This window comes from Triticum urartu, chromosome 5, assembly GCF_003073215.2.
Source record: "Triticum urartu cultivar G1812 chromosome 5, Tu2.1, whole genome shotgun sequence".
NCBI lineage: Eukaryota > Viridiplantae > Streptophyta > Magnoliopsida > Poales > Poaceae > Triticum > Triticum urartu.
Genome location: NC_053026.1, coordinates 505,740,341 through 505,811,822, shown reverse-complemented (window position 1 = coordinate 505,811,822; position 71,482 = coordinate 505,740,341). Strand labels below are relative to the sequence as shown.

General features: G+C 46.8%; 3 protein-coding genes, 2 non-coding genes and 1 pseudogene across 6 annotated transcripts; 3 read left to right on the top strand and 3 right to left on the bottom strand.

Annotated features, from left to right (window-relative positions):
* Positions 1 to 156: 156 nt before the first annotated feature.
* LOC125556476 lies at positions 157 to 2,186 on the bottom strand (annotated as a pseudogene).
* A 32,080-nt stretch (positions 2,187 to 34,266) lies between these two features.
* LOC125556475 (protein MCM10 homolog) lies at positions 34,267 to 37,948 on the bottom strand. 2 transcript variants are annotated; one of them, XM_048719203.1, is made up of 9 exons: positions 37,495 to 37,948; positions 37,190 to 37,427; positions 36,960 to 37,084; positions 35,980 to 36,013; positions 35,844 to 35,893; positions 35,607 to 35,741; positions 35,258 to 35,322; positions 34,925 to 35,136; positions 34,267 to 34,837 (listed from the first exon to the last, which is right to left on the bottom strand). In XM_048719203.1, the coding sequence occupies exons 1-9, from the start codon at positions 37,875 to 37,877 to the stop codon at positions 34,541 to 34,543; spliced, it is 1,539 nt and encodes a 512-aa protein (XP_048575160.1). In that variant the 5' UTR covers positions 37,878 to 37,948; the 3' UTR covers positions 34,267 to 34,540. The 2 variants fall into 2 exon arrangements, with proteins under 2 accessions (XP_048575160.1, XP_048575161.1); XM_048719204.1 differs by having other exon boundaries at positions 34,434 to 34,837; positions 34,925 to 35,027; positions 37,495 to 37,945.
* A 113-nt stretch (positions 37,949 to 38,061) lies between these two features.
* Positions 38,062 to 38,133, top strand: TRNAP-UGG. Its single transcript has one exon. It is a non-coding gene; the product is annotated as a tRNA-Pro (tRNA).
* A 3,067-nt stretch (positions 38,134 to 41,200) lies between these two features.
* Positions 41,201 to 47,601, bottom strand: LOC125507248 (beta-galactosidase 12-like). Its single transcript, XM_048671891.1, has 19 exons — positions 47,562 to 47,601; positions 46,338 to 46,876; positions 46,133 to 46,245; positions 45,922 to 45,988; positions 45,726 to 45,818; positions 45,486 to 45,629; positions 45,144 to 45,235; positions 44,559 to 44,664; positions 44,371 to 44,455; positions 44,126 to 44,244; positions 43,839 to 44,006; positions 43,555 to 43,736; positions 43,318 to 43,427; positions 43,102 to 43,211; positions 42,883 to 42,990; positions 42,673 to 42,774; positions 42,433 to 42,578; positions 41,996 to 42,341; positions 41,201 to 41,878 (listed from the first exon to the last, which is right to left on the bottom strand). Exons 1-19 carry the CDS (start codon positions 47,599 to 47,601, stop codon positions 41,747 to 41,749), a joined length of 2,802 nt encoding a protein of 933 aa, XP_048527848.1. The 3' UTR covers positions 41,201 to 41,746.
* A 515-nt stretch (positions 47,602 to 48,116) lies between these two features.
* Positions 48,117 to 52,435, top strand: LOC125510179 (UDP-glycosyltransferase TURAN). Its single transcript, XM_048675280.1, is given in 17 exon segments — positions 48,117 to 48,379; positions 48,638 to 48,671; positions 48,843 to 48,898; positions 48,972 to 49,106; positions 49,845 to 49,993; positions 50,086 to 50,175; positions 50,265 to 50,331; positions 50,411 to 50,474; positions 50,567 to 50,617; positions 50,620 to 50,671; positions 50,793 to 50,959; positions 51,040 to 51,150; positions 51,219 to 51,280; positions 51,358 to 51,410; positions 51,509 to 51,584; positions 51,751 to 51,879; positions 51,961 to 52,435. Coding segments are annotated over 17 exon segments (1,413 nt in total). The 5' UTR covers positions 48,117 to 48,274; the 3' UTR covers positions 51,973 to 52,435.
* An 11,224-nt stretch (positions 52,436 to 63,659) lies between these two features.
* Positions 63,660 to 63,820, top strand: LOC125511927. Its single transcript, XR_007285195.1, has one exon. It is a non-coding gene; the product is annotated as a U1 spliceosomal RNA (small nuclear RNA).
* Positions 63,821 to 71,482: the final 7,662 nt, after the last annotated feature.

Genomic DNA, 71,482 nt, shown 5'->3' with positions numbered 1-71,482 from the left:
ACCATCTTCACTCTTCTTCTATGTTACTGGTATAATTCTCTATGGTGTATCCTTGAAAAAAAGGTGAACTGGATGAGAGATTACAAGCTGAAATACCAATATCTTCAACAATCTCAGAGTAACTGTGTGGTTTGGATAAACGGGCCATATGAGTTGGGAGTTATTTTGCATTCGGACTTGCCTCCCGGTTGTCCCAAGGCCCTTTTACAACAAATGGGCTTAACTTACTCACGACCACAACACATGGTGCTCCGTACATTATTTCCAGAGTCCATTCATACATGGGATCACAATGCTTCCCGGGATACAACATGATTAGTCAAGCAAACACACACACACACACACACACACTTTCGAGTGGTAGAAGAAATTATTAAGAAACAGTGAACTCTTTATTCCAGTTCCCACGAAAATTTGTCACTCGGCCTTCCAGGATGACATGGGAGGGGTCTCAGAGTCCTTCCAAGTGTTCAGGAAATCATGGTACGATCGCCCGCAACATCCGCCGATGCGTAGGACTCAAGCTCGGCCATCTCCTCTGGGGCGAGCTTCACGGACAGCGCCGCCACATTCTAGTTGAAGTTGTCGACCTTTGTGGTTCCTGGTATGGGGCACACATCGTTCCCCTGGTGGTGAACCCAAACAAGTGCGAGTTGCGACGCCGTGCACCCCTTCCTCGCCACCATCGTGCTAACCCGCTCAAATACCATGGTGTTCTTCTCAAGGTTTTCAGCTTGAAATCTTGGCAAGTCCTGAATAAATGTGTTGAGCATTGTTGGGTTAGAAACTTAGAACAGAAGTAATAGTGTCAAAATCAAGATTTGTTGTACAAAGAGAAGGATTTGTCAAATACACGAGAGCGAAGTAGGCAGACATGCTTATAACAAACCTTGCGAAAGTCTTGTTCAGACAGTGTGTCGACCAGCTTTGGCACACTAGAGAAGAACCCTCTGCCCAACGGACTGTACGCCACAATTCCAATGCCAAGTTCCCTAAGATTATATACGAGCAGGAACAAAATTCAGACGATTACGGAACCAAAAATGACCATGACATGACATGATTGAGCATGAAAATGTACGTACCTGCAAGTTTATATCTTCCTCGACATCTCTCGACCACAACGACCACTCTAGCTGGACAGCGGTTATGGGATGAACCGTGTGCGCTCTTCGGATGGTCGACGCCGATGCTTCAGACAACCCAATGTAGTTTATCTTCCCCTCTTCAACCAGTTTCTTGAGTTCACTCATATGTGGATGCCAAGCGTGTAAGTTTCTTTCATGGATAGTGTTGTACTCTCTCCGTTCTATAATGTAGTGCGTATAGATTTTTTAAAAAGTATAAAATTTGATCAAGTTTATATAGAAAACTATTTACATCTATAATACTAAATATAAAGTTTGACCAAGTTTATATAGAAAACTATTTATGAGATTTGACCTTTCCACTATCGGGTCTCAGTTTGGTGCATGTGGTCAACGTTCGTTGGTTTGACTAGTCAACGGGATTGGGTTGAACTGAGGTTGACTCGCTCACCGTGACCTCGATGGGCACGCTGACGTCGACGCGGTGCTGGTAGTAGAGGTCGATGCATTCGACGCCGAGGCGCCGGAGGCTGCCCTCGCACGCCGAGCGCACGTACGCCGGGTCGCCGCGGATCGCCCGCGCGCCGTCGGCGCCGGCGAGGATGCCGAACTTGGTCGCCAGCTGCACCTTGCCCCTCACCCCGCCCTGCAGCGCCTTGCCGAGGAGGGGCTCGTTGGTGTGCGGGCCGTAGATGTCGGAGGCGTCGAGGAGGGTGACGCCGGCGGCGACGGCGTGGTGGATGAGCGCGACTATGTCCGGCTCGGGCTTGGGCGGCCCGTAGTAGGCGGACATGCCCATGCAGCCCAGCCCCAGCGCCGACACCTCCAGCCCCTGGGAGCCCAGCTTCATCCGCGGCACCACCGCCGTCGTCGCCGGAGCAGCAGCAGCAGCCATTGCCACAGGTTCCCTCCCTGGAACTGGAAACTAGCTTTGCCATGGCCACTGTAATGGATAAAATCGTTGAGTGAAGTGGAGAGGCCTGCACCTTCCACCTTCATTTATACTACAGCTTAGCGGGGTACTGTGGCGTCAGGGATTTGGTCACGCTCCGGCTGCTATGCACTGTCGTATCTTACCGATTTCTTCCGCAGGTTGTTCCCTTCATCCATGGTGCATAGTACTATAAATAACAATGCAAAAGATATGGACATGTTTGAGTGTTCCTGTCTATTCGATCATCCAGATCTCTTGATTTGGGCTACCACAGCCTGCTATCTAGGGAAGTGGGGTTGGTGAGTGGTGACTGATGGGCGTCACATCCTACAAGTAGCATTATCTTCCAGCAAACAGAGCTCCACCAAGTCGTGTTACTATTATTTATTAATTTAGAGCAACTTCAATAGGGTGACCTAAATCAAACGGCGATTCCGTCTGTTTTTTGTTCGTTTAGGTCGGCCGCTCGCCTGGCGTTCGCCTTGTTTTTGATATGTGTCGACAGCGCGCCCAACACGCCGACCCATATATGCCGACTTGACTGGCTGGCCGCCCAATTTTACATTGGTTGCATTCAAACATATTGTAAATAACATAGTTTACACCGAATAAAATAGTATAATTTTACAAGCCGAATACAAATAAAAATGTTTCACATAGTTTTGCAAACGAATAAAAGAAGATACATCTATTGGTTGCCAACATGAACCCACATATGCTCAACCAAATCATTTTGCAGTTGTACGTGAGTTTTCCAATCACGCATGTCTTGATGAAATTGGGCGAATTGTTCAAATGTTGCCGCTACTCCATGCTCATGCACAACATTCTCACCCTGAAACTAAAACCCTTGATCGTACAGACGTTCCGATCGCTCGTCTTCTACGATCATATTGTGCATGATCACACAAGCAGTCATCACCTTCCACAGTTTCTGCGTGCTACGGGTATTAGCAGGATACCGAACGATGCCCCATCGAGATTGCAAAACACCAAAGGTACGCTCGACATCCTTCCTAGCACTCTCTTGCTCTTGGGCAAATCTTTTCCTCTTCTCTCCGACAGGGTTGGGTATTGTCTTGACAATAGTGATCCACTGAGGATAGATACCGTCACCTAGGTAGTATCTTTTGTCGTAGTTGTGGCCGTTGACAGTAAAGTTCACCGGTGGGTTGTTGCCTTCGGCAAGCCTAGCAAACACCGGCGAGCGTTGAAGCACGTTGATATCATTGTGTGATCAAGCCATGCCAAAGAAAGAGTGCCAGATCCAGAGATCTTGAGACGCCGCAGCCTCTAGTATGACAGTGCAAGCCCTGACATGTCCCTTATACTGCCCTTGCCAAGCAGAAGGACAGTCTTCCACTCCCAGTGCATGCAGTCTATGTTGCCAAGCATCCCTGGGAAGCCCCTTCTGGCATTCATCGCCAACAAACAGGCTGTATCTTCAGCTGTCGACTCTCTCAAGTACTCAGGGCCAAACATGGCAATAACAGCCTTGCAGAACTTATACAGGGACTCTAGGCATGTAGACTCGTCGTCGTCGGACGACGAATCATCGGAGTCGCAAAGGAAATTGTGTAAAAAGAACTCGTCGGCGGAGTCCATTTCGTACCTTGGCAAACTGTCGAACTGCTTGCGGGCGTCGAAGAAGGAGACGGCCGGCGAGGGGAGTCGCGGCGCGCACGGACCAGCTAGCTGCCTTGCCGGCGTCCGACGAGTGGGCCGATGTCCGACGAGCGTGCCGATCGGATCTGGCCGGGGCGGCGAGGCAGCTTCTTGGTCGTGGGCGGCTGTGCGGTGGGGGAACGGCGGTGCGAAGCAGTCTGCTCCCCAGCGGCAAGACGGCGGTGGCGGGCGACGGGGGAGTGGGCGGCGTTGCTGGGCGGATGTGAAGGCGACGGCAGCTGGCAGAGTCGCCGGCAAAAATGGACGGCGGCGGCGGCGATGAAGGAGGCGGGCGAGGGTTGCTGTTGGCTGGGGGTGAGGGGGGAGGCTTGTCGGGGAACGTAGTAATTTCAAAAAAATCCTACGCAGACGCAAGATCATGGCGATGCACAACAACGAGAGGGAAGAGTATCGTCCACGTACCCTCGTAGACCGTAAGCGGAATGTTGGGGAACGTAGTAATTTCAAAATTTTCCTACGCACACACAAGATCATGGTGATGCATAGCAACGAGAGGGGAGAGTGTGATCTACATACCCTTGTAGACCGACAGCGGAAGCGTTATGAAAATGCGGTTGATGTAGTCGTACGTCTTCACGGCCCGACCGATCAAGCACCGAAACTACGACACCTCCGAGTTCTAGCACACGTTTAGCTCGATGACGATCCCCGGACTCCGATCCAGCAAAGTGTCGGGGAAGAGTTCCGTCAGCACGACGGCGTGGTGACGATCTTGATGTTCAACTGTCGCAGGGCTTCGCCTAAGCACCACTACAATATTATCGAGGACTATGGTGGAAGGGGGCACCGCACACGGCTAAGAGAACAATCTTAGATAGCAACTTGTGTGTCTATGGGGTGCCCCATGCCCCCGTATATAAAGGAGCCAAGGGGGGGTGCGGCCGGCCCTAGGAGGAGGCGCGCAGGAGGAGTCCTACTCCTACCGGGAGTAGGACTCCCCTCCCTTTTCCCTAGTTGGATTAGGACTTGGGGGGAAAGAGGAGATGGAAGAAAGGAAAGGGGGGCGCCGTCCCCCCCCTCCTTGTCCAATTCGGACTTGGGGGGGAGGGGCCTGCGGCAGCCCCTAGGCCACCTCTCCTCTTCCTCCACTAGGCCCATTAAGGCCCATTAGGTTACCGGGGGGTTCCGGTAACCTCCCGGTACTCCGGTAAAATGCCGATTTCACCCGGAACACTTCCGATGTCCAAACATAGGCTTCCAATATATCAATCTTTATGTCTCGACCATTTCGAGACTCCTCGTCATGTCCGCGATCATATCCGGGACTCCGAACTAACTTCGGTACATCAAAACTCATAAACTCATAATATAACTGTCATCAAAACCTTAAGCGTGCGGACCCTACGGGTTTGAGAACAATGTAGACATGACCGAGACACGTCTCCGGTCAATAACCAATAGCGGAACCTAGATGCTCATATTGGCTCCCACATATTCTACGAAGATCTTTATCGGTCAGACCGCATAACAATATACGTTGTTCCCTTTGTCATCGGTATGTTACTTGCCCGAGATTCGATCGTCGGTATCTGAATACCTAGTTCAATCTCGTTACCGGCAAGTCTCTTTACTCGTTTCGTAATACATCATCTTGCAACTAACTCATTAGTTACAATGCTTGCAAGGCTTATGTGATGTGCATTACCGAGAGGGCCCAGAGATACCTCTCCGACAATCGGAGTGACAAATCCTAATCTCGGAATACGCCAACCCAAAATTTACCTTTGGAGACACTTGTAGAGCTCCTTTATAATCACCCAGTTACGTTGTGACGTTTGGTAGCACACAAAGTGTTCCTCCGGCAAACGGGAGTTGCATAACCTCATAGTCATAGGAACATGTATAAGTCATGAAGAAAGCAATAGCAACATACTCAACGATCGGGTGCTAAGCTAATGGAATGGGTCATGTCAATCACATCATTCTCCTAATAATGTGATCCCGTTAATCAAATGACAACACATGTCTATGGTTAGGAAACATAACCATCTTTGATTAACGAGCTAGTCAAGTAGAGGCATACTAGTGATGTTTAGTTTGTCTATGTATTCACACAAGTATTATATTTCCGGATAATACAATTCTAGCATGAATAATAAACATTTATCATGAAATAAGGAAATAAATAATAACTTTATTATTGCCTCTAGGGCATATTTCCTTCAGTCTCCCACTTGCACTAGAGTCAATAATCTAGTTCACATTGCCATGTGATTTAACACCAATAGTTCACATCATTATGTGACCAACACTCAAAGGATTTACTAGAGTCAATAATCTAGTTCACATCGCTATGTAATTAACACCCAAAGAGTACTAAGGTGTGATCATGTTATGCCTGTGAGAGAAGTTTAGTCAACGGGTCTGCCATATTCAGATCCGTATGTATTTTGCAAATTTCTATGTCAACAATGCTCTGCACGGAGCTATTCTAGCTAATTGCTCCCACTTTCAATATGCATCCAGATTGAGACTTAGAATCATCTGGATCAGTGTCAAAGTTTGCATCGACGTAACCCTTTACGACAAACCTTTTGTCACCTCCATAATCGAGAAACATATCCTTATTCCACTAAGGATAATTTTGACCGCTGTCCAGTGATCTACTCCTAGATCACTATTGTACTCCCTTGCCAACATCAGTGTAGGGTATACAATAGATCTGGTACACAGCATGGCATACTTTATAGAACCTATGGCTGAGGCATAGGGAATGACTTTCATTCTCTTTCTATCTTCTGCCGTGGTCTGGTTTTGAGTCTTACTCAATTTCACACCTTGTAACACAGCCAAGAACTTCTTCTTTGACTGTTCCATTTTGAACTACTTCAAAATCTTGTCAAGGTATATACTTATTGAAAAACTTATCAAGCATCTTGATCTATCTCTATAGATCTTGATGCTCAATATGTAAGCAGCTTCACCGAGGTCTTTCTTTGAAAAAATCCTTTCAAACACTCCTTTATGCTTTGTAGAATAATTCTACATTATTTCCGATCAACAATATGTCATTCACATATACTTATCAGGAATGTTGTAGTGCTCCCACTCACTTTCTTGTAAATACAGGCTTCACCGCAAGTCTGTATAAAACTATATGCTTTGATCAACTCATATATACGTATATTCCAACTCCGAGATGCTTGCACCAGTCCATAGATGGATCGCTGGAGCTTGCATATTTAGTTAACACCTTTAGGATCGACAAAACCTTCTAGTTGCATCGTATACAACTCTTCTTTAATAAATCCATTAAGGAATGCAGTTTTGTTTATCCATTTGCCAGATTTCATAAAATGTGGCAATTGCTAACATGATTTGGATAGACTTAAGCATAGATACGAGTGAGAAACTCTCATCATAGTCAACACCTTGAACTTGTCGAAAACCTTTTGCGACAATTCTAGCTTTGTAGATAGTAACACTACTATCAGCGTCCGTCTTCCTCTTGAAGATCCATTTATTTTTCTATGGCTTGCCGATCAACGGGCAAATCCATCAAAGTCCATACTTTGTTCTCATACATGGCTCATATCTCAGATTTCATGGCCTCAAACCATTTCGCAGAATCTGGGCTCATCATCGCTTCCTCATAGTTCGTAGGCCCGTCATGGTCAAGTAACATGACCTCCAGAACAGGATTACCGTACCACTCTGGTGCGGATCTCACTCTGGTTTACCTACGAGGTTCGGTAGTAACTTGATCTGAAGTTACATGATCATCATCATTAGCTTCCTCACTAATCGGTGTAGTAGTCACAGGAACAGATTTCTGTGATGAACTACTTTCCAATAAGGGAGCAGGTACAGTTACCTCATCAAGTTCTACTTTCCTCCCACTCACTTCTTTCGAGAGAAACTCCTTCTCTAGAAAGGATCCATTCTCGGTAATGAATAACTTGCCTTCGGATCTGTGATAGAAGGTGTACCCAACATTTTCTTTTGGGTATCCTATGAAGATTTACTTCTCCGATTTGGGTTCGAGCTTATCATTTTGAAACTTTTTCACATAAGCATTGTAGTCCCAAACTTTAAGAAACGACAGGTTAGGTTTCTCGCCAAACCACGGTTCATATGGTGTCGTCTCAACAGATTTAGACGGTGCCCTATTTAACGTGAATGCAGCTGTCTCTAATGCATAACCCCAAAACGATAGTGGTAGGTCGGTAAGAGACATCATAGATCGTACCATATCTAATAAAGTACGATTATGACGTTCGGACACACCATTACACTGTGGTGTTCCAGGTGGCGTGAGTAGTGAAACTATTTCACATTGTTTTAACTGAAGGCGAAACTCATAACTCAAATATTTTACTTCTGCGATCATATTGTAGAAACTTTTATTTTTGTTACGATGATTCTCCACTTCTCTCTGAAATTCTTTGAACTTTTCAAATGTTTCAGACTTGTGTTTCATCAAGTAGATATACTCCTATCTGCTCAAATCATCTGTGAAGATCAGAAAATAACGATACCTGCCGCGAGCCTCAACACTCATCGGATCGCATACATCAGTATGTTTTATTTCCAATAAGTCAGTTGCTCGCTCCATTGTTTCGGAGAACGGCGTTTTAGTCATCTTGCCCATGAGGCATGGTTCGCAAGCATCAAGTGATTCATAATCAAGTGATTCCAAAAACCCATCAGCATGGAGTTTCTTCATGCGCTTTACACCAATATGACCTAAACGGCAGTGCCACAAATAAGTTGCACTATCATTATTAACTTTGCATCTTTTGGTTTCAATATTATGAATATGTGTATCACTATGATCGAGATCCAACGAACCATTTTCATTGGGTGTATGACCATAGAAGGTTTTATTCATGTAAACAGAATAACAATTTATTCTCTTACTTAAATGAATAACCGTATTGCAATAAACATGATCAAATCATATTCATGCTCAACGCAAACACCAAATAACACTTATTTAGGTTGAACACTAATCCCGAAAGTATAGGGAGTGTGCGATGATGATCATATCGATCTTGGAACCACTTCCAACACACACCGTCACTTCACCCTTAACTAGTCTCTGTTCATTCTGCAACTCCCGTTTCGAGTTACTACTCTAAGCAACTGAACCAGTATCAAATACCGAGGGGTTGCTACGAACACTAGTAAATTACACATCAATAACATGTATATCAAATATACCTATGTTCACTTTGCCATCCTTCTTATCCGCCAATTACTTGGGGTAGTTCCGCTTCTAGTGACCAGTCCCTTTGCAGTGGAAGCACTTAGTCTCAGGCTTAGGTCCAGACTTGGGCTTATTCACTTGAGCAGCAACTTGCTTTCCGTTCTTCTTGAAGTTCCCTTCTTCCCTTTGTCCTTTTCTTGAAACTAGTGGTCTTGTCAATCATCAACACTTGATGTTTTTCTTGATTTCTACCTTCATTGATTTTAGCATCACGAAGAGCTTGGGAATTGTTTCTGTTATCCCTTGCATATTATAGTTCATCACGAAGTTCTACTAACTTGGTGATGGTGACTAGAGAATTCTGTCAATCACTATTTTATCTGGAAGATTAACTCCCACTTGATTCAAGCGATTGTAGTACCCAGACAATCTGAGCACATGCTCACTAGTTGAGTGATTCTCCTCCATCTTTTAGCTATAGAACTTGTTGGAGACTTCATATCTCTCAACTCGGGTATTTGCTTGAAATATTAACTTCAACTCCTGGAACATCTCATATGGTCCATGACGTTCAAAACGTCTTTGAAGTCCCGATTCTAAGCCGTTAAGCATGGTGCACTAAACTATCAAGTAGTCATCATATTGAGCTAGCCAAACTCATAACGTCTGCATCTGCTCCTGCAATAGGTCTGTCACCTAGCGGTGCATCAAGGACATAATTCTTCTGTGCAGCAATGAGGATAAACCTTAGATCACGGATCCAATCCGCATTATTGCTACTAATATATTTCAACACAATTTTCTCTAGGAACATATCAAAATAAACATATGAAAGCAACAACGTGAGCTATTGATCTACAACATAATTTGCAAAATAATATTAGGACTAAGTTCATGATAAATTTAAGTTCAATTTAATCATATTACTTAAGAACTCCCACTTAGATAGACATCCCTCTAATCCTCTAAGTGATCATGTGATCCAAATCAACTAAACCATGTCCGATCATCACGTGAGATGGAGTAGTTTCATTGGTGAACATCACTATGTTGATCATATCTACTATATGATTCACGCTCAACCTTTCGGTCTCCGTGTTCCGAGGCCATATCTGTATATGCTTGGCTCGTCAAGTATAACCTGAGTATTCCGCGTGTGCAACTATTTTGCACCCGTTATATTTGAACGTAGAGCCTATCACACCCGATCATCACGTGGTGTCTCAGCACGAAGAACTTTCGCAACGGTGCATACTCAGGGAGAACACTTCTTGATAATTAGTGAGAGATCATCTTAAAATGCTACCATCAATCAAAGCAAGATAAGATGTATAAAAGATAAACATCACATGCAATCATTATAAGTGATATGATATGGCCATCATCATCTTGTGCTTGTGATCTCCATCTTCGAAGCACCGTCATGATCACCATTGTCACCGGCGCGACACCTTGATCATCATCGTAGCATCGTTGTCGTCTCGCCAATCTTATGCTTCCACGATTATCGCTACCGCTTAGTGATAAAGTAAAGCATTACAGCGCAATTGCATTGCATACAATAAAGCACAACCATATGGCTCCTGCCAGTTGCCGATAACTCAGTTACAAAACATGATAATCTCATACAATAAAATTTAGCATCATGTCTTGACCATATCACATCACAACATGCCCTGCAAAAACAAGTTAGACGTCCTCTACTTTGTTGTTGCAAGTTTTACGTGGCTGCTACGGGCTTAGCAAGAACCATTCTTACCTACGCATCAAAACCACAACGATAGTTTGTCAAGTTGGTGTTGTTTTAACCTTCGCAAGGACCGGGCGTAGCCACACTTGGTTCAACTAAAGTTGGTGAAACTGACACCCGCTAGCCACCTTTGTGCAAAGCACGTCGGGAGAACCGGTCTCACGTAAGCGTACGCGTAATGTCGGTCCGGGCCGCTTCGTCCAACAATACCGCCGAACCAAAGTATGACATGCTGATAAGCAGTATGACTTATATCGCCCACAACTCACTTGTGTTCTACTCGTGCATATAGCATCAACGCATAAAACCTAGGCTCGGATGCCACTGTTGGGGAACGTAGTAATTTCAAAATTTTCCTACGCACACACAAGATCATGGTGATGCATAGCAACGAGAGGGGAGAGTGTGATCTACATACCCTTGTAGACCGACAGCGGAAGCGTTATGACAATGCGGTTGATGTAGTCGTACGTCTTCACGGCCCGACCGATCAAGCACCGAAACTACGGCACCTCCGAATTCTAGCACACGTTCAGCTCGATGACGATCCCCGGACTCCGATCCAGCAAAGTGTCGGGGAAGAGTTCCGTCAGCACGACGGCGTGGTGACGATCTTGATGTTCAACTGTCGCAGGGCTTCGCCTAAGCACCACTACAATATTATCAAGGACTATGGTGGAAGGGGGCACCGCACACGGCTAAGAGAACGATCTTAGAGATCAACTTGTGTGTCTATGGGGTGCCCCCTGCCCCCGTATATAAAGGAGCCAAGGGGGGGTGCGGCCGGCCCTAGGAGGAGGCGCGCAGGAGGAGTCCTACTCCTACCGGGAGTAGGACTCCCCTCCCTTTTCCCTAGTTGGATTAGGACTTGGGGGGAAAGAGGAGAGGGAAGAAAGGAAAGGGGGCGCCACTCCCCTCCTTGTCCAATTCGGACTTGGGGGGGAGGGGCGCGCGGCAGCCCCTAGGCCACCTCTCCTCTTCCTCCACTAGGCCCATTAAGGCCCATTAGGTTACCGGTGGGTTCCGGTAACCTCCGGTACTCCGATAAAATGCCGATTTCACCCCGAACACTTCCGATGTCCAAACATAGGCTTCCAATATATCAACCTTTATGTCTCGACCATTTCGAGACTCCTCGTCATGTCCATGATCAGATCCGGGACTCCGAACTAACTTCGGTACATCAAAACTCATAAACTCATAATATAACTGTCATCAAAACCTTAAGCGTGCGGACCCTACGGGTTCGAGAACAATGTAGACATGACCGAGACACGTCTCCGGTCAATAACCAATAGCGGAACCTAGATGCTCATATTGGCTCCCACATATTCTACGAAGATCTTTATCGGTCAGACCGCATAACAACATACGTTGTTCCCTTAGTCATCGGTATGTTACTTGCTCGAGATTCGATCGTCGGTATCTCAATACCTAGTTCAATCTCGTTACCGGCAAGTCTCTTTACTCGTTTCGTAATACATCATCTCGCAACTAACTCATTAGTTACAATGCTTGCAAGGCTTATGTGATGTGCATTACCGAGAGGGCCCAGAGATACCTCTCCGACAATCGGAGTGACAAATCCTAATCTCGAAATACGCCAACCCAACATTTACCTTTGGAGACACCTGTAGAGCTCCTTTATAATCACCCAGTTTCGTTGTGACGTTGGTAGCACACAAAGTGTTCCTCCGGCAAACGGGAGTTGCATAACCTCATAGTCATAGGAACATGTATAAGTCATGAAGAAAGCAATAGCAACATACTAAATGATCGGGTGCTAAGCTAATGGAATGGGTCATGTCAATCACATCATTCTCCTAATAATGTGATCCCTTTAATCAAATGACAACACATGTCTATGGTTAGGAAACATAACCATCTTTGATTAACGAGCTAGTCAAGTAGAGGCATACTAGTGACGTTTAGTTTGTCTGTATTCACACAAGTATTATGTTTCCGGATAATACAATTCTAGCATGAATAATAAACATTTATCATGAAATAAGGAAATAAATAATAACTTTATTATTGCCTCTAGGGCATATTTCCTTCACGGAAGCGTTATGAGAACGCGGTTGATGTAGTCGAACGTCTTCACGATCCGACCGATCCCAAGTACCGAACGCACGGCACCTCCGAGTTCAGCACACGTTCGGCTCGATGATGTTCCACGAACTCCGATCCAGCAGAACTTCACGGGAGAGTTCTGTCAGCACGACGGCGTGATGACGGTGATGATGTTGCTACCGGCGCAGGGCTTCACCTAAGCACCGCTACGATATGATCGAGGTGGATTATGGTGAAGGGGGGCACCACACACGGCTTGGAACAATCAACTTGTGTGTCCTAGGGTGCCCCCTCCCCCGTATATAAAGGAGTGGAGGAGGGGGAGGGCCGGCCCTCTACTATGGCGCGCCCTGGGGAGTCCTACTCCCACCGGGAGTAGGATTCCCCCCTTCCATGTAGTAGGAGTAGGAGAGAAGGAAAGGAGAAAGAGAAGAGAAGGAAGGAGGGGGCGCAGCCCCTTCCCTTAGTACAATTTGGACTAAGCCTTGGGGGCGCGCAGCCTCCCCTCTCTCTTTCCCCTATAGCCCAATAAGGACCATATACTCCCCGGTGAATTCCTGTAAGTCTCCGGTAGTCTGAAAAATACCCGAATCACTCGGAACCTTTCCGATGTCCAAATATAGTCGTCCAATATATCGATCTTTACGGCTCGGCCATTTCAAGACTCCTCCTCATGTCCCCGATCTCATCCGGGACTCCGAACTACCTTCGGTACATCAAAACACATAAACTCATATTACCGATCGTCACCGAACGTTAAGCGTGCGGACCTTACGGGTTTCGAGAACTATGTAGACATGACTGAGACACGTCTCCGGTCAATAACCAATAGCAGAACCTGGATGCTCATATTGGCTCCTACATATTCTACGAAGATCTTTATCGGTCAAACCGCATAACAACATACGTTGTTCCCTTTGTCATCGGCATGTTACTTGCCCGAGATTCGATCGTCGGTATCTCAATACCTAGCTCAATCTCGTTATCGTCAAGTCTCTTTACTCGTTCTGTAATGCATCAGCCTACAACTAACTCATTAGTTGCATTGCTTGCAAGGCTTATAGTGATGTGCATTACCGAGAGGGCCAGAGATACCTCTCCGACAATCGGAGTGACAAATCATAATCTCGATTTATGCCAACTTAACAAGTACCATCGGAGACACCTGTAGAGCACCTTTATAATCACCCAATTACGTTGTGACATTTGGTAGCACACACAGTGTTCCTCCAGTAATCGGGAGTTGCATAATCTCATAGCCATAGGAACATGTATAAGTCATGAAGAAAGCAATAGCAGTAAACTAAAACGATCAAGTGCTAAGCTAACGGAATGGGTCAAGTCAATCACATCATTCTCCTAATTATGTGATCCCGTTTATTAAATGACAACTCATGTCTATGGTTAGGAAACATAACCATCTTTGATCAACGAGCTAGTCAAGTAGAGGCATACTAGTGACACTCTGTTTGTCTATGTATTCACACATGTATTTTGTTTCCAGTTAATACAATTCTAGTATGAATAATAAACATTTATCATGAAATAAGGAAATAAATAATAACATTATTATTGCCTCTAGGGCATATTTCCTTCAGTCTCCCACTTGCACTAGAGTCAATAATCTAGTTCACATCTTTATGTGATTAGTTCACATCTCCATGTGACTAATACCCAAAGGGTTTAGTAGAGTTAATAATCTAGTTCACATTGCTATGTGATTAATACCCAAAGAGTAATCATGTTTTGATTGTGAGAGAAGTTTAGTCTACGGATTTGCAACATTCAGATCCGTGTGTATTTTGCAAATTTCTATGTCTACAATGCTCTGCACGGAGCTACTCTAGCTAATTGCTCACACTTCCAATATGTATCCAGATCGAGACTTAGAGTCATCTAGATTGATGTAAAAAGTTTGCATCGACGTAACTCTTTACGACGAACTCTTTTATCACCTCATAACCGAGAAATATTTCCTTAGTCCTCTAAGGATAATTTTGACCGTTGTCCAGTGATCTACTCCTAGATCACTATTGTACTCCCTTGCCAGAAAAATGCTAAGGTATACAATAGGACTAGTAAACAGCATAGCCTACTTTATAGAACCTATGACTGAGGCATAGGGAATGACTTTTCATTCTCTTTCTATTTTCTGTCATGGTCGGGTTTTGAGTCTTTACTCGACTTCACACCGCAACACAGGCAAGAACTCCTTCTTTGACTGTTCAATTTTGAACTATTTCAAAATCTTGTCAAGGTATGTACTCATTGAAAAAACTTACTAAGTGTCTTGATCTATCTCTATAGATCTTGATGCTCAATGTGTAAGTAGCTTCATCGAGGTCTTTCTTTGAAAAACTCTTTTCAAAGACTCCTTTATGCTTTCCAGAAAATTCTACATTATTTCTGATCAACAATATGTCATTCACATATGCTTATCAGAAATGTTGTAGTGCTCCCACTCACTTTCTTGTAAATACAGGCTTCACCGCAAGTCTGTATAAAACCATATGTTTTGATCACTTTATCAAAGTATATATTCCAACTCCGAGATGCTTGCACCAGTCCATAGATGGATTGCTGGAGCTTGCTCACTTTGTTAGCACCTTTAGGATCGACAAAACCTTCTGGTTGCATCATATACAACTCTTCTTTAAGAAATCCTTTAAGGAATACAGTTTTGACATCCATTTGTCAGATTTCATAAAATGCGGAAACTGCTAACATGATTCGGACAGACTTTTAAGCATCGATACGAGTGAGAAAATCTCATCGTAGTCAACACCTTGAACTTGTCGAAAACATTTTGCGACAATTCGAGCTTTGTAGATAGTAACACTACTATCAGCGTCCGTCTTCCTCTTGAAGATCCATTTATTCTTAATGACTCACCAATCATCGGACAAGTCAATCAAAGTCCATACTTTGTTCTCATACATGGATCCAATCTCAGATTTCATGGCCTCAAGCCATTTCACGGAATCTGGGCTCATCATCGCTTCCTCATAGTTCGTAGGTTCGTCATGGTCTAGTAACATGACTTCCAGAAAGGATTGCCGTACCGCACTGGTGCGGACCATACTCTGGTTGTCCTACGAGGTTCGGTAGTAACTTGATCTGAAGTTTCATGATCATCATCATTAGCTTCCTCACTAATTGGTGTAGAGATCACTAGAACTGATTTCTATGATGAACTACTTTCCAATTCTGGAGAAGGTACAATTACCTCATCAAGTTCTAGATTCCTCCCATTCACTTCTTTCGAAAGAAACTCCTTCTCTAGAAAGGATCCACTTTTAGCAACAAAGATCTTGCCTTTGGATCTGTGATAGAAGGTGTACCCAACAGTTTCCTTTGGGTATTCTATGAAGACACATTTCTCCGATTTGGGTTCGAGCTTATCAGGTTGAAACTTTTTCACATAAGCATCGCAGCCCCAAACTTTAAGAAACAACAGCTTAGGTTTCTAGCCAAACCACAGTTCATATGGTGTCGTCTCAACGGATTTAGATGGTGCTCTATTTAACGGAATGTAGCTGTCTCTAATGCATAACCCCAACATGATAGTGATAAATCGGTAAGAGACATCATAGATCGCACCATATCTAATAAAGTACGGTTATGATGTTCGGACACACCATTACGCTGTGGTGTTCTAGGTGGCGTGAGTTGTGAAACTATTCCGCATTGTTTCAAATGAAGACCAAATTCATAATTCAAATATTCTCCTCCACGATCAGATCGCAGAAATTTTATATTCTTGTTACGATGATTTTCCACTTCACTCTGAAATTCTTTGAACTTTTCAAATGTTTCAGACTTATATTTCATCAAGTAGATATATCCATATCTGCTCAAATCATCTGTGAAGATCAGAAAATAACGATACCCACCTTGAGCCTCAACACTCATCGGACCGCATACATCAGTATGTATTATTTCCAATAAATCAGTTGCTCGCTCCATTGTTCCGGAGAATGGAGTCTTAGTCATCTTGCCCATGAGGCATGGCTCGCAAGCATCAAGTGATTCCAAAAACCCATCAGCATGGAGTTTCTTCATGCGCTTTACACCAATATGACCTAAACGGCAGTGCCACAAATAAGTTGCACTATCATTATTAACAATGCATCTTTTGGCTTCAATATTATGAATATGTGTATCACTACGATCGAGATTCAATAAACCATTTATATTGAGTGTATGACCATAGAAGGTTTTATTCATGTAAATAGAACAACAATTATTCTTTGACTTAAATGAATAACTGTATTATAATAAACATGATCCAATCATATTCATGCTTAACGCAAACACCAAATAACATTTATTTTAGGTTCAACACTAATCCCGAAAGTATAGGGAGTGTGCGATGATGATCATATCAATTTTGAAACCACTTCCAACACACATCGTCACTTCACCCTTAACTAGTCTATGTTCATTCTGCAACTCCCATTTCGAGTTACTAATCTTAGCAACTGAACTAGTATCAAATACTGAGGGGTTTATATCAAATATACCTTTGTTCACTTTGCCATTCTTCTTATACGCCAAATACTTGGGGCAGTTCTGCTTCCAGTGACCGGTCCCTTTGAAGTAGAAGCACTTAGTCTCAGGCTTAGGTCTAGACTTGGGCTTCTTCACTTGAGCAACAACCTGATTGTCGTTCTTCTTGAAGTTCCCCTTCTTCGCCTTGCCCTTTTCTTGAAACTAGTGGTCTTGTCAACCATCAATACTTGATGCTTTTCTTGATTTCTACCTTCGTCGATTTCCGTATCACGAAGAGCTTGGAAATCATTTTCGTTATCCCTTGCATATTATAGTTCATCACGATGTTCTAGTAACTTGGTGATAATGACTAGAGAATTCTGTCAATCACTATCTTATCTGGAAGATTAACTCCCACTTGATTCAAGTGATTGTAGCACTCAGACATTCTGAGCACATGCTCACTAGTTGAGCTATTCTCCTCCATTTTGTAGGCAAAGTACTTGTCAAAGGTCTCATACCTTTCGACATGGGCATGAGTCTGAAATACTAATTTCAACTCTTGGAACATCTTATATGATCTGTGGCGTTCAAAACATTTTTGAAGTCCCCGTTCTAAGCCGTAAAGCATGGTGCACTAAACTATCAAGTAGTCATCATACCGAGCTTTGCCAAATGTTCATAACGTCTGCATATGCTCCTGCAATAGGTCCATCACCTAGCGGCGCATCAAGGACATAATTCTTCTGTGCAGAAATGAGGATAATCCTCAGATCACGGATCCAATCCCCATCATTGCTACTAACATCTTTCAATTTATTTTTCTCTAGGAACATATCAAAAATAAAACGGGAAGCTATGTGCGAGCTATTGATCTACAACATAGATATGCAAATACTATCAGGACTAAGTTCATGATAAATTTAAGTTCAATTAATCATATTACTTAAGAACTCCCACTTAGATAGACATCCCTCTAGTCATCTAAATGATCACATGATCCAAATCAACTAAACCATGTCCAATCATCACGTGAGATGGAGTAGTTTTCAATGGTGAACATCATTATGTTGATCATATCTACTATATGATTCACACTCGACCTTTCGGTCTCCAGTGTTCCGAGGCCATATCTGCATATGCTAGGCTCATCAAGTTTAACCCGAGTATTTCTGCGTGTGCAAAACTGGTTTGCACCCGTTGTATGTGAACGTAGAGCTTATCACACCCGATCATCACGTGGTGCCTTGGCACGACGAACTTCGGCAACGGTGCATACTCAGGGAGTACACTTGTACCTTGAAATTTATAGTAAGGGGTCATCTTATAAAGCTATTGCCGAACTAAGCAAAATAAGATGTATAAAAGATAAGCATCACATGCAATCAAAAATATGTGACATGATATGGCCATCATCATCTTGTGCCTTTGATCTCTCCAAAGTACTGTTATGATCTCCATTGTTACCGGCATGACACCATGATCTCCATCATCTTGATCTTTTATCAACGTGTCGTCACATGGTCGCCTCACCAGCTATTGCTTTTGCAACTATTGCTATCGCATAGCGATAAAGTAAAGTAATTATTTGGCACTTGCATCTTATGCAATAAAGAGACAACCATGAGTGTCGGGGATATACCCCGCGGTGTAAACCGGCCGGAAGTTAACCCGGCCAGACTTGGCGGTTTATCTGAAGACCCCACTGACACTTGGCTAGTTACTGGCGACCCGCCCTGACCTGTTTACCAGTAACCCACCTGATCATTATGACTCACTAGTGATCCGGCGTGCGGGACAGACGGATGACAAGGCCCAAGGCCCAGAAGGTTGGTTCACGTTTAACGGTGGGCCGGTTTAAGAGGAAAGGCATGAGGAATATTTGTCCTACAAGGAGTTAAGACCCGGACTTATATCCGGTTTGTATTAGAGATAGACTAGTCCTAATCCTAATAGGACTCTACATGTAACCCGCCCCTCCAACATATATAAGGAGGGGCAGGGCTCCCCAAAAGGGGAGGACAAGATTCACAAGTTCCACAAGTTGGACAAGTTAGGTTTAGACAATAGCTCTCGAGATAGAGCACTCTTGTAATGGTGATCATCATCATCAATATCAATGAAGCAGGATGTAGGCTTTTACCTCCACCGTGAGGGGCCGAACCTGGGTAAAACATCGCGTCTCTCGTCCCGCTCAACCCCTCTCAAGCTACCACATAGATGCGTTGGCCTCGCGACTAAGTCCTGACACTAAGGACATCTGCCGTGACAATTCCACGACAGTTGGCGCCCACCGTGGGGCTTGCGCATGATGGTGTTGAGTTCTTGAAGGGATCTCTCCCAGGGATCGAGAAGTTTTGCAGTTTTCCGGATGAAGAAAGCCGGTTCAGAAGGATTTGTATCAGCTTCAAGTTGATCAGTCCAGGTTTAAGACCTGGGATTTAAGGTTTAAAAGAAATTAGGGTGCGTCGAGTACGGCACCGCCGCTGCCTCATATCGAAAGCACGCACGAGATCAATCCGAAAAAAGGTTCAAAATCGCTGACACTGACAGGATTTAACGACTCCATCATCCGAGTCTGGATCAAGTTTGGAAGTTGATTTTTCCTCTACAGCGTGAAGACCTAGATAATGGACGCGATATGATGGACTCTGGATCCCGAGGATAATCACGGCGGTACCCCCATGTGGCCTCTGGTGCAGCCACCGGCCGATTCCTGTTCGTTGCAAAAAAAAGGAAAAGGCCCCGACCTCGAGGGAGAGCCACCTAGGATCCGTAACTTGCCTTGCTCCTTATTTGACTCCAAGCCGCTGGCAGTCTAGGCAAGGGAAGTCACGGTCCAAGGCAGACTAGCTGAACTAAAAATGTATATATTTCCACATGGTTGAAGGAGAAGTATCCCGTAGTGGAAGCGTGGATTGTGGCAACCAAAAGAGACAAAGCAAATCACAGGCAGCGGCAACTCCTGCGCGCAAGGATGAGAAAAAAACGGAGGGCCACGACCCGGAAGCAGATTCTCCACGGGCTCGGACTCCTCTGTTGACCTGCTGTCGTAACCCACCGCCGCCGCCCCGGTTTAAGGTCTCCTGAAATAAGAGTCGCCCCGGTTTAAGATCTCTTCGAGAGAGTGGTTAAAGCACCGTGAAACTGCCATGGATTATTCAGGGGCGCTATATATATGGATTATCCATCGTTCGTACAAGTCACGTGATGTTTATCTAAGTTATTTTGTTGACATATATTGTTTTTATAAAGGGAACGATTGCTTTCGACCGTATATTTTGATATGCAGGACAATTATTCACTACAAATGTGGTTTATACCACGGTATGGAGCACGGGCTGATAATGTTCCGCCCGGCGATAGTCCGTGACGTATTACCCATTGAATGGATGCGCACAAGTCGCCGCCCTTGCGGCCCGATCTACATCGACTTGCCGGGACCGTGCTCGCGATTGACTTGCCGTCCGACGCCGCCTCTGCGGACCCGGTTTACATCGACTTGCCGGGATCGTTTTTTCTCGCTGTTCAATGGACGTGCACAAAGCCACAGCCTCTGTGGACCCGGTCTACATCAACATACCGGGCCACACCTGTCTACATGAGCTGTTTATTGAGTATGAACAAGTCACAGCTTGGGTAGCCTGGTTTTCTTTCAACAATTTGGAGGCAATTATTATGTATTATCAGCCGTCGTCTGCACTGGATGGTTCAATGGACATGCACACAAGTCGCCGCCACTACAGTTTGGTTAAATTTCAAGGAGCCAGTTGGAAGGAACCATTGGCCGAGTTGCTGACACGGATCATACGGGATCATTTATAACCCACCGCAGTCACCTCAACCTTCTGTGGATTCACATCGTTCTATCAACATCAATGATATACAAGTTATGCCGGTTTATATCACGGTCAAATATGGAGAGTCTCAAGCCAACTCCTCGAGGCACCTTTGAGACTCGGGGGCTACGATGACATGACTCAGCAAATCTTGCCAGTTTCAGCCGGTTTAAGAACCCCAGGACGATGGAGGGAAAGATAACCCAGTCCTGGAGGCTACTGTTATATTGGTGAAAATTTAAAGGCCGTCAGAAAATTTCCGGTTTAGAAAGTATATAACAGTTACAAAATCCCGGCTCAATGAAGAAGATCCGGGTCATCAGAAATGATTCCGGTTTAAAATCCGGCTCAAGGGAAGTCAGTATGACTGCAGCTCTCAAATATCCGGTTTATAGTCCGGTTCAAGGGAAATCTGTTCTCCCACAAAGCTTTGAAGCGCTCAAATCCGGTTTAACAATGTCCGGTTCAAAAAGGAATTAACTTCTCGCAAGTTCGAGTTTAAAGGCCGTCAGAAAATTTCCGGCTAAAAATGAAGATTCCGGTTTAAAATCCGGTTAAGGGAAAGATGTCTCCCACAAAGCTTTGAAGCTCTCAATATCCGGTTCAAGATCCCGGTTCAAAGAAGAATTTATCTCTTGCAAAAAGTTAAAAATTGCCGAAGAGGACCTGCTGCCATGATGCGCGGTTCAAACATGGGTATCCCGCCTTACTGGCCTGACATATTATTGATCACATGGGGGCGTTTGCTTCATAAAGCGGGGTCTCTGTTCTTTTACATCATGTGTGGTTACACGGAGTTGTTCTAAAGCGGCCTCCGGTTTACCCCTTGAGTTAGCTTTTCAAAAGCATCATGTTATATCACTTGGGGGCTTGGTCGTGTCCGAACCAATGCAATACCTCTTGATAGGCGAGAGCCACCAGATCACTTGGGGACTTGGTCACGTCTGAACCAGTCATGCCTCTTGATCGGCCTAAGGCCACAGAATCACTTGGGGGCTTGGTCGAACCCGAACCATTGCCATGCCACTTGGTCGGTATAAATGCCACGGTTTCATTTGGGGACCTGGCTGACTTGAACCATAGCTACACCTATCGGGAGCTTCGTCGTATCCGACCATGGTAACGCCATCTGATCAGCTCAAATAAGCCTCTTTTTGCAAACGGTTTTGTCATTGCCTTTGCTTCACATTTTTCTTTGAAAGATATTTCTTTCTTTTTATTGCGTTTTTTAAACTGACAATTCTTAAACTGGTTCGACTGTCAAATTACAAGTTGACGGAACATGGTCAAATCTTAATCCGGAGGCTATCTGCCCGGTTTGATTTTCTGTTACCATCCTATTATGGAGTAAACCGGTGTTTATCAACCCGGCTCGGCTTTCAACTACAAGTTGTCAGTACATGATCAAGTTATAATCCGGAGACTATCAGCCCGGTCTGGTTTGACTACAAGTCGCCAGTATTATATATGGTTAATCTGGTGTTTATCACAACCCGGTACGGTTTTATCATAAACCGGCACAATATGGAAGGAGTTATCAGTACTCAAAATTTGGGTTATTACCTCTACTACAAAAAGTTGGTAAACCAACGATGTGATTCAATGTCGCAGGACACTTTAAACTTGCTGTATGCAGAAACAGGTTTGTTAAACCGGCCTGGCTTTAAGACAATAAGTCGCCAGTATATGATGATAAATTATCCGGTGTTTATTAAACCGGCCTGGTTTTTGACTATAAGTCGCCAGTATATATTTGGATTGCGTCATTGGAATCATGTGCTCATAAATCATTGGATTATATTATTCAAATCTTCAAATAGCCAACATGGCTGGATTTTATTATGGTTATCAGTAACCAGTATTATGATTAAGGTTTTCAAAGTCGCTTTAGCGCAATGGCTATTATATTATCAATGGATATGATTTATTCTACAATTGAAGGAATAGTCCCGAGTCGCTGCAGGCTTACGACTCGACACTTGGGGGCTACATTATTCATGTTGAGATTTCATCAAATATGCAAGTCTCATGTCGCTGCAAGCATGCACCATGACACTTGGGGGCTAATGCAAAGTCATTTTTTGCTCACTTTATTGAAGACCCGACTCATCACATTGTAATGAGCCGGCCCTTGGGGGCTACCAATTGCTCCTGTCAACAATTCAAGGTACACAAGTTTTTATCCATTATATTGAAGGGTTCACTCCTCAGTTGGTAAAGCACAAAGCTCTTAACCTTGTGGACGTGGGTTCAAGCCCCATGATGGGAGTTACATCATATGATGTTATTTTCAATGAAGTATATATAAAGTCCCAGCTCAATATTATCTTACTGAACCGGCCCTTGGGGCCTACACTGATTGAAGTTTTTATAAGCAATTACAAGTCCCAGGTTGCTGCAAGCATGACAACCCGGCACTTGGGGGCTACATATATGGAGTATTCAGTTTATATAATTGAGATGAACAAACCGGATTTCTTCAAGGTTGAAACACTTATTGGAGCAAGTCTTAAGTTATCACTATGTTCTCCTCTTAAGACTTGGGGGCTACAGGTATTATGCATATAAAGGAGGAACATCTTCATTTTATCAGTTTTGAGCAAATCAGGAAGATCAATTACATGACCCGCTGTCGACAACAATTATGACCCGGCACCATCAATATTTATAAACCAGCTATTTTGGTAATATTAAACCGGCAAGTTTTACATCTTCAAACCAGCTGAATATCAGATAAGTATTTTCAGACCCATATTTCTTAAACCGACGCTTTGGGAGCTGAGTCAAAGGAGTTATTCTTCACAATATTTCTCGGTGACAAACCAATGTCGGCAAATTGATTATGAAGCTGGTCTGTTGACCCGGATTTCCCAGAAGGAGGAAATAACAAGGACTTAAGGATGATCAGGTACCGGTTTACAAAAATTCTTAACCCGGAGCATAACCTGTCAAATTTGTTCTTCTGTTTATTTTGCAGTATAAGTTTACCATGAATAAATCCAAGCTAAACTTGGGGGCTAATGTCGGGGATATACCCCGCGGTGTAAACCGGCCGGAAGTTAACCCGGCCGGACTTGGCGGTTTATCTGAAGACCCCGCTGACACTTGGCGAGTTACTGGCGACCCGCCCTAACCTGGCGGTTTACCAGTAACCCACCTGATCATTATGACTCAATGGTGATCCGGCATGCGGGACAGACGGATGACAAGGCCCAAGGCCCAGAAGGCCGGTTCACGTTTAACGATGGGCCGGTTTAAGAGGAAAGGCATGAGGAATATTTGTCCTATAAGGAGTTAAGACCTGGACTTATATCCGGTTTGTATTAGAGATAGACTAGTCCTAATCCTAATAGGACTCTACATGTAACCCGCCCCTCCAACATATATAAGGAGGGGCAGGGCTCCCCAAAAGGGGAGGACAAGATTCACAAGTTCCACAAGTTGGACAAGTTAGGTTTAGACAATAGCTCTCGAGATAGAGCACTCTTGTAACGGTGATCATCATCATCAATATCAATGAAGCAGGATGTAGGCTTTTACCTCCACCGTGAGGGGCCGAACCTGGGTAAAACATCGCGTCTCTCGTCCCGCTCAACCCCTCTCAAGCTACCACATAGATGTGTTGGCCTCGCGACTAAGTCCTGACACTAAGGACATCTGCCGTGACAATTCCACGACAATAAGGCTTCTGCCAGTTGCCGATAACTTCAACAAAACATGATCATCTTATACAACAACTTATATCTTATCACATGTTGACCATATCACATCACAACATGCCCTGCAAAAACAAGTTAAATGTCCTCTACTTTGTTGTTGCAAGTTTTACGTGGCTGTTACGGGTTGAGCAAGAACCGTTCTTACCTACACATCAAAACCACAATGATATTTCATCAAGTTAGTGTTGTTTTAACCTTCAACAAGGACCGGGTGTAGTCACACTCGGTTCAACTAAAGTTGGAGAAACTGACACCCGCTAGCCACCTGTGTGCGAAGTACGTCGGTAGAACCAGTCTCGCGTAAGCGTACGCGTAATGTCGGTCTGGGCCGCTTCATCCAACAATATTGCCGAATCAAAGTATGACATGCTGGTAAGCAGTATGATTTGTATCGCCCACAACTCACTTGTTCTACTCGTGCATATAACATCTATGCATAAACCTGGCTCCGATACCACTGTTGGGGAACATAGTAATTTCAAAAAAAATCTTACGCACACGCAAGATCATGGTGATGCACCGCAACGAGAGGGAAGAGTATCGTCCACGTACCCTCGTAGACCGTAAGCGGGCGCATTATGAGAACGTGGTTGATGTAGTCGAACGTCTTCACGATTCGACCGATCCAAGTACCGAACGCACGGTACCTCCGAGTTCAGCACACGTTCAGCTCGATAACGTTCCACGAACTCCGATCCAGCAGAGCTTCAGGGGAGAGTTCTGTCAGCACGACGGGGTGATGACGGTGATGATGTTGCTACTGATGCAAGGCTTCACCTAAGCACTGCTACGATATGATCGAGGTGGATTATGATGGAGGATGGCACCGCACACGGCTTGGAACAATCAACTTGTGTGTCCTAGGGTGCCCCCCTCCCCCGTATATAAAGGAGTGGAGGAGGGGGAGTGTCGGCCCTCTACTATGGCACGCCCTGGGGAGTCCTACTCCCACCGGGAGTAGGATTCCCTCCCTTCCATGTAGTAGGAGTAGGAGAGAAGGAAAGGGAAAAGAAAAGAGAAGGAAGGAGGGGGCGCAGCCCCTTCCCTTAGTCCAATTCAGACTAAGCCTTGGGGGGGCGCAGCCTCCCCTCACTCTTTCCCCTAAAGCCCAATAAGGCCCATATACTCCCCGGCGAATTCCCGTAACTCTCTGGTACTCCGAAAAATACCCGAATCACTCGGAACCTTTCCGATGTCCAAATATAGTCGTCCAATATATCGATATTTACATCTCGGCCATTTTGAGACTCCTCGTCATGTCCCCGATCTCATCCGGGACTCTGAACTACCTTCGGTACATCAAAACACATAAACTCATATTATCGATCGTCACCGAACGTTAAGCGTGCGGACCCTGCGGGTTTTGAGAACTATGTAGACATGACCGAGACACGTCTCTGGTTAATAACCAATAGCGAAACATGGATGCTCATATTGGCTCCTACATATTCTACGAAGATCTTTATCGGTCGAACCGCATAACAACATACGTTGTTCCCTTTGTCATCGGTATGTTACTTGCCCGAGATTCGATTGTTTGTATATCAATACCTAGCTCAATCTCGTTACCGACAAGTCCCTTTACTCGTTCTGTAATGCATCATCCCGCAACTAACTCATTAGTTGCATTGCTTGCAAGGCTTATAGTGATGTGCATTACCGAGAGGGCCTGGAGATACCTCTCCGACAATCGAAGTGACAAATCCTAATCTCGATTTATGCCAACTCAACAAGTACCATCGCAGACACCCGTAGAGCACCTTTATAATCACTCAGTTACATTGTGACGTTTGGTAGCACACAAAGTGTTCCTCCGGTAATCGAGAGTTGCATAATCTCATAGTCATAGGAACATGTATAAGTCATGAAGAAAGCAATAACAGTAAACTAAAATGATCAAGTGCTAAGCTAACGGAATGGGTAAAGTCAATCACATCATTCTCCTAATGATGTGATCCCGTTTATCAAATGACAACTCATGTCTATGGTTAGGAAACATAACCATCTTTGATCAACGAGCTAGTCAAGTAGAGGCATACTAGTGACACTCTGTTTGTCTATGTATTCACACATGTATTATGTTTCCGGTTAATACAATTCTAGCATGAATAATAAACATTTATCATGGAATAAGGAAATAAATAATAACTTTATTATTGCCTCTAGGGCATATTTCCTTCAAGGTCAATGTGTCACTGACCAGCGGGCCCGGGGAGAGGAGAAGGCGAGCGTGCGCGCATCCGTCGCGTGTCCGTGCCGATGCAAATCCGGCTCAAAAATGGGCCGGGAATGGGTCGCCCGCGGACGAAAAGCGGACGCGCATCCGTTTGGGTCGGCGCGTTTGGGCGCCTTTTGTGTCCGCACCGACTCAAATGGACGGCGGCGAACGAAATAGGTCGCCCATTGGAGTTGCTCTTATGTATTTATTTATTTTGCGATGACCATCAAGTCGCTTTCATAGATCAGCATTTTGTTTCCGGGTATGGCATTCTCTCACTAAAGTGGACATAACATATAAAAAAGAAAGACCTAAAAATACAATTTTACATGAATCTTAATATAAGGTCTCATAAATATAAGATCGACAATGTCTCGGTCAACTGAGATTTAGTAAGACCGTTTCTTTCCGTATTGTTCTGTTTTGCAAGGGCACATGTTAATTATACATGTATGCACATAGAGAAATGCTTGAAATCTACTGGATGATAACACCCAGTGCATTAACCGCCTCGCATGGCCCCCACACACCGCTGAGCCCCTTCTTCCACAACCTTATCTCTTCCCGTCGACCACCCATCGTCTTCCCTGAATCCCCGTCCCTCTGATTCCTTTTCCTCCGTCAGACCGCACCTCCAATGATTTCTCCAATTCCTCTCCTCTCTTGTAGTTGTAAAACATAGGGTTTGGAAACTGGCTCGACACCCTAAACGGGGTGTGGCTATCTCATTATATAGACGTATCAAGAGGTACAATACAAGGCATATACAAGACTACGTATATACAGTCTAACACCCTCCCTCAATCTTAACTATAGCCTGAAGTACAAAGTAAGTTAAGATTGCGCCTACAGCCTACAAACTGTGGTTGTGGAAGAGGCTTCGTGAAGATGTCAGCAAGTTGATCTTTGGAGGAGATGAACTTGATACAGAGCAGTCTTTGTGCAACATGTTCCCGAACAAAGTGATAGTCAACCTCGATGTGTTTCGTCCTAGCATGAAACACCGGATTAGATGAGAGGTACGTAGCGCCGATGTTATCACACCACGGAACTGGAGGATGACCTGGAGAGACTCTCAGCTCCCGCAACAAAGACTGTACCCATATGATCTCAGTTGTAACATCAGCCACAGCTTTATACTCAGCTTCAGTACTGCTACGAGACACGGTGGCTTGCTTGCGTGCATTCCAAGCGATCAGGTTAGGACCAAAGAACACTGCATATCCCCCCGTGGATCGCCGATCATCAGGACTTCCAGCCCAATCCGCATCAGAGAAAGCCGAAAGTTCACAAGACGGTGCAGACTGAAGGAGCAGACCATACGAAGCAGTAGAAGAAACATAACGCAAGATGCGCTTAACTGCCGAGAGATGAGTGGTACGAGGTGCATGCAGATACTGGCACACACGATTGACTGCATAAGAGACATCAGGTCTGGTGATAGTGAGATATTGCAGACCACCAACAAGACTGCGATACTCAGTGGCGTCATCAGTGGAAAGAAGGTCTCCATCAAGGGTAGAAAACCGATCAGTGGCAGACATCAGAGTGGCAGCATGTTTGCATTGGAGCATCCCAGCACGGCCCAACAGATCCATGGAGTACTTCTTCTGACTCAAAGTCAACCCAGTAGAGGACCGTGACACCTCCAACCCAAGAAAATAATGCAGAGCACCTAAATCCTTGACAGCAAATTCCTCACCTAATGCAGACACAAGGCGATCGACAGCAGTATGGGAGGAACTGACAAGGATGATATCATCAACATACACCAAGAGATACATCGTCACCTCAGGGCGCTGAAGGAGAAACAGTGACGTGTCAACAGTTGAAGGAATAAACCCAAGAGCCCGAAGAGCAGACCCAAGACGAGCATGCCATGCACGAGGCGCCTGTTTAAGTCCATACAACGCCTTGACCAGATGACAGAGATGACGCGGACGCGTAGGATCAACAAAACTAGGTGGTTGACGCATATAAACCTCTTCCTCAAGAACTCCATGGAGGAAAGCATTCTGCACATCAAGCTGACGAAGCGACCAACCACGAGTAACAGCAAGAGACAGCAGTATACGAATAGTAGTAGGCTTGATAACTGGACTGAATGTGTCTTCATAATCAAGACCGTACCTCTGCTTGAAACCCTTGGCAACCAGCCGTGCCTTGTAACGCTCAATAGAACCATCTGCATGCCGTTTGACCTTAAACACCCACTTGGAGTCAATGATGTTGACGCCAGAGACCGGAGGAACAAGCTGCCAAGTACCATTTTTCAGCAAGGCCTGAAATTCCTGCTCCATTGCAGCACGCCAGTGAGGAATACCCAGTGCAGCCTGAAAATGACGTGGCTCTGCCGTGGGATCCGCAGCAGCATGAGCCACACATGCAGCAAGCCACGCCACCGTCCCGTCTTTGCGTTCCTTAGGGAAAAAAACACCAGACCGACTGCGCGTGTGTGGTCGATGATGAACCACAGTGGGCGGTGCTGGCACCACGGGGCTTGCCACAGGCGACGAAGGCGTCGTGGCCGAGACGGGGCTGGAGGAGCCAGAGTCAGCAGACTCAGCACCAGGCGACGTTGCCAGGACAGGCCTGCCAAATCCAGGCGACGATGTAGCCGAGGCGGGGCTGGCCGGCGCAGCTGCCGGGGCTGCTGGGCCGCCTGCTGATGGGCCTCCTGCCACTGGGCCCGGCGAGGGCAGCGCCTGTGGCCTGGCGGGCGAGCCAGGCGAGCCGGGCGCTGGGCCGTGCGACCCGATCGACGGAGCGGGCGACCCGAGCGCTGGAGCGGGTGAGCCGGCCGACTGGGCGGCCAAGGCAGGTGCAGCCGCGGGCACTGTCGACGCCCGTGGGGCGGCCGTGGATGCATCGGGCTGACGGGCATGACCTGCCATGCATGGGCCATGCATAGGATCGACGTGGCCATCATGAGTGTCGTCCATAACCTCATCATCCAGGAGTTCAAGGCGGACACCGCGTCCAATACCTGCAGCATGGTTAGGAAGCAACACAGGAGCATTTGCAACATCCACAAATTGGTCAGGCGAAGGTGTATTGGAGTGCACAGGTGGTAAACTAGTGGTAGAGTGGTTCGGAAGAGCACGAAACGGGAACACATTCTCATCAAACACGACGTCACGAGAAATGTAGACACGATTGGTGGGAACATGAAGACACTTGTACCCTTTGTGAAGAGAACTGTACCCAAGAAAAACACACTTCTTAGACCGAAACTCTAATTTACGCTTGTTGTAAGGCCGCAAGTGCGGCCAACATGCGCACCCAAACACTTCGAGAAATGTGTGGTCTGGAATATCACCGAGCAAGAGTTCAAGAGGGGTTTTCATTTTCAGTAGTCGTGAGGGAAGCCTATTTATCAAAAAACAGGCGGTGGATAAGGCATCACTCCAGAACCGAAACGGGACGGAGGCATGAGCTAGTAAAGTAAGTCCAGTCTCTACAAGATGACGATGCTTACGTTCAGCGGTGCCGTTTTGCTGATGTGTATGAGGACAAGACACGCGATGCGAAATCCCAAGCTTATTAAAAAACGAGTTGAGGTTGTGATATTCACCCCCTCAATCAGATTGAACATGAATAATCTTATGCTTAAGGAGACGCTCAACGTGTGCCTGGAACTGAATGAAAACGTCAAACACATCAGATTTACGCTTGATAAGATATAGCCAAGTAAACCGACTGTAAGCATCAATGAAACTGACATAGTAATTGTGACCACTGACAGATGTTTGGGCATGACCCCATACATCAGAAAACACAAGCTCAAGAGGATGTTTCACAACACGACTAGACTCTGAAAAAGGTAGTTGGTGACTCTTGCCCTGCTGACAGGCATCACAAATAGTTTCAGCACTCTTAGTGGACACAACTGGTAGTTCATGGCGATGCAACACATGACTAACTATAGGAGCAGCAGGATGTCCAAGGCGCGCATGCCAGTGCGTAGGCGACACACGAACACCACTGAACACCTGAGGAGAAGACGGCGTAGGAGATGCAGACGGTGCGTCAAGTGCATATAAGCCATGGCGAAGACGACCACTAAGCAGAACGGCCCTCGTGTCCCGATCCTTGATAAAGAAACGAAAAGGGTGAAACTCAGCAAGGACATTATTATCACGAGTAAGTTGAGGAATAAACAACAAACTACGCGTAGCAGAGGGAACTCGAAGGACGTTAGAAAGATGCAGTTTGCGAAAATTGTGTGCAAGAAGTGATGCCTGACCAACATGGGTGATGCGCATACCTGCTCCGTTGGCGGTGTGCACCTGATCATGTCCACGATACGGTTCCTGAACGGAGAGCTTGCCCATCTCGCCGGTGAGGTGATTCGTCGCGCCTGTATCCATGTACCACGCCGGACCAAGGGAGTATGACTAGGTGCGCCCGTGGTCGTGCCCTGTCACCGCAGCTGCAGCCTGCTTATCATTCCCTTTTCCATTATTGCCAAGGCCAAGGAAGTCTTGCTTGTAGCGTCTGTGGCAGCGAGAGACGAGGTGACGATCTATGCCACAAAGCTGACAAGCCTGAGGAGCACTGCAACTGGAACAGCAAGCAATTGGGCGACTCCCTCCTGTGATAGTCGGCGCGTTGCCCCGCGAGGCCTGCGACGAGGAGGCCGGTGGTTTGCCACCTGATGGGGCCAGCTTCTGAGGTTTGCCGCGTGTGGCGGCGTTGGCGGAGACGAAGCTGGGGGAAACACGGCGCGCCTTGATGCGCTGCTCACGCCCAAGGAGGCGCGCATAGAGCTCACGACGCGGGAGTGTATCATCTCGACCATGGACGTTCTCAATGAGATTATCATAATCATCATCGAGCCCGTTAAGCACAAAGGTGGTGAAGTCCGCGTCCAGAAGTGGCTGACCAACAGAGGCCAGGGTGTCAGCGAGGCTCGTCATCTTGTTGAAGTACTCCGTGATGCTGAGATCGCCAAGTTTGGTCTCACCCAGCTCGGTGCGTATAGAGTGCGCACACGCCTGAGACTGAGAGGCGAAACTGGTGTGGAGGGCCGCCCACGCCTCCCTGGACATAGCGGCGAAGATGACCATCGACGAGACACTTGGCGTGAGCGAGGACTGGATGGCAGAGAGAATGGCCTGATCCTACGCCACCCATGTGTGATATGCCGGATGGTGAGGAGGTGGGCACGGGATGGACCCATCAACGTAGCCCTCCAAGTAGCGGCTGCGGAGGAGAGGCAAAACCTGCGCATGCCATGAAAGGTAGTTGTCCGGCCCGAGCTTCACTGGTAGCAGGTGCGAAAAATAAAACGGCGGCGGCGCCGCGGTTTGAGCAGTGTACGCCTGCGCCAGTGATGCATAGGGATCCATGGACGGAGCCATCTCTGGACGAGGGATCATCGCGTAGGGGTAGCCGGACGAGGGAGCAGCCAGGGCGCCCGGCGCTGCAGGGGCCGAGTCACCGTTCCCGGGAGCCACGAGGGCACCATGCGGCGAGGCAGCCGCACCCCCATAGGGCCGCGGCGGCAGCGCGGAATAGTAGTGGTGCGGCGACGGCGCAGCGGGGGCCGATCCCGGCCAGAGAGACGACGGTGGCGGGGGGGCACCGTAGGCGCCGTGCCACGGGTAGCTCGGCGGAGGAGGGCCGCCTGTAGCCGGCAGCACCGCAGCGTCGGGCGGGGCAGCCAGATCGTCCCCGAAGCCCGGCGCCTGCAGGGAAGCGGGCGGCGGCAGGTTGGCGCCGTACGCCGCCGCGAGTGGCCAGGAGGCCAGGAAGGGCGACATCGGGGCTAGGGCCGGTGCAGCAGCGGCGGCGGTCGAGATCGGCGCGGCAGCGGCGGCGGCGGCGGGAGGTGGTGCAGCGGAAGACATCGTAACCTAAACTGATACCATGTAAAACATAGGGTTTGGGAAACTGGCTCGACACCCTAAACGGGGTGTGGCTATCTCATTATATAGACGTACCAAGAGGTACAATACAAGGCATATACAAGACTACTATATACAGTCTAACAGTAGTAACCACCATGGATGTGTCCCAAGTGCTCCTACCTAAGTCGATGGTCTGGCCTTCCCCAAGCTATGGTGGGGAGAGGAGATGTGCTTCCTCCATGGCTGGCCGGTGGACGCTGCTGCAAGGGCGGTGGGAGCTGCGGCGGGCCAGGGAGGCAACATTGTGATCGGGCACCACCGCAGGTGTTACAACGCAGCACAAAGGCCAAGGTGCGGTGTTGCTCGCCGCCGGTGTTGCAACGCAGCGTGAAGGCCGGAGGCGGGCGCCGCTTGCTGCCGGTGTTGCGTTGCAGCATGCAGGAAGAAGTTGGGTTGCTCGCCATTGGTGTTGTGTTGGAGCTTTTGTCACGTCATCAGAGTTGCAATGGAGCGCCGCATGAGGTTGCAATGGAGCATCATCGGAGCTGAATGAAGTTTCGCCGAAGGCGTCGTCGGTGTTGCGTTGGTATTATTTTTGCTGCGCTTGGTGTTGCCATGGAGCAGCACGCCGGTGCTCCAGAAGCGCCGCTCGTGATGCAGCGGTCACCGACGGCTCTTGGAGTTGCGTTGCAGCACTCATCAACGGCTCTGGTGCCGCGAGGTCACAGGATGCCTGTGCCACAGCGGGTGCTGCGTTGCTCTGGTGGAATGGGATCTGAGGAGGAAGAAGTAAGGGTGGGGCTGTGTTGTTGTGATCCAACGGCCACCAGGACCACATCAGACGGCTGGCTAGGCGGCGGTTGATTCGTAGTAGCCGTCACGCACATATTTCGGTTACAGTTTGTCTAATTCGTATCTAGACGGTTTCTAAGGATGTCACATCTAAACTTATGACAAAAATAAAATAGACCATAAACATAATGAACACAAGATTAGATGTGATATAATTATGTCACATCTAGATGTGTCCTAAACCGACTTTTTCGGTTACCTCAAACACTGAAAAAGTAAACGAAGTAATTCAAGTCATGCATACATTCTTTAGGTGTCATCGTATGATCCACCATTGATGTGCCACAGCACATGTATGTTGATGTTGGTTTCTCATTCTCAGTAAAGATGTCGCAAAGTTTAGAGTGTTTCTGCAATACTTCTTTTTCATTGTGAGGGCGCATTTCTAAATTAAATCTGCAACTCTGCTACCTGCCTTTTACACGCAGGTCTGTCTAGGGCACATCTAAGTGTGCTTTAGTTATTGCACATCTAAGTGACTCAATCAAATTAGAAAAAAAAAGACTAATGAAAATTCTTGCACGAATCTTCACGTAGAATCAATGGCATAGAATTTATATGTACAATACTTAGGGCACATCTAGATGTGCTTTAGCAAAATCGTTACACGCTGAATTGCTATGGCTTTGGCATCGCGCCTAGTACTGTAATGAAGTTTGCCACACTTTTAGTACATACAGCAATAATGACTCTTTCAGAAATGAAATGTACTAGTAGTAACTAAAGCCTTTGGCTATCTCAGCGTTCGTTCGTCAGCCTTTTGACAATGTCACACAAGGCACTACGAACTAAAGCTGAATGAATCTCAAAATCTCGTTCCAGATTGAAATACAGGCAACAGAAAACATTCTCCCTGGTATTTCAGATTCCCGATTCTTAAAAGAAGGAATCAGCCTCGACTGTGGAAGGGCGGCCACAATCCTGTTGACCTATCTTCCCATGTGTGCTCCTTCTGATATTCTACATATACAACCTCTGGAAAAGAAAGCAGCGAGCCGCTTGACCATGGAGCTAGCCCAGCCATCAACGCCGCAGCACTATGTTGATCTCGTCGTCGTCCGAGCTGCCTAGGTCCAACTCGATTGTGTTCCCCGAAGGGTTGTTCACCTTTCTCCTCTTGGCTTCTTGTTCCTGCTTCTGCGAGCCCAGTTTGGGCGCTCCTACCTTGGCGCCAGAAGATGCCGGCCTGCACGTAAATCAAGGTCGTTTGGTTGAAAAGAATTGCTCCATGGAGCGGTGAAGGCTACAAACCCAGGGGCATGCTGCGGCTCACCTTCTGCCTGAGCTCAGCTTCTCCGAGAGGGTGCTCCAGGTTGACATCGGCTTCTGTACAACTGTCGAAGTACTGTTGCTCACGAGATTCGGTTCCGTGCCGCCTGGTCAATGCAGAAGGTAGATCAGTTGCCATTGCGAGGTGACAGCGGCAAATTTTGCAGTGTGTAGTTTTTTTTTCTTTTTCGAAAGGGAGGTTGGAACCCCCGGCCTCTGCATCAATGTGACGCACACAGCCATTTATTAAAGTTGATCTAAGGCAGTCGCAGTGTGTAGGTGAAACTTGCATCAAACTACTACGGCAACAAATGAAATGTGGGAATGTATTTTTTACCTGTGACATGGGAGAGGAACCTTATACCCTGAGAGTTGTTCTTAGTGGTCACTTTATCCGCATTACTGCAAGACAGAGTCAAAATTAGGAAATAAACAGTTTAGCATGACAAGCACCTTCACTTCATGCTATAACAAGGGCTGATACACTTTCAGTCGTTAGTCTGTCAACATATGCCAGAGGATCCTTTTGACCTCACATTTGGACAGTACAATGGTATACAGAACTAACTAACACTATTATTTGCTTATTTCACAGTCCACGCCATCATTTTGTTCACGGTATAGAAGTTTATGTTCATCGGAGGATATAAACTGAAAAGGTGAACAAATGTAAGTACTTCAAATACCTTAAAGCCCTTTTTAAACCATCGACCGACATTACTTTCAGTGGTCGTGATGGATTTCTCGGATCGGATCGTTCTGAGGGAGGCTTGACCATGTAAATTCCATTGGAACGAAGTTTGGAAGCAAACTGGAAGTTTCTGAAGAATAAAAAAAATGTAAAGAATCATGTGGAATGGTGGATGAGGAACCATTCGGGAACACAGGAGAAGCTATGATTGTTCTTTTTGGGATTCACTTACCCACCCTTAAGCTCCACTCTGCCAGTAGAGTACTTCTGTGATGATGTGCTCTGCCAATAGGAAACACACATAATTAATCAACATTGCATGCCTATCTGCCTCAGATGCAAAATAGGGAGTTATTAATATCTCATACCGATGAATGATATTTGCAGTATGGTCCCTTACGCCTGAAAAGGAACAGGCCATGTTCAGGGTCAGAAACAGCATTTATCTAAACCACATCTGCTCTTTTGGCCTAGCCATAATGTAAATGAAATGCTGTGAAATTGGCTCTCCAAAAAAGCATAGCACCATGTGAATTCGATTACAATTTGCTTCCACTGTTGAAAATTTCATATAAAAAAAGCAACACTCATCATGCAAGAACAACAACAACAATGCGACTGAGGTTGAATAATCTGGTTATTTCAAGGCTAAACCTAATTACCAAGTCACAATTCAAGTCTTAGATAATCATATCGGAAAATCCATACAAATAACCTGCTGAACCCTTGATTGGCGCGAATTGATCATGGTCATCAACCAGAAAGACAATGTGCATACCGCTAATCTATGATATGGTTTCCATGAACCTCACACCTTGACCAGGGTCAGAGCATTAGTCCGTAGGAGGCAACAGTGTCAAAATGGGCTTCATTTTTTTTCAGTCTCAGCACATATCACACTCCAGATAAGTGTTTGATATCTCAGAGGAGATGACCACAGAATTTCCTGAGTGTTCAAGTAGAGTCAGTATTCAGTAGTTTCTAATTTCTACATATTCCTGGATCTTATTGGCAATGTGCAACTACAGTTTTTCAGAGACAATGTGCACACCACTAATCTATGATATGGCTGCCATGACCCTCACACCTTGACCAGGGTCTGAGCATCAGTCCATAGGAGGCAACGGTGTGTCTAAATGGGCTTCATTTCTTTTTTTCGGTCTTAGCACATATCGCACTCCAGACAAGTGTTAATATCTCAGAGGAGATGACCGCAGGATTTCCTCAGTGTCCAAGTACAGACAGTACTCGGTAGTTTCTAGTTTTACATCTTCCTGGATCTTATTATTGGCAGTGTGCAACGACAGTTTTTCAGAGACAATCTCATCATTCAGGAAGAAGTACATACTTGTTTGTGGCCATGGTGCAGGCCATCCCATCTTTCCTCGTCCCTTTGCAGATGCTGAAATCCGCCGAGACGCCCATCTTCATCATCTGCCCCACCGAGCCAACGCTCACCGAGAACCCTTGCCCCTGCAAGAAGATCGTCCACCAACAATGAATCAATTCAGCATACACCCTCAAGGCATCAGTTGATCCAGCCAAGATAGGAAAGAAAAATGTGAGCAAGCATAGTACCCCCTTGTCCATGCGGACGTTGCCGTTGAACAGCGCGAAGACATCGCCGACGGCGCCGCCGGAGTAGTGGGTGTGGGCGTCCCCGAAGAGGAACACCGACACCTCGGAGTCGTCCAGCGCGCCCATCTTCCAGATGCTGTAGTCCTTCCCCTGCGCGCTCACCCGCTTCGTGCCCTTGTCCAGCACCACGCCGGCGGTCACCCAGCAGCCGGAGAAGAAGTCCCCGCCGGCCAGGCTCCTGCCCCCTCAAATCGATGAGTTCCCGAGTACAAATGTCCATTTCTACGAGAGAGAAGGGTCCGTACTTGAACGCGGAGATGCGGACGAATCGGATGTCGGCGAATCGGTTGGCGATGTCGAGTGGCGAGACGGCCATGTGCTTGATGCGGAGGCCGGAGTAGGTGTCGACGAGGGTTTGGCTGGATTTGGGGAGCTTGTGGCGGCTGGGGCCCGGGCCGGAGGTGGAGGCCGGGACGGCCTCGATGTAGTCCTTGACGGCGTCGCGGAAGACGGACATGTCGGTGCCGCCCGGGCGCGCCACGGCCCTCGGGGGCGTGAAGGCGCCGTAGCCAGCGGCGGCGGCGGCGGCGGGGCGCGAGGGGGAGGACGGAGGGGTCTCGAGGACGGCCTGGTCGCCATCCTCGTCCAGCGACAGGAGCAGGTCCAGGTCGTCGCCGGCGTCCGCCATGACTGCGGCGAGGTGGAGTGGAACAATTGGAATCTGTGTGCCGCAGAGAGAGAGAGAGAAACGCGATTTACCGGCGGCGAGGGAGGCGGGAAACCTAAGAATTTGGGGAGAAGTTTTGGAGGGAAAAGCAAATGGCAATGCGTATTCGCAATATAAGGTTTGTTATGCCGAAGTTGGCATCGAAGGGCGTTTGGTCTAGTGGTATGATTCTCGCTTTGGGTGCGAGAGGTCGCGAGTTCGATTCTCGCAACGCCCCATTTTTCTGAAAAATAATCAATCCCTTTTTTTTGCCTTTGCCTTCCATTGCGTCAGGTTGAAATACAAGAACCAAAACATTTGCAATTTAAATTTTGACAAACGCGACCGTCGGTGGGAAATTAAACAAAAAAAACATCAATAAGTTACAAAATATCTCAAAAGAAATTATATGTGGAAGGAAATAATCTTGAACTCCTTTTCTCTTTCTTAGGCATCAGTCTGACAAGTTGCTTACCTAAAGGCATCTCCAACAGCAACCCGCAAATTACCTCCTGCGTCCGTCCATGGACAGGGGGGCCAGTCCGCCAACACGGATGCGTGAGGACGCCATCCAACATTAACCGCATACATTTTGACAACAACTCGAACCAACCGTCCGAAATTCGATGAAATCGGGCAAATTAATATAAACACGGACGGATTTCATTACATTTACATCAACTAAGTGGAGCTCGTCCGGCTAAGTCTAAATGGTCGTTGACGCCTGTTCCACATGTCCGGCCATGAACCAAGAAAACTGAAGTTTCGCCTTTTTCAGCTCCGCCTCGGCGCTCTCTAGCTCTGCCTCTGTAACCTCGGCCTTCTGAGCCACGGGAAGCGAAGCTGCCCGCCTCTCCGTCGACGCCAAGCGGCTAATCGGCCGACGATGTTCAGCCTACCAAGCTTGGCATCGATGGGAGATTCTCGCAACGCCCCATTTTTCTGAAAAATAATCAATCCCTTTTTTTGCCTTTGCCTTCCATTGCGTCAGGTTGAAATACAAGAACCAAAGCATTTGCAATTTAAATTTTGACAAACGCGACCATCGGTGGGAAATTAAACAAAAAAAACCGTCAATAAATTACAAAATATCTCAAAATAAATTATATGTGGAAGGAAATACTCTTGAACTCCTTTTCTCTTTCTTAGGCATCAGTGCGACAAGTTGCTTACCTAAGGGCATCTCCAACGGTAACCCGCAAATTACCTCCTGCGTCCGTCCATGGACAGGGGGGCCAGTCCGCCGACACGGATGCGTGAGGACGCCATCCAACACTAACCGCATACATTTTGACAACAATTCGAACCAACCAGCCGAAATTCGATGAAATCGGGCGAATTGATATAAACACGGGCGGATTTCATTACATTTACATCAACTAAGCGGAGCTCGTCCGGCTAAGTCTAAATGGTCGTCGGCGCCTGTTCCACATGTCCGGCCATGAACCAAGAAAACTGAAGTTTCGCCTTTTCCAGCTCCGCCCCGGCGCTCTCCAGCTCTGCCTCTGTAATCTCGGCCTCCTGAGCCACGGAAGCGAAGCTGCCCGCCTCTCCGTCGACGCCAAGCGGCTAATCGGCCGACGATGTTCAGCCTACCAAGCTTGGCGTCGATGGGATGGGAGGAGCGGTGGCCTTCCTGCGACCTGAGTGGCTGCGACCTCGCTGCCGGGGCACCCGTGGACGTGCCGGCTTCGTGGTCGTCGCGGCAGGGCGCGGACTCGGCGATGTCCTTCGCCTCGTCGTCGGTATCGCCGAACACCGCCTCGCCCGCGTCATCACTTTTCTTGTAGGCGGCCGCCACCTCCGCCACCCACTAGCGGTACCGCCATCGGGCGAGGCGGATCTCGCGGGCGGAGCAGTAGAACTCGAGTAGCGCCTCCTGCTCCGTCAGGTCCGTGTCCGGCGCGACAATCGTGCGAGCGGCGAGCTGCTCCTCCGCATGCGAGTGCTCCTGCAGGAGGTGGTTGTTGTAGGCGGCATCGTCTTGTGCCTCCTGGAATTGCTCCTCCCACTCCTCTCCCGCACCATGTCCATGTAATGGGCACGAACCTCGCCGATGGTCATGGTGTAATGCACCGCGCGAGGGAGCGCCGGTTCGTCGACCGCAGCGTCCTACATTGGGACGTCGTCGTCCTCCGGCTGCCTGCCTGCCAGCAGCAATGGCGACCATCTCCTTCTTCTGGTCCGACGTCAGCCCGTCCCAGAGAGCTTGGGCGGGGGAAGAATCCATGGTGGGAGTGTTGCGGAGAGGGATCGAAGGTGGATGACTGGGGCTATGGCCAGGGCACCGATTTTTATAGCAATGGTGGGCGGGAGAGGAACGGACGGCTGGCACCGGAGGAGACGCCTTGGCAACCGCGTGCCATCAATGTGGGTGGCAGACGGACAGACGGCGGGTGGCCGTCGTGTCTTTTGAGTGCACGGCAGTCGCCTGCACCACGAAGCTGTGCGGGCGGCGCTCTCGGCTTGTGCGCCGCTTCAATGTCGTCGCCAGTGAGCGGTCGCGTCCGCTCTAGCCGGGTATGAATACAGTTGCCGACGCTCTGGAGTGGCGCTGCCCAAAAACACGCGGGAGAGGGGAGGGGGTTTTGGTGGGCCAGGGCGGTCAGAAGCGGGCGTGGATCAGTCCGCACTTCCGCAAAGCCCCCCTCCCACCCACATTTTGTCTTCAGTTTGCGGAAGAAATCACGTCCGGACCACTCTGCAGACCGATACAAGCCCGCGTTGGATGGCTTTCGCGGTACGAACAGCGCGGTCCGGACGGATGCGGGTGGTTTGCGGGTCCACCTTGGAGATGCCCTAAACCATTGCTTCAAAACAAGCTAGAGTTTCAGGCTTTCAGCTGCCATTGGGAAGAGCCACATGGACTTACAACTGCGTAATATTTACATCAAGCAGGGGGAGTTCAAAACAGAAAGGTTTATGCAATGGAAGTTCTAGAATCTGTAGGCTTCGTAGGGAATTTTGAATGTTCAATCAGCTGGAAAATATTCGTTGAAAACCACACTCATGGCGAAAACACTGAAAACTGAAAAACCAAATTCAGAAAGTTTCAGATGATACTAAAAAAATCAATACGTTGAGAAGTTGATTTCTACAAATGCTAATCAATCATATTCATGAGCATGAAAAACAATCTAACAGGAAAATAAACGATAGAACCAGAAAAACCACTATCCATGTTTGAATCTGTTGTTGTTTTCATAACTCACAAATACATCAAGTTTGAGCTTGAAATTGCACTCGAGTATAGAATGTAGACGAATTTGCATTACAAAAATGTCCATACGGTCCAAAAGAGGATCGGCGACCACTATCATTGTGATAATGGAACAAGAGATATGCATTACAAATTGTTTAACAAATACAACACTTACATACAGCTGTATCAGAAATTTGGCAATATAAACTTGTCAAGATGAGATGTACAAATCAAGCAGCAGAAGGCTTGAGGATGCCCCACAAACATGATAAAACATTTACAGGACATGGTCATTGAATTATTCTATCCACTCGGTCAGCACAACGGTTCTTTTGCACCAAATTTGGAGTTCGCTAAACTATCCCTCGTGGTTATTCAGCACCTACTGTGATGGTTAACATGAAACAGCACACAACACAACAAAAGAAGAAAGAGGTGAGGAAAGGAAAATACATCTTCGAGCCGATCAGCGCCCAGCAGTTTCATTCACATTTACGTATCGATTCCCTACGATCCAGATCAAGCACGCACGCCTCAACGAAGCTATAATCACAACAAGCGACACACAATGCATCGACGCGAGTTCGAAACCAAACGGGATGAAGAGACAGTGAGTGCAGGAGCCCAGAGAAGGTGTCGATCCCTCTATTTATTCTGGATCGCCCTTTTTGTGGCACCTCACTTGCACCGCCAGTGTGGCCGTCGTCGTGGGGCAGTTGATGTCCGCACCGTAAAACGTGTGCAGTACTGGTAGCACGCACCCCTTCTTGCCGAGGCATTCCTGTGCATATACTCCAGAGATCAACCGGCAACCATAGGCAGGAACAAGCAAAATGTGATCCAGGATAAGCTACAGTATTACAGATGAGACGCATTGTTAAGGGGGGAATGTCTGTACCTTCGCGACGATTTCCTTCGCATTGGGAGTGTGGCAGGTGCCTACAGTGAAGTTGGCGCATGACCCCACCGGGTTGCCAAAGCTGGCAAAGACTACCTCCTGGATGATCTTCTTCGGGGGGCAGTTCAAGAATCCCCGAGTGTTGTGGTCTTCGGCTATGAGCTTGATCTGGCCTCCATGCTCGTCCCATGGCTTTATCTGTGCAGGGTTGTGCTCCGAGATGAACACGCAGATGTCATCTCTCCTCACTGTCTGGATGAGTATGCCTTCTGGCTTGCCAAGCTCCTCCTCAAATACAACCAATAGGTTGTTCTTGGATTTCAAGAATGTCCGTGGAATATGGTACCTGAAAGGAAAATTAATAAGTTCAAGAGTGAAAATACATTGTAGGCCAATAAAGGAAGAATGGGTTGTTGAGCAGCGCAGAACTTCCATACACTGCCTGGGAAGCGACTTTGCCAGGAGTTTTGTATGACGTCCAGTAGCGACCCATGCCTTCGCCGTTCACGAATATCATACCCTTGCACATAGAAGTCATGTCAAGGACAACAGGATCATCCCCGTCTGGCTCGTCAAAGTATCTCTGACATGACATGAAACAGACAGTGACATTGAGAGTTAGAAACAAAGATTGAAGAGACTGAATGTATGATGATCCTTTTCGTGGCCCGGCTTACCTTGTACCAGGTGACAGCCTGTCCACTCACGGCCGGTACCCACTTAACAGCGCCCATGCCTTTCTCCGTGTAAATCTCCTTCACCTCACCCTCCAATTTGGCCTGGTTAAAATAAGCATGGAGGTGATCATTTCTTAGTATATCAGTGCATTATGCCTTGAGGAGCGAAAGTGTATCCTTTTCTCAAATACCAAGCGCAATAGCATGTACCTTATGGCCCCAGCCATTGATTTGCAAATCTAAGGTTCCCGTGTTGAGTCCCTGTATTGTGCAATCCTGAATGCCACCCTTTAGTTCAACGAGTTCACCACCACTGTCCTGCAAACAACAGCAAAATGTGCAAATTGACCTATGACTGGTCAGGATTCCATCATAAATTGTGTGCAACCACCAACTAGCCAGCTAGAGCCTGAAACACTTATATATTACCTTCATTCCCATGGATGATGACAGCAGCGCGAGATGGTTGACACCTAATCTTAGACTAATGGGTGTTTCAAACGTGAAAAACTTCTCTTTCTTGCTTCCATGACCATTCCCTGCATTGATGGTGGTTATGAGGTCTCTTTTTAGTACAATTGTTAGTGCTTGCAATTGGTATCTGCTTTTGGATAAACAAGATTATTACAGAGTTGGACATGTTACCTGCAAAGGCATCATTGACAAATCCTACCATTGCATGTGCAGTGCTTTTGACCGCAATCACAGGCCGGATGTCACCCCTGATGGGCAAATCATCTGCCTCCAAGCGAAAGCTGCACGGTTGTTGTAAACAAACACAAATAGTGAATTCACCATTTTGCTACCTGTGGGAAAATATAAAGTATAAATGCTCATAATACTGAGCTGAAATGAAGGTGTGATGAAATTAAGAAACAACACCTTGTGGTGTACCACAAATAGTCACTTTGGTCTTTGGTCTGGTTATACTGCTCCAAGGGTTCCTTGTTCCTGATAGTAGTTTGTTTATACCTCGGAATCAGCTCTGAGAACATCTCCCAAACATTGTTCTTGGTCGCCTTTTCGGCTTTATGGAATGACCTTTCACTATGTTGAACAAACACCTAGCATAACATATGCATAACACAAGTCAGGAATGTATGCTCTTTATTACCACTGAAGCAATGTCCTTACTAATTAGACGCAAATGCATACGGTGCACATACTCTCTTTGTGTTGTACACCACATGCTTGCAGTCTGCAAGGATGGAAACTGAGCGGCTCGGAATGTAGTACTTGTCCCCTCGGAAAATCACAGTTCCGTCCTCCCCTGTATTGTTGTTGGAGATGAAAGCCAAGCATAGCTTTTCCTCAGGAATCTCGAAGTTGCGTGCCTGCACGTGCAGGAAACTAATCAGACCAGAAGAAAATTGACTGTTCAATAACAGAACACTGTCACACAAAACATCTCAAGTTTTTTCGTGCAGAAATGATGGAAGCAGTTGTTCCCAACCTCATACCCCTGACCCAATAGCTCGAATGATTGTTTCCCCTCAAGGAAAGCCCTGCTGTATGACTTGATTACATTGTGCAGGTCCCTGAGATGCCCATATTTGGGCGCCTTCGGCATACCTGGATGAGTACATTGACCGAATTTCAGTCAAAACAGTACATTGACCGAATAACTGATTGTTAGACACAATCGAGGCAACAGATGGAACCAGGAAAGCTTGAAATGTACAATTGAGCCAATCTAACCGTATTCATCAATGGGACCTTCATCGTAATATCCAGTCAACACATAGGAAGCACCCGTCCTTCCAAAATTTGTTCCACCATAATACTGTTCAAAACAAGTGACCATGCAACTCCATGAAAAGTTCTAGTATTTTCGCTGTGGCGATTTGAATGCATATCATTGCAAAAATGCAAATGGATAAGCATACCATGTAGTAATTTACCAATGTCCCACCCTTGGCAAAAAAACGTAACACGGAATATGCAATGTCCTCTGCTGAACGCTGAGCTAAATCATTACCAAATGCTCTGAACCTGTGTATTCCAAGAAGTTGCTCTTAATATTAATGTAAAAAAATTACTTGGTGATAGATAGCATGTCTCTCCTGATTTCCACTACCAAAATGTTCAGTATGGTGGTATCACTGCAAGGGAAATATGTTGTAAATATTTGGTTAATGACACATAAGATATCATAGTATGGCAGTATCATCTTTAGAGGAATAAGTTGAAAATATTTTGCGTGATCCACTCCCAACATTATAATGGTAATTTCTTTTTCTTTTTTGACGCGTCAACGGCGGGCTTACGCCTGCCTAAACCATGTGTCCCCACATGTTCAGTATGGTGGTATCACTGTAATGGTAATTTCACATAAAGTGTACGCAAAATGCAGTTAATATGTTTGGATGATCAAAAGTTGACGGGTGCAACATCTTCCTTTCCATAAGCATCAATGACATACCAATTTTGGAGAACAAGTAGAATGTTGAGTATGAAAAACTTGAACTTACTGTGCAGTCCAGTTCTCAGTCCAAAGGTGGGGTTTATTTTCGTCTTTCATTATCCATGTGTCCCCACAGTGCCTTCCGTTGCAGGTAGGAATCTAGTGAGAGCGAGGCACATATTAAGAGATGGAGACAAGGGAATACACTCTGGATCAAACATTCTCATTTACGATAGTTGTTCAAATTTACAGCCTGTTTGGGGTGCAGGGTTTCCAGAAAAGCGGTTCAACTTTTACAGGATCTCAGTTCCCTTCTCAAATGGGGCCTTGATTAAAAAAATTGATGTATTTTTACCATTTATAATAGCATGCCTTAAGATGTTCACCACATGTTTGGTAAAAGAGTTACCACTACACCAGGAGCCGTAGATTGCTTGCACATTATCCATGGGACTCCAATGTTGGTGCTAATGGCCATTTCAGCAGCCCATTCAAGGTACTTGTCACCTTCAGTTATATGATCCTTCTTAATATTTCCGTACTCATTCTCGATCTGTGAAATTTGCACGGCGCATGAATATAATCACGGGCATGCAATAAACAGATGTAGGTATAACATCATCATATATACAGGTAGAATTTAACTGACCTGGGCTAGAATAATGTTCCCTCCTTGAGATGCGAACAAATTCTCATCCTTCAACATTTGCACTATGAATCTCACAAACTTCTCCATTTCTCTCTGCATTACAAAACACCGGCGGTCATCTGTCTAAAACTCTTGGCACAAATGCACATACACCTACCAGGCTCTTGCAACCGTGTGAGTGATTGATTGCCATTACCTTGTAAGGCTCGTTGTTGGCGCGGAATATTATGTGTGGAATCTCCCTGAGCCAATAGGGCAATGCACTGAAGGGAAAACAAACAAACAAACAAACAGAAGCAGCCACATGAGACGAGCATACACACCAGGATTGCATTGCAGACCATAAAACTGGCCACATTATTACAATTAAAACTGAAAGTGAAACATATTTTGGCAGATTAACAGACCCGTGATTCCATTCTCCCTGGATGAATGGGCCGATGCGCACGATGGCGTACATGCCGAAGCTCTGGATCAGCTTGAGGAACTTGATCATGTCGTTCCTGCCTTCGAAATTGAACTGCGGTGCGTGTGCAACGGGTGAGCTGCATGTGTTTTGTTTTGCGGCGGCGGCGGCAGGGGCCAGGGGGTGTGCGTGCGTAGAGTACGTACCTTGCCGGGCTCGGGCTCGTGGGCGTTCCAGAAGACGTAGGTCTCGATGGTGTTGAGGCCGCCTTCCTTGGCGGTCTTGAGCAGCTTGGGCCACATCTGCGTGGGGCTGCGCGGGTAGTGGATGGCGCCGGAGAAGAAGAGCTCCCGCCTGCCGTCAATCATGAGGGAGTACTTGTCGTAGGTGACGGTCGTCCCCTTCTTCGTCAAGTTCCACTTGGGCCTGGACGCCTCCGCCGCGCCCGCGTGGAGCGCGGCGGCCACGGCCACGGCCAGAACGAGCGCCGCGGGGGGGGTCTTGGGGGCCGGGGGGGGGGGGGGGGGGGGGATGGGGGGAGGGGGAGTAGGGGTGGCGACACTAGCGAGGGGCCGCGGGAGGAGGGCCGCGCTTTGAAGGGCGGGGCCCCGGGGGGCGTTGCGCGGGAGCGGCCGCCCGGCATTGCGGCGGTGGCGAGCGGTGGCGAGCGGCTGCGGGGGCCGGGGATCGCGGCCGTTCTTTTTTCCTTCCTCTTTTCGTCTTTTTCCGGTGATTTTCGGGTTTTCTCACTCCTGCCGTCTAGTAGTGTAAGCCACACATTCCCATTCCCCATCTAAAGAAACACTCCCTCCGCAGGACTTTCTCGACCAAATATTCTCTCCCTTCTCCGTGTTGAAAATAACTTATATTCCCATTGTTTCTTCAAAATGCACATCCAAATTATATATGCTTTTAAGTGATTCATCCGATGTCTTAAATTCGACTGGCCTGCATGCCTGCGTGGTGCTTTGACGGCAGCCACGTCGACAGGGTCATGCGGCGGAAGATTTCTCATGCCTGCCGGTTGGGCATTTTTGCATCGCCCCTCGTAAAATGCTTGCTTTTCATTTCTGCCCGGTCCCTAGGTCTTCTCCCCCACCGCCTTCTGGTGTAGCGAAGATCAGAGTCGATGATGCCGTGTCAAGGAACCATAATGAGGGTTTCTTTAGCGTGGTATGTAGAGACTTTTCAGGTCTATTCTTGGCTCCTCTGTCATCAAGATACCAGATATTAATTACACACCCCACGACATTGAAGGCATTGGCATGTTGAGAGGCACTTGCACTTGCTTTGGACTTATCATTATCACATGTGATCATTGCTTCTGACTGTCAAGGTGTGGTCCATGATATCAATCGGTAAACTGATGGTGTGTATGCGAGCATCGTCATGGAGATAACGGAGACATCTAAATCTTTTAACCATTGTACCTTCATCTTTAAGGTTAGAGCTACCAATCTCAAAGCCCATGGCCTCGATAAGCATGTTTTCTGTCTTCATTATAGGCGTTATGTGTGGCTGTTAAACCCATCAGATCTTCATTGTATCCCAGTGAATATCGTTGAATAAAAAGTGTGCTTGGTTCTAAACAAAGTAAGACTCGTCGTTACCCCTAAAAATGCAAGACTCGTGCGAACGAACCTGTAATTGGATGGTTAGGAGGAGAATGATGTCCCAGCCCATCTGTGTTTTAAGTCCTGGTGCTCGCATTATTTCTGGATTTTTTTTAGGATTTGCAGCGATGGATATTTAGTGGGAGGAGACGTTCCCGTCAACTACGAGACGCTTATGGTGACTTCGTTAATCTGAAAATGATATGTCAACTCGGTCTTTCGAAAATGCTCATAGAGATAGGGTCTGCGTGTGTTCATAGAGATAAGTGTATGCGCGTATATATAAGCTTATGCGTCTGTTTTGTATTTAAAAAAAACTCGCCGTTGAGTACTGTATCTCAAAAAAAGGTAGCCTGTGCTAAAAAAAATGGACTCGCCGTTGGGTGGGACCATTAGTTCAGGACTTGCGCCGTTTCCGCCCCCTGGGTTAACAGAGCAGCGCCGCCGGCCGCCGCTCCCTCACCCCCTCCACCTGCATACCTAGAGCCGCTATTTCTTCCTCCCTCTGCGCGCGCGCAGGATCGACGACGATGGCGGGGGAGGCAGGAAGGAGGAAACGCGCGGCGGTGGTTGTGCTGGGCGACATCGGCCGCAGTCCCCGGATGCAGTACCACTCCCTCTCCCTCGCCAGCCAGGTAAGGCACCTCTCTCCCAAATCCGCAGTCTCATGTTTGTTTTGATTGATTGGGTTGGATTAGAGGGGCGTACTGTTTACCATGTATTTTTTTTTCCCTTTTCAACAAGTGGAAGCAGTCTTTGGAAGCTGGCTGGTACCTTTAGGCTTGCGCATGTTCCTTGCTGTTGAGAGCATGGAGCCAAGAATTCTAGCGAGTCACTTTGGTTTATTGTGTTCTAGTATCTTGCACTTACTCGTTCATTATCTTTCTCAACAGGCTGGTTTGGAAGTGGACATTGTTGCAAACGGATGTACTGTTGAATTTTACTCCCAAACTGTAGTATGAAGCTATTTGTACCCTGAATACCAGTGCTCCTACACCTTAAGGGACGGGCCGACGGCATACAAGCCAAAATTGCAACATATTTCAGTGTTACCTTTTTGAGATCTGACCTTGTGTCCTGTTTTATGTCTATGAGCAGGAAGTGATCCCCATTTATCACTGAGAGAGAACCCGTCAATTCACATCCATGAGATGGTATTGGTTATTTGAGCCATTCTATTATATATATTTTCTCATGCTACAGTTGACTTCAAGGTTGTATCTTCAGAAACCAGTGCAGTTATCAGGAGTTTCAAAGATATCTGGGGCCCTGGCACTGCTACTTAAAGCTGCCATCCAGTTTATCATGCTGATTTGGTTTCTCTGCTTTAAGATTCCTCGCCTTGATGTCTTCATTGTTCAGGTAAAATTACATACAACTTTCTTATTTGCATATGTGGTTCAGAATTACATGAAGAGTATGTCTGATCACTGCCATTGTCAGCAGGTTTAGTTATTTTTTAAGAGAATTCAACAATCTAGAATTCATTGTCCACCATGCTAAGCAATATCTTTTGAATAAAACCATACTGATACTGAGTAAATGAATAGTCATAGTTGGCTTATTGTGCAGCTTAAGGAGTAAATACTAAATAGTAACTCATGCTATGCAATATGTACAGTGACCTGTTGTTGACACCATGCTCATTTTGGCAATGCTGATTGTACTCCCTCTGACCCATAATGTAGTGCATATAGATTTATAAAAAAAATCAAACCTTGTGAAGTTTGACCACCTTTATAGAGAAAACTATTTATATCTACAATATCAAAGATATTCAATATGAAAATATGTCTCATGATGTATCTAATGACATGTATTTGGTATTCTAGATGTAAATATTGTTTTCTACAAACTTGGTCAGAGTTTGTAAAGTTTAACTCTTTAAAAAAAATATATGCACTGCATTATGGGACGGAGGGAGTAGTATATTTACAAAGTTGTTTACTCTGACCCTTACTTAGTTACAGAATATCCCTTTTGATTAATATTTTTAAAGAATTTTTTTTGGTAATAAAAAATGTCAAGATTTAGTTATTGTATTTCACAGTAACAATGAGAGACCTGATTTGTGTCATTTGACCATCTTTTGTCCAACAGAATCCACCCTCCGTTCCAACATTGGCTGCTGTAAAACTGGTTAGCTGGCTAAGAGGTGCTAAATTTATTGTGGATTGGCATAACTTTGGATATACTTTGCTTGGGTTGTCTCATGGCAGAAGTCATGTAATAGTCAAAATCTATTTCTGGTAACGCTCTAACCATGTTTGCATAACTGCTAGACTGTTTCTATATCTTATTGGTCATGTGTTTTAATTAGTGATGTTTTCCTGTATTCTAGGTTCGAGAAGCACTTTGGGCGGATGACTGATGGTGCCTTTTGTGTTACGAAAGCAATGCAACATGAGCTTTCTCAAAATTGGGGAATCAAGTAATCAGATTGAACTTCAACTTCTTTTTGTAAAAAGGCTGTTTCACATGCTGCAGTTTGTACTAACATTAGATAACCATAATTTTCAGAGCAACAGTTCTTTATGATCATTCTCCTGAATTTTTCCATCCTGCTTCCTTGGCGCAGAAACATGAGGTGAGCATCTGTTGTCAGTTCTTCCCACACTACTTGCAGTACTGCATATCAGTATATGTGACCTTAACACGTGAAGTAGTTGTTCTGCAGGTTGGGTAGTTCCATTTGTAGTGCTATGGGCAGTGCTGATTGCATCTCTGTTGGTAATGTTATTTTCCAATCAACTGGAATAGTTTGCATGGTATAAGCATATTCTAGTTTGATTTATTTTATTTGGTTTTCTGTTACAACAAAGGAAAAGAAGTGGAAGACAAGAGCACTACTGTACTTACTAGCAAGATTGATGTGGAGTTTCTTTGAAGCCTAATAGACCTGCGCTTGTTGTGAGCAGCACAAGCTGGTATGTTCTCTTGAACGGAGTGGTCTCTATTGTGAAACTCTTTATGTTCATCTCACGTGATTATTGAGTGGACACTTAACAATGAGGATAAACTTATAAACCTTTGCCACCTGCATTCCAGGACACCAGATGAAGATTTCAGTATACTTCTGGAAGCAGCACTGATGTATGATAGACGTGTTGCTGCAACATTAGGTGAAGAGGATTCAATGGATGAGGGGAAGCTTTGGATTGATATCAAGAACGGGAAGCAATTTGATTACCCAAGATTGCTTTTTATTATCACAGGTACCGTGCGTTCTGGTATATCTGTTTGAATCACTAATTTTTAATCATTGCTCTGATTTTAATAAATATTGACACTGAAGGTAAAGGGCCTGATAGAAAGAAATATGAGGAACAAATAAAAAGGCTAAAACTGAGACGTGTTGCCTTCCGGACTATGTGGCTTGCATCGGAGGACTATCCTCTATTGCTAGGTATGCCAGTCGTTTGCCAAAATAATTGTGTGCTGTAGCATAGACGCTGAGTGTTTGAGCAAATACAGGATCAGCTGATCTAGGCGTATCGTTGCATACATCCTCGTCGGGGCTTGATCTACCTATGAAGGTTACTCCACATCATCTGCTTCAAGGATGTAGGAAATTTTTTATTTTCTGCATTGTAACTTGATTTTTTCTTTTTAGGTGGTTGATATGTTTGGATGTGGATTACCAGTTTGTGCTGCTTCATTCTCCTGGTAACCCATGTTTCTAGATGTTTGAATTGTCATGTTTTGGCATTGGCCTTTTGGTCGCTCTATATTATAAGCCTCTGTCTTTCTTTTTCTTTGTGCAGCATCGAGGAGCTTGTGAAAGTAAACAGAAATGGACTTCTTTTCTCAACATCTTCGGAGCTTGCAGACGAACTTATGGTGAGGACCACTTTCAGTCTTTATCTTTTATTACTATTTCATTTCATTGTATGACTACTTGGGTCATTGTCTCAATGCATTTTAAAAGTTAGTATGAGTACTTTTCATCATGGCTTTGTTTTAAACATTAGAAGAGACATTAACTTGCAATTGAAAAATCATGCAGATGCTCTTTAAGGGATTTCCAGAGGAATGTGACACCTTGAAATCTCTGAAAGATGGTGCCTTGAGTACAGGGTCATCTTCCAAATGGTCAACAGAATGGGAAACTAATGCACTTCCTTTGGTGAAGCAGGTGAGAGCTCAAACCTGGATTGCTAAATGCACGTTGCACTCACCAGACTAGGCATTAACTTTTTTCATATCCAATTCGCAGGTGATTGGCTAAAACACCACAATAATATTGATCAGATGGGCAGAAGGATGGTTTTGTTGCCGGCCTGAATATCTGCCAATTCCATAGTTTATAGGTGTATTTATTGTACACTTGAGTGACCAGATGTACATTTGATGGTTGAGGAGAAAACATGTGCATATATCAGTTTACTCACTCGCCCCAGTTGCTTCTTCGTTCAGTTGCCACCCAAGGGCATAGATAGGTGTTCGTCGTAGCAGAACCTACCACCAATACCCTCAGGGACCTCTACCCAACCAACTCCAACTGTCTAAATGAGAAGGTGTTGAGCATATGTCCAAGTTGTTTCAGCATGTATAGCTACTGATCCATTAGAGTTTAGCGGCAGTTTTTGTTGTTGTTGTTGTTGTTGTTGTTGTTGTTGTTGTTGTAAGGATCCTGAATTGTGTGTCCAGTTACATAACAAAAACAAGGCACTGACAAGCATACTGTGACACTGGCATTGAGACCAACTGTCGAAATATTTTGGATACATAACATGTGCATGTACCCAAATAAATTGTACCAGGAGCCCCATTTCTTTTTCATTGTCTCTGCCATCTTGTGAGCTCAGATCTCCAACAGACATCTGGGAAAATTGGGATACATATTATTAGGTTCTCCATTAGCTTGTAAGCATTGCCATAAGGCCTGTCAGGTAAGCTTACACTCTGAATCTGTTCTGATCCATTTACTTCCTTGTTCCTCCCCCGTCGCTTTGCCTCCAAGGCAAATGCGCTGTTCGGTACCAGTTGATCATCAGCCAAGTCATCGCTGGCTATGTCGTTAGAGCAACTTCAAGACCTCCACTAAAAACTTCTTGTAAAACCACTTTTACGGGATGACTGTAAAAATTAAGGGAAGTTAACTGACACCTAATCCCTTCGTCCCGGAATAAGTGTTTTTCATTTAGTACAACTTTACTTTTCTCAGTTCTCCTAAACTCTTCCTGTGAATTCTGTTTTCTTCTTCTATTATCTCATAAACAAGCATACAAATGGGTAACACATGTATGTACCATAAACAAAATAATGCAAACAATATTATTTCCGATAGACATACTTGATACTAATTTCAAAACCACAACTTATGCAATTTAACATTTTGACTCAACGTTCATAGTCAAATTCGAACAAAACAATATCTTGTAATTGGTTGAAAGTTCAAACATGAAGATCAAACATACGATATATGGTTCTTGAGATAAAGGGCATGAACAAATAAAACATGAATAGTTGAAAGACGACTGGATAGGACTTGGTCCTGGTGGCGTGGTCATGGCGGCGCTGAAAGCGACAAGCGGCAGTGGCGGTGTTCATGGCGGCAGGTCCTCCTTTGTCCATGGCTGGCCGGCGCGTCCTTTTGCAGATGTGACTCCGCCCCCAGCGATGCTTTGGGAGTTATGTCCCTCCAGCTCCTTCGACTTGCCAGCATCCTGGCAGCTCCGCCCACGGCTGCCCGGATCTGTGTTCCCTCGAGATCCTGACTCATCTGCGTTGTCGACCGTCGTCACATCTCCTATGCCGGTTGTCTCTGCCCTATCGCCTCCACAACCTCGTCCACTCCCAGACCCCGTCCTTTCGCCAGATTTTATTGCTCGCGTGTCCGACGGCGCTAGATGCCACCCTTCGATAGGGAGCGTGAATCCCTTCCTATTGTGGTTGTTTTTGACCAGCGATCTGATCTCCTTTTCTCCAGATCCAGATATGGCGGCTTTGGGATTGCTCGAACTTAGGCCAAGGTGAAATCCTCGCTCGGCTTGCCGATGCTGGCAGTGGCGACACCCGCGAGTCTCTTCCCCCTCTCGGAGGCGTTGACATGGCCTTTATATGTGACCCTCTTCGAGCGTCAGGGAAAACCCTATATCCGGTTCTACATATCAGACGTCAAAGATGTCTTGGCGTCGTTCACCTTGTTGAAGGCATTGTTTTGTTCAATCACGGCGTCTCCGGTGTTGGATTTGGATGTGTTGGTCATCGTGTCTGGTTCGGGTTGCTTCTCTAGGCGCAGGCATCCGTGGCGCATTGCACGACTTTTTCAGTGCTTCTTCATGGCTTCAACCTTCTACACGATGGGGTCCTGTGGCCCACTTGCCGATCTTTAGACGTTTAGGTGGGGTACGTTGATCCTTTCGGTTTCAGATTCATGGTCGCGCGGCAGAGGGCCTAGTGATGGTTGTGGCATCTAGGTTCTCTAAGTTCTAGCTCATCACCTTCCATAGCTTTAATCCGGGCTAGGCGAGTTTAGTTGTGTTATTTTCTTTGTGTGGGCCGAGCATCTCACGCCCTCTGCTCCGGGCATCATGCTCATGCCTTTTTGCATTCGTGCCATGTATTGTATCCTCTCATGTACCTATTCTAACTTCTTCTATCAACGAAAGGATATGTAAGAATTGTGTATTCACAGAAAAACAAAGAATACATCATCCGAGTAAGTCATATTATATGTTTGACCCAAAATAGAATTACCTTGGGCTTACTATATATATTAGAAGAACGCCTGTGCGTTGCAACGGGGCCACATTAACTTTAAGAGTTCAATATTAATATTCTCATACATATCAAATGACATTGACGACATTTTTTACCATCAAATCCTCACACACACACTCTTTCCCTCCGTCTTCCTCACTCTCTCTCCCCCTCTCCCTCTCTCTCTAACACACACACACATATCCATCTTATTGGGTACAGGATTATAATCCATCTATTTTACACACACGCTAGTGCATAACAATATGGATTATGTGTATTATATTTGCCACCACAACTGAGGAAATTAATTTCATGTAAATCGGCCAGCCACAGCTCCAAGAATACGCGGAGGATATGGCCCGGGTCAGCGTCGGCGCCGTCCTAGGCAGGCCATGGGCCCGCTTCCAAGTGCATATGCGCGCTGGCCACCCACGTCGGGTCCTTTAAGTGCCGCTTCCACCGCACCAACTCCCAGGGCCACGGCCACGGCCAAGGCCAGGGAAGCCGCCCTTCTTCGCCCCTTCACCGGCCGTGGCCAACGCGGTGTCGCGGCACCCGGCCTCGTCGTCCTCGTCCTCCGGCACCGTCGCGACCCAGTGACGCAGCCCAAGCATCGGCCTCAAGAATCAAGAACGCTCGACAACGGAGAGGGAAGGGAAGATCATATTGTGACGCCCCGAGACCGATGTGCCAGGTGTTCTTCGAGTTATTCGCTGCTGTTGCCATGTCATTTGCTTGCGTGTTGCATTTCATCATGTCATCATGTGCATTGCATCATCATGTTTTCAAAACCTGCATCCGTCCGGGTTCCCCCAGTTCCGTTCGTTGTCCGTTCTGAGCCCGGGCACACTTGCACGCGCCCGCGGCACGTCCGAAATATTATTTTATAAATGGCCGAAAGATGTTCTCGGAATGGGTTGAAAGTTGGCATGCGGTGTCGTTATGTTGTAGGTAGGCCGCCTGCCAAGTTTCGTCGCATTCGGAGTTCGTTTGATGCCCCAACAGATAACTATAGCAACATTATAGTCGGTCAAAACGTCGGACGTTTCGGTCTCCGGAAACAGTTGCCGGGCTGCACTCCTCTCCTCTCATCTCAGCCCAACCTCTTTTCACAACCCACCTGCAGCCCACCTAAACCCCTCTCCGTTCCGGACCGTCAGATCGCGATCGGAGGCTCCGAAACGCTCCTAAAACCCTCCTAAACCCAAACCCTAGCCATCCCTGCCTATATATGGACAACCCCCTTCCAAATTTGGCAGCCTAGCCCTTCCCCTACCTCCCTGCCGCCTCCCTCCTCAAATTCCGTGCCACCAGCCGCCTTCCCCCTCCAAATCCGGCGTCAGCCACCTCACCGGCGCCACTTGGCAGCGTCCCAGTGGCTGCGCTGCCACCCAGCTGCCGAATCGGCCTACCGCAGGCCGCCACCTGGCTCCCCGTCGCCCCACTTCGCCGCTGCCCTGCAGGCCCGCATCTGGCCCGCCGCTGCCGATCTGAGCCCGAGTCCACACGCGCGCACCCGAGCTCCCCGCTGCCTCGCTCGTCTGGATTGGGAGGACCCCGGATCCCGACCTCCTCCTCACTCCGGCAACAAGTGCAGCCGCCGGCCGGTCGCCGGACCTCCTCCAGGCTAGTGCATCTCCGCCTGCTCTCCCTTCTCGTTGCTTCGGCCTCATCCCTCTCCCTCACCTTGCACTCTCTCTTGCCCCACAGGGAACCACCGCCGTCACATAAAGCTTCCGCAGCCGTCGTCAACCACCCATGGATGCGCCGACCCCGGATCTGGCCACTCCGGCCTCCTTCGCGCCGGATCCGAGGGATCCCGTCCGTCGTATGCCGCCGCGCCCCTCGCTTCGATGGAGCTTGAAGACCATGCCGCCCCTGCCTTCCCTCGATCCCCTCTGGATCGAGGAGAAGGACGATGACAGGAACCGCCGACGCGTGGGCTACGGCCTGGCCAGCCGGCCCAGCCTCTCCAAGGCCCAGCCGCTCCTCTGCTGGACCGCGCCAGCCCAGCGCGCCCCTCCTGGCACCTCTCCACAGTTTTGGGCAAGGCCCATGGTGAGAGAGGATCCGGCCCGACATGCCATTTTTTTCATAGAACGTTTTCCTTTTTTTCCAGAGACTGCAGTTTTGCAGGAAAACCCTCCATGTACATACATTTAATAACTCATCATCCGTGCATCGGTTTAAAATGATTTATATATGAAATGTGCTTAGTTTTTCATCTAGTTTCATAATATGTCATTTTCATCCATGTCTAAAATGTTAAAAATGCTGGTTGATTAAATTTGCTCCTATGTCATGTTAAAATGATTTAATACATAACTAAATAACCGTAACTCGGAATTTAATAAACTTTATATGTAAATGGGGTAGGAAAATGCCTAGTTTAACATGGTGGCCTTACTTTGCATGTTTAACAACTCTAAAATATGGTTTAGGACAGAACAGTACCAAATCCTTAAATTGCACATGGGGATTTTTCCGGACTTGTTGTTTGTTGTTCCGGCCTCATTTGAACTTGACTAGATAGGTAGTTATGTTTTGCTTCACCCCTTGCCATGCTAACCAACATTTAATATTGTTGAGTACCTAACGAGAGAGAACTAAATAAGTCATGGGGTGTTTTCTTCAATATGCAACTTCGTTGCATATTGAGCTCCACTTAATTTGTAGGATTGTTTGTGCACTTTGACATGCCTCATTAAACTGGACATGCATCATACTTGGTTGTGCATTATGCCATGTTCATGTGGTGGTTGTTTACTATGTTGTTTGCCTCTTTCCGGTGTTGCTTCTTCGGGTTGTTTTCGATAACGTCGTGTTGTGAGGAACCGTTCGACTACGTCTGCTTGTCTTCTTCATGGACTCGTTCTTCTTCCTTGCGGGATTTCAGGCAAGATGACCATACCCTCGAAATCACTTCTACCTTTGCTTGCTAGATGCTCGCTCTTTTGCTATGCCTATGCTACGATACCTACCACTTGCTTATCATGCCTCCCATATTGTTAAGCCAAGCCTCTAAACCACCTTGTCCTAGCAAACCATTGTTTGGCTATGTTACCGCTTTGCTCAACCCCTCTCATAGCGTTGTTAGTTGCAGGTGAAGATTGGAGTTTGTTCCTTGTTGGAACATGGATATTTTGTTGGGATATCACAATATCTCATATTTAATTAATGCATCTATATACTTGGTAAAGGGTGGAAGGCTCGGCCTTATGCCTGGTATTTTGTTCCACTCTTGCCGCCCTAGTTTCCGTCATATCGGTGTTATGTTCCCGGATTTTGCGTTCCTTACACGGTTGGGTTATAATGGGAACCCCTTGACAGTTCGCTTTGAATAAAACTCCTCCAGCAAGGCCCAACCTTGGTTTTACCATTTGCACTAACAACCTAGCCTTTTCCCTTGGGTTTCACAGACTCAAGGGTCATCTTTATTTTACCCCCCCCCCGGCCAGTGCTTCTCTAAGTGTTGGTCCAAAACGGGCAGCCTGCGGGGCCACCTCGGGGAAACTTGAGGGTTGGTTTTACTCGTAGCTTGACCTATCCGGTGTTGCCCTGAGAACGAGATATGTGCAGCTCCTATCGGGATTGTCGGCGCATCGGGCGGCTTTGCTGGACTTGTTTTACCATTGTCGAGGATGTCTTGTAACCGGGATGCCGAGTCTGATCGGATTGTCTTGGGAGAAGGAATATCCTTCGTTGACCGTGAGAGCTTGTGATGGGCTAAGTTGGGACACCCCTGCAGGGATTTGAACTTTCGAAAGCCGTGCCCGCGGTTATGGGCAGATGGGAATTTGTTAATGTCCGGTTTGTAGAAAACCTGAAGATGACCTTAATTAAAGTACATCTACCACGTGTGTTACCGTGATGGTCTCTTCTCGGCGGGGTCCGGGAAGTGAACATGGTATTGGAGTAATGCTTGACGTAGGTTGTTCTAGGATCACTTCTTGATCATAGTTTTTCGACCGTGCTTTTGCCTTCTCTTCTCGCTCTCTTTTGCGTATGTTAGCCACCATATATGCTAGTCGCTTGCTGAAGCTCCACCTCATACCTTTTACCCTACCTATAAGCTTAAATAGTCTTGATCGCGAGGGTGTGAGATTGCTGAGTCCCCGTGACTCACAGATACTTCCAAAACCAGCTTGCACGTGCCGTTGAACCGTGCAGATGAAGCAACCAAGTTCAAGGAGGAGCTCTATGAAGATCGTGTTCGTTATGTTGTTCCGTTTCTAGTTGATCAGTAGAGGAGCCCAGTTGGGGTTGATCGGGGATCTGTGTAGCATTTGGGGTAGTCTTCTTTCATTTTGGTTCCGTAGTCAAACCTTGTGTGTATCTGGATGATGTAATGCTTTATTCATGCATTGTGTGAAGTGGCGATTGTAAGCCAACTATGTATCTCTTTCCCTTATGTATTGCATGGGTTGTGTGAAGATTACCTCACTTGCGACATTGCTTTCAATGCGGTTATGCCTCTAAGTCGTGCTTTGACACGTGGGAGATATAGCCGCATAGAGGGCGTAGCACATATACATGCACTAGTAGAAAAATGGTCAAACGTGAAGCACAATAGTGCCAGTTTGAATTTCAGCCGGCACTAATGTGTACAATAGCACCGGTTCGTGGCGGCGATCAATAACACCGGTTCATGGCGAACCTTTAGTACCGGTTCATGCCACGAACCGGTACTAAAGAGGCTGTGTCAGCCTGTGGTCAGGCTATGGCCCCACCATCACCATTTAGTGCTGGTTCGTACCACGAACCGGTACTAATGAGGTTATGGCAAGCTGTTTTTAGTCCCACCTCGCCAAGAGAGAGGGACTAGGAGCGGTTTATAAGCCCTGAGTGCAGAGACGATGAAGAAGAGGCTCAATGCTCATGTTGCTTAGCTTCAAGCCTTCAGGAATATGGTAGATTGCACGGAGCTACGCGCAGTGCAGTTTACACTATTCCGAAAGGCTTGAAGCAAATTAACGAGCATTGCACCTCTTTTTTATTTTTAATAACTTATTACAACTCCGGACTTCTTCTGTTATGGCAAAAATTAATTGCACATCGGCATTTCTTTTTTTTTAACTTTGGTTATAACTCCAGACTTTGACCATCAAGTTTTGCAGAAAAGAAAAAATAGCAAAAAAGAAAAAAAACTATAGCTGAAAAGAAAAAACTATATAAAAAAACTACTCAGAAATAAATAGAAGAAAATAAATATAGCAAAAAAGAAAAAACTACTCAGAAATAAATAGAAAAAAAATAAAGCAGAAAAGAAAAAAAATATTTGCTATTTTTCAATCGTTCACAAAATGACCGTGAAATCACAGGGCAGCGCGCAGAGTTTAGGCCCACAAACCTGCTATATAGAGGAGTTCGAAGAGGTAGCCGCGGTTGGGTTTATAAACCAGTGCGACTGCCCTTCGCCCGGCGAGGTGGGACTAAATTTTGGGGTGGCAGCGCGAGGCCTTTAGTACCGGTTGGTGGCTCCAACCGGTACTAAAGACCACCCTTTAGTACCGGTTGGAGCCACCAACTGGTACTAAAGGCCTGCTCTTCCCGCCTCTTGGCCTGACCAAAGTTGGCTTTTAGTACCGGTTGGTGGCTTCAACCGGTACTAAAGGCCTCTCCTATATATACAACACTTACGAAAATTCAGTTAGATCTCCCCACTTTTTTCGTCTCCAACCTCTCGCGCACCGCTCGAACCCGTCCTCGCCGCCCGTCGTCCGTCGTCGTCGTCGCTGTCCCCGCCGCCGCCTGTCGTCGTCGCCGTCTCGCGCCGCCGCCCCGAACGCCGCGTGCCGCCGTCCGTCGTTGTCCCGCCGCGGTCCCGTACGTCTCTCGCTCTCGCGTATACTCGCCGCGCCGCCGTCCGTCGTCGTCGCACCCGGCCCGTACGGCGGCGCCCCCGCCCGTACGTACGCCGCCGCCCCCGCCCCGTACGCCGGCGCCCCCGCTCGTACGTACGGGGCGGCGGCGTACGGGGCCGCGCACATACACACATACACACACATATATACGTACACACTACACACACACACATACACACACACACACATTTTTTTACTTATTTTCTGTTTTTTAGAAAAGTTAATTAGATGATCGAATGTTTGATTAATGTCGAATGTTAGATGAATTAGCTAGATAGAAAATTGTCGGACTAGAGATTTGAACTAGTTGAATAATTAATATAACTAGTTTATTTTTAGTAAGAAAAATTATCGAACTAGTTTATTTAGGTATATGAGATTTGAACTAGTTCAATAATTAATATAACTAGTTTATTTTTAGTAAGAAAATTGTCGAATATAGTTAGATATATTAATGTTAAATGTTAGATGAATATATATTTGGCTAGATATTAATTAATGTTAGATAGTAATAGGTGTTTAATGTTTCACCTATATGAACATAGGAAATGTCATCTGACGACGAAAAAGATTTCATTATGTGCGAACACTGTGAAGACCAGCGCGGCCTGTGCGACAGAAATTTCCTTGTTGATGGTAGGCGCTTCAGCATCAAGCTGGATGAGACATTCGAAGTTGATACAGTAAGTCACTTTGTCAATTATTATTTAAATGCAAAACTTATGCTTCATTTGCTTTAACTTATAATTTTAAATTTTCACTATTCTACTAGCGCATCCCCTGCCATGCAATTTTTTTTGTCTTGGATAAGATAGGTTTTAGTGCTATAGATGATATGGAGGTAAAGAGAGTTTACTTAAAGACGGAGCATGGGTATACTTTCAACGTCAAATTATATAATGGAGACACATACACCCATTTTGAATGCAAAACTTGGCAAAGCACTATGCAAGGCTTATGCATTTGAGCCTGGTATGGTTTTCACCTTTGATATTCGTCCGGAAGATGATATTGAAGGTAATATAGACATCTGGGTCGATGTGCAAACGCCTCCAGTTCTACCATTATGTGAGTTTTTCTCAACCATGCATGCATATGTTTATGTCTTTGATACATTTTATTCAAAAATAGTTGACAACTAATTTGTATTGTCAGCTTATTTCGGTTCAAGCAAACATGTCCGGTGCTTGGTAGACAGGACCTACTACTGCCCCGGGGCTCAACTAAACTGCGAGGAGATAAGTCATTATGTTTCATGGCTTGAGGATCTTAATACTGTCAAGACAATTTTTTTTCCTAAACTTAGAAATGTTAGTACTCAAAACGTGTGACCAATGGTGATCGTATTGAACTACGGTCACATCTATAATCGAAAGATGGTAAGATTTTAACTATTTGTCCTTAATTAGTGCATCTTTTGCATACATTATTTTTGAAGCTAAACTTTCGTTGCTTAGTATATTAATTACTATACGATGTTCTTCAACAGGGACTTCCGATGACAGTTGTGCCTCAATGAATCGAGACTAAAGGTGACATGTCAATGGTTAGCTTACGGCCAAGATATCCTACATTGCACATGAGTGCATTCAGGATTTCTGAAAGCGAAGAATGCTTAATAGTGAAAGATTGGAGCAAAATTGTTAACGATCGCAGAGAAGTACTAGGGGGCAACAAGGAGAAGCGCAACCCAAGATTAGGAGACAGATTCATCTGCATGCTCCAGTATAATGAATCAGGAGAGCTATACATGTTCTATGCTATTCTACCTGAGAGGGAGCAGCACTAGTTCATGCTCTTAATTAGTGTCTCATGTCCGTGTCCTGAACTTCGATGTTGGTGATGATTATGTTGAACTCGATGATATCTTTGCTTCTGTTACAAAATGAATGTTTCCTCTTTAAGCTAGCCAGTGTTGGTGATGATTAGATAGCTAGCGGTAATGACTATGATGATTAAATAGTGGTAATTAGACGACTACGATGATTTTTAGCTAGCTAGAGTTTATTTATTTATTAATATGCGATGATGATGATGATGACGACTACAACTCATTATAACGTAAAACAATCCTAAATTAAATTGATAACACAAATTTAATTGAAAAATACAAAATAAAACAAAAACCCACAAACATTTAGTACCGGTTGGTGTTACCAACCGGTACTAAAGGGCTCCCGGCCCCCGGAGCTGGCTCGTGCCATGTGGTTTCCCTTTAGCACCGGTTCGCGCTGAACCGGTACTAAAGGGGGGGGGGCTTTAGTGCCTACACTTTAGTGCCGGTTATGGAACCGGCACTAAAGGGCCTTACGAACCGGTGCTATTGCCCGGTTCTGCACTAGTGATGTCATAAGAAATGGAGTTTATTTACTGCTCCCTCGATGTATTGTTTCCTTTGTTTGAAGATTTGATTACCATCGTGAGTTAAGGTAAGGTTAATGTGATTGAGCGATTTTTCTGAAAATCAAATATTTCTTTTCTAATTAATGTGATTGAGTAATTTAAGGCAAGGTTAATTAATTTAGATTTGATCTTTAGATATTGTTCGTGATTGATTCTACATTACTAAATAACTTGTGCTAGTATGGAAAGTTCTGATCTGTTCAGATTTCTTTCGTTGTGTGAGAGGATGACGCGAAAATAAACCGATGAAGTGGGGGGAGGGGACGAAAAAAATCTACGAAAAAAACCAGCGAAGGTGGGAGGAGGTACCAAAATAACCATGGAAGGTGGGACGAAAAAAAAAACCTGGAAGCGAGACTACCAACTGCTTCATTAGAAATAAAGATGCTTCTTTAGGGGTGCTTACTATATATATCTTGTTTGAACATGGGAGCTTTAGCTCTATGAAGAAAAACACCAGCACACACCTAAACTATCACTAACAACCAAAAATCCTTTTTACCCAAACAACTAAAACTCTTCCATGCAGAAAAGTGAGAGAAAATCTTCCAAAAGAAAGGAAAGAAGAACATTTTAGGTGCAGTGAATTTATTTATAATTCTCCTGAGTATTTGTGTTGAATTATCAATTTATCATGACCCCGTTTCTTTTTTCTTTATTAGTGAATAAAGAATTGACATGGTTCATTGTTTTTTTTAGAGAGACCAACACGATTGCACAGCAAGGGTACAAAGCTGCTACGGCTCTTTCGGCCCAGGTCCATCTCAAACGCGAGCCCACTGAAGCTAACCGCGTACCTCCCGTGACCGGCTCCCGGCTCCCGTCACGCTGCTGCGCCGCAGCTGCTGTGCGCTTCGGTTTTTAGTCCCACCTCGCCCAGCCGAGGAGCATCGAGAGGGAGAGCTTGCTATAAGAGGAGCGCGAGGTGCGACGTTGTTCCATACTTACCTGGACGGGGTCGACGGGCGATCAAGAAGGCCCGTGGCCTGGGTCAATGGCCCACATTGCACTTGGTGGGCGCGTTGGCCCATCATCTCCCCAAGTGGGAGAGTGAACGTCATAATTTGTGCTAGAGGGGGTACGCGTTCGCGCGGCCCCTGCCAAAATTTCAAATTAAATCTTGGTCCCTGGGTTGTATAACATCTGTTTTTCCATTGCAGTCCCTGATTAGTGTTCATCTGTTGAACGGTCATGGGAACTCACGTTCGGTTAGTGTGTTTCTCTGAACAGAGAGATTAAGATTTCAGTAATGGTTCGAGGGTTCTGATCCAAAATCCAGCATGCACATAAATGTTGTTCTTAAAATGCAGGTCCTTGGTCTGATCTGCACAGCTAGCAGGCACAATCTTTTTTTTTCTTCTTCTAAGAAAACATGATTCACATTAACATGATGATTATAAATTCAGACGAAGAGTACAGAGGCAGCAAGGTATCTACTGTAACTGTAAACGGCACGCTCACATTCAGAACTGAATTGCTAGAAGCAGCAAGGAGCTGGCCCAGAACGTACCTGGCCTGACGACGGCCGTTAACGGCACGCTTCAGATCAGAACTCAGACCGGCTTAAAGAGATCCGTGATATCTAGACTAAGCTAAGACAATAATTTTAAGACGAAGGGAGTACTTTGGGCATCCAAAGGCACGGCAGAAACCGCAAAAACTTCATTATGCTAGCAGCACCTTGCGTTGTTGCATATTGCATTCTGGATGCAGCTGTGAGCTGTCCACTTCGAGACCTGGAAAGTGATGGCACAAGCGCTGTGCGGCAAGCGTGTAGATAAATTGTTTTGATATACTAGTACATTATTTTAGTTCAATTATTTACAACACTTTCTCTAAGGGAATTGTTCACAACATTTTGGAAATGGAGTCTTTTACAGAAAAGAGCAGCATCAATTTACATCTTTGACCATACCATATCACGGGACACAAAAACACACACGCTAAAACCGCGGTGGCGGTTGGTGGGCTTGCCGACGCTGGTGCGGAATGATGTGCGGACGATGTGGTGTGGGAGCTGGGGTGAAGACACTGTCTCGGTCTTGTGCGGTGACCGGTGTTGGCGGCGGCTATGGCCATCGTAGACTCCCCTGGAGGCGTTGTTGATTTGCTGCCACACCCCTCCTGCCATCGCGGCCTCTCCATGGGAAACCCTTGATCTTGTGATCGGACGATGGAGGCACTTTGATGTGTTGTTTTCCCTCTTGGGGGCTCGTCTCGGAGCTCGGCATCGGCAAGCAGGACCGGTGGTTTGTGGCAGTTGTCGGTGTCAAAACCGGCGGATCTCGGGTAGGTGGTCCCGAACTGTGCGTCTAGGATCGATAATAACAGGAGACGGGGGACACGATATTTACCCAGGTTCGGGCCCTCTCTATGGAGGTAATACCCTACTTCCTGCTTGATTGATCTTGATGAATATGAGTATTACAAGAGTTGATCTACCACGAGATCGTAATGGCTAAACCCTAGAAGTTTAACCTATGTGAACATGGTAATGAGTATATGTGGTGTCCTTTTCGGACTATCCCCTTCGGTTTATATAGACACCGAGGGGATCTAGGGTTTACATGGAGTCGGTTATATAAGAAGGAATCTTCGGTCGCCAAGCTTGCCTTCCCCGCCAAGTAGAGTCCAATCCAGACACAGTGCAGTCTTCGGCCTTCATGTCTTCACAGCCCATCAGTTCGGCCCATGGATAACAGGCCGGACGCCCGAGGACCCCTTAGTCCAGGACTCCCTCAGTAGCCGCTGAACCTGACTTTCAATGACGAGGAGTCCGGCGCGCTGATTGTCTTCGGCATTGTAAGGCGGGTTCCCCTTTCTCCGAACTCCAAGATAGTCTTCGGATGCAATGATCATATCCTGGCCTGTTACACACACCATACAAAACCGCAGAGAGAATATAATATTTGCACGAATCTAATCTGTTGATAGCTTTTTTCCAACACGACATCGCGTCTGTCCGGTTATAATTTTGAACCGTTTTTCTTCTGCCATTCCACGCTTCGAGACGCAGTTGCTATTTGCACGTCTTGTCGAAACAGAGATCGTGTCCCCTTATTGCGGGATTCTCATCAATGCGGGCACGGGTAACTCAACCGTGCCGTTTATACAGCCCTAGGGAACAGGCGAATCCTAAGGCGAGTGAGGAGGCGTTTAATATTTGCTGCCTTTATAAGGGGATAAGGATTCCCTCTTCCTCTCCTCACGCTCTCTCTCTGTTTCCGCCTTTCCGATCTCAAGCTCCAGCGCCCAAGTTCTCATCTCCTTTCCACTCAAGCAACCATGTCCAGATCTGGTGGTCAGGGCAAGTGGATGGTCTCCTCTGTCAAGGAGGAGGGCATTACTAAGCTCCGGGCGGCCGAATATTTGGCGAAGGAGATCGCCCATCGTCTGCCAGCCGAGGGACAAGTCGTCCCCATGCCGGAGCCCACAAAGAGGGTAGTATTCATCCCCCATTTCTTCCGCGGGCTCGGGTTTCCACTCCACCCTTTCGTCTGCGGGCTGATGTACTATTACGGGATAGATTTCCATGATCTGTCCCTGAATTCCTTCCTCAACATCTCGGTGTTTATCGTCGTGTGCGATGCCTTCCTCCGCATCCATCCCCACTTCGAGCTGTGGCTCAAAGTCTTCAACGTGAAGCCGAAGGTGGTGGATGGCCAGCACGCGGAGTGCGGAGGGGCCATGGTGAGCAAGCTATCCAACGTCTCCTGGCCCAAAGGCACCTTTGTGGAGACAGTAAAGGAATGGCAGAAGCAGTGGTTCTACATCACAGAACCTCGCGGCACCACCTGGGCCGCAGCTGCCGTATTCCGCTCCAGTGCTCCCATGCGACTCACCTCCTGGGTCGAGAAGAGTCCGGACTGGTGCTCACCTGACGAGCTGATAGTGCTGCAGACGCACGTTCAAAGCATGGTGACCAAGGACGTCAAGCTCGTTGACGTTATCCAGGTGATGCTAGTCCGCCGGATTCTTCCGTGCCAGCGCCAAAGCCGCCCTTTATGGGAGTTCAATTCGAAGAAGCACCAGACCCTGAAAAGGCTCTTCGAGACTTCTCACGAAGGGGCCTGGAAGTTGCTCTTTAAGGGCAATGAGAAGCCACCGACCACAGACTCAGACCATGGTCACAATTGTAAACACCCCGCCAGCGAGGTATGTTACTTTTGACGTATTCCCAACTTAAATGTTTCGAGGATGATGTCTGAGATCTTAGTATTGCTCCCTCAGGACTGGGTGGAGAGGGCGAAGCGGATCCAGTGTCCGGCTCCGTTGCCCGAAGAACCAGTCATCCCGCGCCTGGTGAAGATGCTGGTGCCGGCGCCATATACGGCGCCGGAGAAGAAGGCCAAGAACAAGGCCAAGGGGGCTAAGAGTGGCCCCCGTCGCAGGGGCACTTCGGACGCGACGTCCGAAGACGACGAGGCCCATTCCTCTGTCCCTGAGGACAATGACGAGGAAGAGGAGGAGGAGGAAAACCCTCCCGAGGAGAAGAAGAAGAGGGTGGCCTCGGCACATCTGGAGGCGAAAGCGCCCCAAGAGGGGAAGGGCGCCCCAGCGGTCAACACCGCGTGGGACGTTGACAGTAGTCCGGAACGTCGCCCCCGTACTGGCCCCAGGCCGCATCGTAAGTGACATGGCTTATTTATGCGCACATCCAGCCCTTTCTTTTTATTATTCTAACATGGTTAATCCACACTATTGCAGTACGGCCCGTGATCTTATCCAGCGATCCTCATCTGGAGGTTCGTTGGCTCCGTCGGAGATGGCGAGCATGTCGCCACCGCCTGCTTACTCTCCCGGGGCCAGGGACGACACCGAAGTGTTATCCCGGAGGACCGCTCCGAAGGGAGGAGCCCAGGACGTTGTTCGGGAGGCGCCACAAGGCGGGACCTCTATTGCCGGACACATGGGGGAGCCAATCCCCATGGAGACTGGCAAAGAGGGCCCTATCCAGTTCGACCCTCAACCAAATACGATTCCGGAGACCCATATGGCTCCGGAGTCAGGCGAGCAGCCCCCTTTGAAGGAGGGGGGTGCGTCGCCTCCACCGGTGGCTCCTGTCCATCCAGGAGCGCCAGATGAGCTGATGGGGGTGCTATGAAGCGCCTCCGTCGTGGACGAGCACCGTATCCTTATGGGTGCGGTGATCGAGAAGGTTCAGTCCACCAAGAGCGGACTGAATGAAGCCTGCAGCAGCCTGTTAACAGGTTTCAGGGTAAGAAAGAGAAAAACCCCATATAGTCCGTAGCCCCTGAGACGATGTCTGGTGTTCGGCAAGGAGAACCGGATAGGAGATCAATCCTTAATTATAAGAGGCTGACTGAATATGTATCGATAAGCAGGCGTCCCTGTTGGTCGTGACCTCACATACTGCCGAGGTCTCCGAGCTGAAGTGGAGGCTGGAGCGGACCGAGAACGAGCTCAGCGAGGTTAAGGTTTGGCTCCAGGAGAAGCAATGTGAGGAACGACTTGCTATATGTTCGGGAAAGGATAAGCGTTGTATATTGACAGCGGTATTGTGATATGTGCAGAAGCCGCGACCGAGGTCGAGGCCCTGAGGAAGGCCCTGGACGAGGCCGAGGAGCAGGCTGTCCAGCAGCAAGCCGCCCGTAAGAAGCTAAAGGCCCGGGTTAAAGAAGTCCACTAGGAGCTCCAGGATGGGGCGAAAAAATGCGAGGCCTTGGAGCATGATGCGTCGGTTCAAGGGACCGAACTCGCCAAGACTTGTCAGAGCATGGAGACCGCACGGAATGAGGCCCAGGCCACCCTCCAGGAGATCCAGGAGGCCAAGAAGATCACGACAGGTAAGGCATTTAAGATGCAAAGCAAGTATGCAGAGAAGCAGTACCTTTTACTAACCCGGGTTCGGAGTTCCCCAGGGGCTTTTGCGGATTTGCCACATAGTGTATCAGACGCCGTGGAGTTCTATCGAGCCGAAGGAGGGGGTTCTTTGGAGAGGCTCTTCTGGTCGCAGTATGCGGCACCAAAGCATCCCGTGTCCTTCACCAATCAGCTGAAACAGCTAGTGGAGCTGCATAGGGTGGCCAAACTAGCCATTAAGGATTTGATAATCCGGCTATGGCCAGCCGAAGCTATGCCTATCAACTACTTCGGACTCGTGAGGCGGATGGTGAACACCTGTCCTCGGCTGGACGTTATCAAGCGCTCCGTCTATATTGAAGGTGCCCGTTGGCTTTCGTTCGCTGCAAGATGTGGAGGGCGAAGATGAACGCTGTTGAAGTCGCCAGCGGGCCGCAGAGGGCAAGGAGCACCGCACACCCGAGCGATATTTCGAGGATGTCGTAGAAGGGTCTCGACTTGTAGCGGCGCAATGTTCGCATGACATTGTATTTGGATAAATGTATTCATGTTGCATTTTTCTTGTATTATGGGAACAAAACCAGTTTTTGTAAAGTAACTTTATTATGCTTTGAATTGTTTCCTCCTGTACGGCCGTGTTGTGTGTAATCTGAGGGTTGGCCAGTCGTCGGCTTCTGCCCTCACGTAGATAGTACAGAGGTGTTCGGGATGGAATCTAAACAATCTTGATCCAATCACATGGTCCTTGAAGGAGTTGTTTAGCACAACAAACAAGGCAATCAGACTTTATGGCTTTAATGCCCTCACTTAGCCATAGGAGTTTCATAATAAAGCATGGGCGCAGCCCCTGGTTTAAGCCAGAGTACTGTCAACATCTGATCGGGAAGTGCTGATCTCCCGTGTAACGCGGAAAAAATCTCCAACGATTTGTAACCCTCGAGTAGCTGATCGGCTCTCGCCACATCATGACAGTCAATTTTTGGCTTTCTATGAGGTGCTCGTCTGGTCAAAGCCAGGGCACAATCGCAGTAGTTCTCCCTTTACTACCCTAGCCGATGGAGCGGAACGTAGGGTAGCAAGCACAGGATCCGGGCAACCCAACTATTGACCAAAGACATGATTCGGAGCCAATGCATATAATGCTAAATTCGGGGTGCCGAACTTATATGTAAGAAGTGTTCGGACTGTGCTGCCGTATTGTGGGGCGGCAAGTAGCCCCTGGCGAATATGAAACGTAAAAGAGTGTCGATGCAACAAATAGGCAGCTCGAAATAAAATGAAGTAAGAAGCGAAAACCACAGAAACTGGGCCATGAACCATTTTTATTATAACTGGATGGATACATCAAGGCTATCTTGTACATATGGTGCGAGAAGTATCCGACCATTTAACATGCCGGAATCAATAGGGCGCAGCGTGCGGGTCCTGAGAAATAAGTATGAATACCGTTAAGAAGAACGTATAAAGTTTACCCTACACACCTGTGTTGCTTGCCTCCGTTGTATTTCAGTCCTTCTAAAGGACTTGACATCAGGCCCGCGGAAAAAGGTGCCTGAAACAAGAAAAAGAAGTAAAAGTATGTGTGTCCGGGATCGGTCTGGCCGAATTGTAGACCCCGGGTTATCTCGTGCCTCTGTCGATGTCCATGGAATTTTGAGTGCATAATTGTGTACGCGTGGTACGAATGCCACTACCTCATTGGGGCTGGGATGGAGGCCGAATTGCTAGTCGAGCTCTTGACAGGGGCGTAGCTATGTAGAGCTAGCCGGTGTCACCGGCACCGGGTCCAATTTGAACTCGCTTAATTTAACCCATTGATTTAGTGTGTAGATCATTGAATTATTTGTTATGTAGGCATGCATTCTTCTATGTGGACACCAGGTAATCTCCAATCTGGATCCGCCCCTGGCTCTTGACGAGCCACGCTGTCCTGTTGCAGTGTAGTCCGGACCCTCTTGATGGTGTCCAGGGGCTCGGCAGCTGGATTATAATGCTTCTTGAGAAGGCCGCTCTGTACTTCTGCTGCTAGGGCGGCGGTTTGCTCCTCTGTTCGGAGGGAGCATCCGTATTGCCATTGACTGTTATGACGCCGCGTGGACCGGGCATCTTGAGCTTGAGATAAGCATAGTATGGCACTACGTTAAATCTAGCGAACGCGGTTCGTCCGAGCAGTGCGTGGTAGCCGCTGCGGAAGGGGACGATATCGAAGATTAACTCTTCACTTTGGAAGTTGTCCGGAGAACCGAAGACCACCTCCAGCGTGATTGAGCCCGTACAACGGGCCTCTACACCTGGTATGACTCCTTTAAATGTAGTCTTTATTGGTTTGATTCGTGAGGGATTAATGCCCATCCTCCGTACTGTATCCTGGTACAGCAGGTTGAGGCTGCTTCCACCATCCATCAGGACCCATGTTAGGTGGAATCCGTCGATGATTGGGTCAAGGACCAGTGCGGCCGAACTGCCGTGGCGGATACTAGTCGGATGATCTCATCGATCGAAAGTGATCGGAAATGACGACCATGGATTGAACTTTGGGGCGACTGGCTCTACCGCGTAGACGTCCCTGAGTGCTCGTTTGCGCTCCTTTCTGGGATGTGCGTGGCGTATATCATGTTCACCATTTTGACTTGGGGGGGGGGGATTTCTTCTGTCCCGCGGTGTTCGGCTGCCGGGGCTCTTCATTCTCGTCCTCACTTTGTGATCCCTTTTGAGGGAGTCCTGGATTAGGGGGTCTCCGGACAGCCGGACTATAACCTTTGGCCTGATTGTTGGACTATGAAGATACAAGATTGAAGACTTCGTGTCGTGTCCGGATGGGACTCTACTTGGCGTGGAAGGCAAGCTAGGAAATACAGATATGTATATCTCCTCCTTTGTAACCGACCTTGTGTAACCCTAACCCTCTCTGGTGTCTATATAAACCGGAGGGTTTTAGTC

What these genes read in the sequence shown, in the direction of transcription:
- LOC125556475 (XM_048719203.1), bottom strand. Translation starts at nt 37,877, where the DNA reads ATGGCGGACGCCGGCGACGACCTGGACCTGCTCCTGTCGCTGGACGAG. An exon ending in AGAGTGGAGCTTAAGGGTGG is followed by an intron (nt 35,742 to 35,843) that starts GTAAGTGAATCC and finishes TTTATTCTTCAG; the next exon opens with AAACTTCCAGTTTGCTTCCA. An exon ending in GTTCCTCTCCCATGTCACAG is followed by an intron (nt 35,137 to 35,257) that starts GTAAAAAATACA and finishes ACATTGATGCAG; the next exon opens with AGGCCGGGGGTTCCAACCTC.
- LOC125507248 (XM_048671891.1), bottom strand. Translation starts at nt 47,601, where the DNA reads ATGGGCTTTGAGATTGGTAGCTCTAACCTTAAAGATGAAG. An exon ending in CCAACAACGAGCCTTACAAG is followed by an intron (nt 45,819 to 45,921) that starts GTAATGGCAATC and finishes TTTGTAATGCAG; the next exon opens with AGAGAAATGGAGAAGTTTGT. An exon ending in GGAACATTATTCTAGCCCAG is followed by an intron (nt 45,630 to 45,725) that starts GTCAGTTAAATT and finishes CAAATTTCACAG; the next exon opens with ATCGAGAATGAGTACGGAAA.